This window comes from Palaemon carinicauda, chromosome 16 (genome assembly GCF_036898095.1).
Source record: "Palaemon carinicauda isolate YSFRI2023 chromosome 16, ASM3689809v2, whole genome shotgun sequence".
Classification (NCBI taxonomy): Eukaryota; Metazoa; Arthropoda; class Malacostraca; order Decapoda; family Palaemonidae; genus Palaemon; species Palaemon carinicauda.
In genome coordinates, this window is record NC_090740.1 from 125940980 (window position 1) to 126013068 (window position 72089).

Below are 72089 nucleotides of genomic sequence, written 5' to 3' on the forward strand. Positions count from 1 at the left end.
AGGGGGGGGAATTGTGGAGAAAATAAAGTATAGAAGTGAAATCAGGGTGTTTTTATTTGAAATCTTATGTGAATGAATATTTTGGAAAAGCCTTTATTAATATGATCTATTTTTCATTCAATTTACATCATTCCATTTTTAATAGTCCCCCATTGGGCAGGTGTAATCACCTCGTTACAGTAAAGACATAACACCTAACCAGAAGTGGGGGTGGTTCCTTGTCGGTTTTTCGACCACACATGCAAACGCGGTTTATTGATTGAATATATAGCTTAAATTGCTGAGTTTTTGCCCTAGAGAAATGTTCATAATCATAATCCAACGTTTGGTGTAAATTTGGTAACGAGCACTAACAAGGGCTCATTATGAATTGAATGTTAGTGTTAATTTTTGAAATCACTACTTTGGAACTTAATTAACAAAATGCATATCTTAAATCTAGGCAACAGGGGCTATTTTTGACGTGCTGCCCATCTGGCAATATTCGAGGCTTTTCGTAAACTAGGACCATAAAATTTCTTGTAAGTAGTCTAATGTTAGTAATAGAATCCGGTAACCGGTTAGAACTCTGTCCTATGCAGTCGACTTTAAATGGTCTTTCATACAGACCGCCCAATACGTGAACTGTTAATTAATTCTTTTTGAGACTGATATACGATCTAGCCTTTAGGTTAGTTTACATCCAAGCGTTATTTACATATTAACTTAATTGCTATAACCGTTCACATGTTGGTTGTAGAATCGTAGTGTGTTAGGACTATTTCGTGCTGTTCCGATGACTAATGTCTGGAGATTTAAGGGTTATTGTATGAAGCCCACCCAGTGAAGGTTAGGCTGCGACATGATTATTATTTAAATTTTGCTATATAAAATTTTTATATCTACCACAATCGACTAGCTTCCTTCAATTTAAACCGAACTTAAAGAAAGAAATAGCATTCGGTTTTCCCAACTTGGACTGACATTGTCATCAAATATATGAGGGAAATACAATTTTCTAGTCTTTGTTCAAGCGAGTTCAGTTGTACACTGTTAACAGATTTGTCTCATAAGCGACAAGGTCTTATTTGATTTTTGAGGACGTCTAAAGCATGGAAAAAACTATTGGAGTGGTTGCAAATTGACGGGGTTCCCTCTGTTGCTTTTTAAAATTTGTGGAAATAGTGTAACAGGAATTTTTTTTTATTGGTAAATCGTGTTTTTCACAGCATTCGTAAAGTATGTTGATAAATATATGCATTTTAGGGACGACGCAAAAAATCGTAAAACAAAATTGATACTATTTAACCTTCATCACAATCCAATTATACCGCCTAGATATATTACAGTTTCGGCCAAATTCGGACATGGATTAGATTTATTCATCACATATATTTTAGAGTAATCAAACGAAAACGTTACTGTAACTTTCCACAAAGCAAGGATTACAGAGATATTTGCCGATTAATATTGTAATTTGTTCCTTATTGTTATCACAAGGATGTTTAAGCTGCCATACTAGTTTTACTCCCGATGGTATTTTGTTTGTTCTATTCTCCTATAGTCAATGCATTGTGGGTAAAAACGCCTGACCGTCTTTTGTTTTAGTTAGGAATTATGGGTAAAGTAAAAAATACTGAAACGTGATTGGTTACTTCGTTTCATGATTATCCAATTGACTCAGCTGTGAGCAGGATTGCCAGGTTGGCCTTTTTCAGGCCAAACCCCTTAATTGTGGCCTTTTGTCGTGCCAAATATCTCAATCTGGGTTTTTTTTTAAATTGATTGGCAATAAATTTTATATTTATGTCCTTTTTTCTACTAATGGTTTGGCCTTTTAAAGCTTCTAATTAGAAGTTGGCCTTTTCTCATTTAGAAAACCTGGCAACCCTGGCTGTGAGATTGAGTCTGCGTCTGTGACACTGACTGAAAATGATCAGTAACGAAGGTGAAGGCGATGTGTAGATAACTCTTGTGCAGTTGGTTGTCTACCATAAGTAAAAAATAGACGTCATCATTCAGTGCTACCAAAAAAGTGTTGTGTTTCTTATTTAAGGTAGGTAAAGTGGCTAATCAAAAGATGTATTTTGCTTTGTAGAGGAGTTTTACACCCTCTGTAAGGTAAGGGATTGAAGAACCAAAAAGGTACAACCCCCTAGGTTAGGGTGGTGCTTAAGTTAGAAATTTTGTTTAAAATTATGTTTACGGACGGGGAAACATTTCAAATATGTTTTCCTGTAGTAATTAACGTGATACAACCGGAGTTGAACTCAATTTCAACCTCAAACAAGCAGCAACCAGTTCGACTTTTTAATTTTTCTTTAATTGCCACCTCCTAGGTTAGGATAGGATAGGTGGAGTGTGTTCAAGTTACAGCTTTTTATTTTACGTTTTCTCCTAGGTTAGGTTATGTGGGTGTGTTTAGGTTAGACAGCTTTTATAATAGCACGCGTTTTCTCTTAAGTTAGGTAGATGTGAAGGTAGACAGTTTCTCTTTACACATTTTCTTCAAGGTTACGTTAGGTGGATGTATTAAGGTAGACAACTAATAATTTACACTTTCTCCTAGGTTAGGTTATTTGGGTGTGTTAATGTTAGACAGCTCTTACTTTAAATGTTTTCTTCTTGGTTAGGTGGGTGTTTAGGCTAAGTAGTTACTCTTATTTTACAAATTTTCTCCTATTTTAGGTTACGTGTGTGTTTAGGTTAAATAACGATTATTTTACACATTTTCTCCTAGGTTAGGTTAGAAGGGTGTGTTTAGGTTGAAGAGCTTCTCTCTTATATTATCTCACAGAATGTGGGTGTGTTTAGGCTAGAGATTTTCTGATATGTTTTGCCCTAGATTAAATGGGTGGTTAGGTTAGACAGCTGAGTAAAGTTTTAAAAGTCTACAGGGTATCATTTGGAACATATATTTTCCTGTAGCAAATAACGTGATTTAACCAAATTTTTCCTTCATTTCAACCGTAAATGAACAGAACAACCAGTTCTACTAACTTCTAGTAGCCGAACTGGTTGTTGCGGTTGAAATGAAGGTGAAAACCAGTTAAATCACATATACTAGAGGAAAACATATTTCCTGTGAAAATGTTTATAATGGCTCTTGTTCTGCCACAGGCTCGCTTCGCTCGCCTGAAAACAAAAACTTCAAGCTCGTATGTACTGGCCAGTGGTAATGTCGAGGTGCGCTCGCTAACATTTGCAGTGTTACGTTAACATTAGTAATGCTAGATATAATGGTTCTTGTTCCACCACTGGCTCGCTTCGCTCGCGGGAAAATAAAATATCAAGCTTGTATGTACTGGCAAGCGGTAATGTTGAGCTGCGCACGCTAAACAAGAAGTAAACCTAACGCATAAAGATTATAGAAATTAATGACTGTTATGACTGGGACGACGAAGCGTGTGGGTCATTGGGGTGTTGTGACTGTGATGACTTGACGTAACTTTGACATGAATATCTTTCCTGTATGATAGCCACGAATGGCTCTTGGGACACTGTAAATGCTGGGGTATTATGAGATTTAAGATAATTATCAACATTGGATGGCGTATCAAAGAATTCACCATGAAACTTAGGAAATGGTTTTTAGTACGGAATACTGCAGCTGCTAAAAGTTTCTATAACTTCTATTGTAGAATACAAAAAAAAAAAAACCTCGCTTGAACAAACAAAGACCTCACTTGGGACAAAGGTTTCCACAGAAAAGGATTTATTGGGAAGGGTATGAGAAACCACTTGAAGAGATAAAGGAAGGGGGGGGGGTTGGGAAATATTAACTCCTCTGTGCAAACTTTCCATACGTATGGGTTCGTGATTGGTTAAGGAAGGAGTGTCATTTTTGAAGAGAACATACCTTTTTCTATAAAAATAAGTAGTTTTTTTCCCTAGGTTACATTACCCTGTAATAAACTGCAATAATAATGACAGCGGCTCTTATTTTAACCATTTTCTCCTAGGTTAGGCTAGGTTGGTGTGTACAAGTTAGACAGATAATTGTTTTACCTATTTTCTGTCTTCACCTACCCAAATACTCCAATTTCCCACTATGGAACCTCACTTTTGTCATTAAGGGAAGCCCTGTATCTCTAAATCTGATTCTTTGCAGTAGGAGTTAGTCAAATTTGTTAAACACATTTTATATCAGAAATCTGAGATTGGTTGAACCTTTAATTTTACTTAATATATATTGTACAAAAATTTATTCTGTGTATAATGTATAAATGTGTGTACATTAAAACTGCTTTTGTACCAATCTTAAATCGGTTTCTGTACCAGTAGGCTACCAATTGTGTTTTATGACTCAAGTCTTTATGGCCTTTGACTAGTAATTACGACTGTATTATGAAGCGTAAATTATGATGGAATTTGTTGCCCAGAAATTAATTCATTAATACAGCTCTTTATTTTTTCAAATTTGTAGATGAAGCATAACACATGACAACTGCTTAGGTTGTTATTCTTGCTTTAAGATATTAACAGTCTAGCATGTATTATTGTTCTTGTGATTTGTAAGAAACTTGAAAGATAGGTTTTTCTTATGACGTGGAACTATAATGAACATTAGAAGGAATAAATGTACCTTTACTGAAAGTCTTAAGATTACCTGGCCCTTTGTGCAAGTTACTTGATTAGATTTTTTAATTTGGTGACATCATTTTCTGCTGCTATTGAATACTCATGATACCAGTCTTTTTGGAAAATACATTTCATGAAGAAGGTAAAAAGATTCTTTGGATAGAATTTTTCATTGTGAGCTACATAAACTCATGAATTTGATAAGTATCAAGATTTTTCTGTGTAATTAAACTTTATACGTATCTCTGCCAGTCTTAATGACTATTCTTAACAAACTGTTAATAAGAGGGTGAAAGATTATGGAATGTCTTGGCGCAACTGAAGACTTGGAATTGCGGAAATTCAGATTGCATTTTCGGGGCAGGAAAGTCTTTATTCCTACTTAAATAAAAATTTCCTAGTCATTTAAATTGGTTACTCCTAGTTATATTTTCTACGACGAGACAAAGAAAAAGGTTTTGATTGCATTATAATAAAGTTGCCAGGGAATTCCACTGCGTGGAGGTGTTTAGTGGCGTTGCAGGACACTTCACTACCTTTCTGGTTGTCCTGTTAAGAGGAAGTATCCCATTCACCCCACTATTTAGACATCCACATTTGCTCCGCTTACCCTTAAAGTGGGTTGTGCTTGTGACTTATTTGTTTATTCATTGTCACTTGTATCACTAGTGTTACGTGTTAGTGTTGATTGTGTGCATTATGGTTAGTAAGCCTAATATTATGCTTTCATGCCCCGGCCATGATGGACGTCCCTTTAGCACCCTTATGAGTCTGGAAGACGTTGCTTCACATTTCGTTTGCCCTGAGATGTTCAATGGTATTACCATGTGAGCACTAGGAAGTTGCCATTCTCCCGGTGGGAGAGATATCGTTCTTGTCGCAAGAAACAAAACGAAAGTCCGTTGCTGTGGTGAGTTACCCCTTAACCTGGCCCTTCGTGTCAGGAACCTTCCGAGGCTCCAGTCGCGATGATGACGGCTATAATTTTATTAGTGTTTATCATCCAGTGTTGATAATGTTATGATCCTGAGCCAATACTTGTAGCGGATCCTATGGCCATGCACTACCCGGGTCAGGTCCAATCTCACTACCCTCCGACCCTCATCGTATTTTTCATAGATCAATCTCACCTCCCACGAGTGTTTTGAGCGCTGAACCTTATATGGCTGATAATCCAGGGAAGGCCTTTTTGCTCTTAAAAGTATCTCCAATTGGAGCATCAAAAGTCTCCCAACGGTCCCGTTTGCAGGTCCTAGAGTTGAGTCTGCCCTTTCCCCTCATACAGAAGCAACCTTGTTCGAAGATCTTTTTTACCAGTCTCCACCTCTGTCCCACGAGTCCGACTTGCCTTGTTCACCCACGGGTGGTCAGCATCAATCTCCTATGAAGAGTGTACAGGGTTTCTCATTCCTTTATTACAAGGGTAGTTGGACAGCTTCGGTTGTGTCTACTCCCCAAGCCTTGGCCATGCCAAGCTGCTCTAAATCGTTGGTCAGTAAGACAAAATATTCATTAATTCCATGAGGTTTGTCTTCACAGTTCATCAGGCCATTCATTCAGGCTAACAAGTATGTACGTACTGCTGTTCCTAAGCATGATGACGTGGCCCTACACTCGCCACTGGCTTTCTTTTACAAACAACAGGCTGGGTCTCTCAGTCCCAAAGCCTCAAGCTATTAAAGTAATTAACCCATTGCTCTTCCTGAACAACCTTACTATTTTTTTTTTGCCTAAAGTTTGTAATGCTTCACACTTAACATGTGCTTCAGAACAGCAAGAATATCTTTCAGATGAATTTATCTTTCAGGTACTACAAGGAGTGGAAAGGGCAACAGTGTCTTTTTTCCTCCTTTCCCACAATTCACACCCCTATCTGATGCAGATGATGTCACTTATAAGCGTAGTATACGCACCAAATTGCAGACGCAGAGAAATCCTCCTCATAGATGGAGCTCGGAAAAGGAGTTCCTTCGGCCTCGCACTCTGCCGCTAGAGGTGACCACCCTAATAACGGGAGTTAGCTGGACTCCTCCCATTCTTTCTCCGCCGCCTCTTCCTGCCACACTACGATTGCAGCAAGGGAAAGGAAGGACGTCCAAGGAAGAGTTGAAGAGTCAACGTATAACTGTCAAAGTTGAGCTGCCAGTTTTCCCGAGAAATGAACCACTTGACCATAAAAGTACTATCTGTTTTGAAGACTCACCGCAAAATCTTCCTGCACATGCAGGTGCCAGCTCAGCTGATATAGGCCCCCCCCCCTGTCCCAATGTCTGGATCGCAATCCTCACAATTCATTGATATCACGAGTCTTATCTGCCATTTGGATGTTCTAGATGATTTTCCTCATGCACAAACCACTAACAGACAGTGGGGTGTCAATTTTTTTTTTCCCTCAAGCACAAGGTTGTAGACATAGTTTTGATTTGGTGCTCTCTAATCATATTAAAGGTATGCTAGATTTGTTGATCACGCAAGTATCAGCTCCTGAAAATTCCCTCAAGCGGGGCAACCGCCATTCATGAATCTGAATTTGATTAAATTTATATAAGTTAAATATACCGTTTATGTATAAGGTAATATTTTTACAAGTAATGTATATGCATAGGGTAATCTTTGAGAAAATTTCAAAGCAATTGGATGATTAATTTATTCCTACATGGATACAAACTTCAGAGTCATTAAATAGGGTTGCTACTGATCATGTTTCCGACGACTGGCTAATCAAAATTTTGATTGTCATGCTTTATGCTGGGTAGGCTAAATGCAGCGCGTGCGCAAGGAGCAAACAGGAGGTTGGTCTCGGCGTCTCCGTGCAACACTACTAGTCGCAAAGTGAAGAGGTTGTTCTCTCACTTCCTCTCTACAATCGAGCCTTTCGCATAAATCTTATCTACCCTTGTAGTATATAGCATTCTTGACGCAGTTGTTTCTCATATTCTGTCATTTGTGTATGCTCATTAACTGTGAGTTACAAATGAGTGCTTGTATCTAGTAGATCTTGATATTTACATCTTTTTCCAGGATGGTATAGCTGCGCTTGTGGCTTCCTTATAAGCCAGGTGGACATGGGCTCATATCCTCCTTGTCCCTCTTGACTAGACAAGAGATGTAACAATTGTAGGGATTGGTCTCTTGCAGTGGGAGAGTTGTGCTTCTTGCAAGCCAGGTCCCAGCTCATCATATAGGATGATAAAGGAATAAGTATGTTGTAGAGAACAATCCCACTGGAGGGTACCTAGAGTTGAATTTTTTTCCCCCCTAAGAAGGCAAGTGTTGGCAACAGAGGTAAGTCTGCCTTTCCCAACACATTTTCAGGGACCAAGTTTGCCATTTGACGATAGGTCCTCTAAGCTGAGGTCTCCTCTACAGTGTCTTAAGAGATGGCATGAAATTGTAGGGAATAGAGGATGGAATGGTTGATATTAACAAATGATACTACGGTAATTTGGAAAAGTTTCAAAGAACTGCATGGAGCACTTCCTTAGAAGGTTATAAATGGTGTGGCTGGACAGCTTTAATTGCAGTCACGCCCCAAGGGTTCCCAGAACTGCACATTCCTTTCAGCGACCCCTCTCCTTCCCAAAACAACACCTTCCTTTCAACCCGGTTTCTCCTTCCCTACCTAGAGTAGGAAAGTTGTGGAGGAATTTCAGATAAAACACTTTTCAAGATCCAAGCACCAGTGTGTGATGTCATCACGCGTGTCAACTTTGCTACTAGTGAAGAATTTCCCTCAAGCATAAGGCAAGCCCACTGTTCATCCCTGGATATTCCTTGTAAAGATAGATCATATTCTAGCTCTATGCGTGAGTATTGTTCTCCAACACTGAAGTTGAGGCTCCCTCCTGTAAAGTTTGGACGGAGGCCAAAATTATGGCCCCACAAACATGTTTGATGAGCATAAAATCATTGAATATTCAGGGATTTCTCCTAAATGTATTATAGAAGGGGAAGGTATGAAAGAAAGCTTTTACCCACACTTGCAATGGAACATTGACTTGGTAAATTTGTCTAAAAGGGGTCAGAAGCAGCCTGCACCAAAGTCAGAATAAGGGATTTTTGGGTAACAAGCCCTTTGCTTATAATACACCATATGTGAAAGAAGTACATTCTGAGGATGGACTGCATGAACATGAAAGTGGATTCGCCAGACCAGTCTGCCCCCTCTTATCTTGCCGAAATGTATTTGTAAAGGAAAGAAGGGAGGGAGGTCATTCGAAATAGCCAGGGTTCTGCTTATCACCCTGATAAAAAGATTGACAACCTCATCATTCATCTAAGAAATAGGACAGTCTACCTCAGAGAAACCATAGAACTTAGCTAACTTAGTACTGTCTGCCCAAACAGAGGACGTAATAACATTCTCCTCTGTCTTTTCATGCCCAGTTATGATGGGCATAGAAACAGCTGGCTAACTTAGTACTGTCTGCCCAAACAGAGGACGTAATAACATTCTCCTCTGTCTTTTCATGCCCAGTTATGATGGACATAGAAACAGCTGGCTAACTTAGTACTGTCTGCCCAAACAGAGGATGTAAAGACATTCTCCTTTTGTCTTTTCATGCCCAGAAATGATGGACATAGAAACAGCTGGTTAACTTAGTACTGTCTGCCCAAACAGAGGATGTATTGACATTCTCCTCTTGTTTTTTCATGCCCAGAAATGATGGACATAGAAACAGCTGGCTAACTTAGAACTGTCTGCCCAAACAGAGGATATAATGACGTTCTCCTTTTGTCTTTTCATGCCCAGAAACAATGGACATGGAAATAGCAGCCATGTCTGCAGTCCATACCTGTTCATGAGCAGACCATTGTTCTAGAGTAATATCCCATTACGCAATGACGGAAGATCTTAGAAATTATGATACCTTACAGAGATTTGAAGATTTATAATGAGCAGGGTCTACAGTCCTACAATTCCTGTTGCTTCAGACCGTTTCCCCAAGGGAGAAACTTATTTTTTTGTGTGTGCGCACAGCAACTACCCCGGAATTGCTGAATTCGCTATATCTATCTGTTCTCCCAATTGCAAGTAGAGTCGGTGATAGCCAATGTCTCTAGACAAGAACAGGCAACGTCAGGAAGGGATGAAGCAACGAAGGGTAGACCTGCTGTACTGTGCCTACAGAGAGAGGCCTGTATGAGATTTTCAGACGCCCAGAGCTCGGACCGTTTGAACCATGGAATTGAGACCCTCTCCTCTGGAGGTGGGATCCGATGACACTATAGCTCGCACTAGTGTAAGAGCATGCCTAGGCTTACCACGGGAGAATGAGTCTTGTACTCTGGAAGAAGCAAAATTGGTTGATGTCCACCCTATGGACATGGAAGATGACATGATATGTTCAAATATAGACCACCTCAGTTTCCCCGTTGTTTTCCCTAGTTTGTCTAGTCAAGCCACTGTCGAGGCGACCATCCCTGATTTTTTAGCCCAGGTGCTAGATATATTCTTCAAGAATATTCTATACTATTCTCGAGCGGGGGTGAAACCTGGCGCAGGCTCCCAAGCTTGGCAGAAAGGCGGGGGTCATTTCCTTGGACCATTTCCCCCCTTCCTCTCAATTTTTTTTTTCTCTTTTTTTTTTTCTTTCCAGTATTGGCATAACTTAGTTTTGATTGTTATTACTAAATATTGGTTACCAGAGTTGAGGTACCAACCACAATTCTTGCTAAATCAACCCCAAAGGAAGATTTTTACTCTACCTTTCAAGATTAAGTTTTTTTTTTTTCTTCACATACCCCTGTCAGAATTCAAGATTTGACAGGAAGACTAGTTTTTGAAGTAGAGGTCACTTGCTGCCCTACAATACCTTGGTAGGGAGCTAGTCCCAACCAGTGATGACCAGTGTCTGGTCATGAGGTGACAGCCTTTGTGGTTCAAGCATGAATAATCCTTTCAGAATCAGGATTTGATAGCAGAACCTTTCTCCTGGGGAAAATATTACCCATCCTGGGAAACAAGGTACTGTATACTTTAATATCTGTGGTACTGGTGGTGTTCAGCATCTAAGATTTATATTGAACCCCTCCTCTGTCAGAAGAAAATTCTTCCCATATCCCTAGGGAGTGGGGGACATAACACCTTGTGATTATACCCACTGAGAAGTCAAAAGTTGCCCTCCTGTTCTGTCCGTTCATTGGTTAAACAGGATTTTGGTACTTAAATACAGTAATCTAGAAAGGCTACAAGCATATCTAGAAAAGAACCACATAGGTATAAGGGCCTAAAGGCAGTTTTTACATTTACCTCACCCAGGAAGCCTGACAAGTTGGTGTGAGGTATAATTCGAAGGTTGCCCAAGAAAACATCGCCAAGTAGTCTTTTGGCATGACTACCTATGAGCACTATCCAGGAAAGGACTTAGCTTTATTATCCTATTCCTCCTAATAGAACTTCACCATGAATGAGTTTCTTACTGTGAAACCTTTTTCAGGGCAAACTCCTCGTTATCATGATCTCAAGTAGTACTAAGGTAGTGACCATTGTCCTCCTCCCTCAACTCAAAATAAAGATCAGGAGATACTAGGAAATCAGATGGGACACTTCTCTTTACCATGATTAAGAAAGATCCGAGACCAGTCTCTTGAAGAATAAAAAGGGACAGTTGGGGGTATCTAGTCCCGTTTCATAGACACTGCCTCCTCTGACCTGGACTGACAGCTAACCATATTTGAAATGCTCAGTAAAGGACCTCCTCTTGCTAGAGGAAGTGTCTCAAGATCCTGGCCAAACAATCTCTGGAAGAAGTTTTAAACGACTCGCCAGGCTTCCTCAGCAATCTATTCTTGGTAGAAATACTGACGGGATGTTTGAGACCCATCATAGACATTTCCCATTTGAATCCATTTGTTCTACAAAAAAGATTCAAAATAGCAACTCCAGCCACCATTCTCCAGGCCATCACGAAGAATGATTTCCTTCTGACTATAGATTTGACAGAAGCCTACTTTCAGGTCAACATTCATCCTGCCTCAAGGAATTACCTAAGGTTTTCATTTTAAGACAGAATCTTTCAGGTTAGGGTACTATGCTTCTTCCTTACAATAGCCCTTCAAATTTTTACCAAACTCGTTCCCCTTGTGTCATCCTAGGCTCATACCATGGTCATCAGGCTTTTGCGTTACTTAAACTGCTTTCTCCTGGCATTCCCCCAGGCTCTATTGATAAGGCATAGGGATCTCCTCCTAGACTTTTTCAAGAAGTTAGGGATCCAACTGAGCCTTGAAGTCCTGCCCTGTCTTGCAACAATCCAGTAGGTAACTAGGAAGGAACATAGACTCGGTTCAAGCCAGAGCTTTTCCATCTGCAGACAGGATCTTTAGTAACTTCTAGGTCACCTCTCCTCTTTGGAGAAGCTTGTCCCCTTCGGGAGGATGCATCTTCGCTTGGTACAGTGTGCTCTGAAGAGCCAGTAGTCTCATCAGACATCTGACCACTCTGCAACCCTGCTGTCAGTGCCCCAGGTGGTTTTGACATGCCTCCATTGGTGGCTGAGAGAGGAGAGCCTATTGGTGGGAACTCCCCCCCCCCCTCGGTTTTCTCCCCCACAATTACTTTTATTCTCAAATGCTTCTTGCCAAGGGTGGGCTGCTTACCTAGGAAGGGAGCAAATCTTGGAATTATGGTCAGAAAAGGAAAAGATTTTTCATATCAATTTCTTGGAAATTAAAGAAGCGTAATTAGCGTTACAGTACTCCGCTTCTAAGACTGACGAGGTCACTTCATGGTGCTGATGAGCAACAATTCCATGGTAGTGACCTTTATCTCCAAACAAGGGCATAAAGCCTCTCTGCTACCTGCCTGTAGAGATCCTTGGAACAGATCAATGCAATATTACTCTCACTGAGGTTTATCCCTTAGAAGAGGAACGTCATTGCTGACCATCTAAGTTGACCAGAAACAGCAGTTGGTTCTGAATGGTATTTGCTTCTACTAGTGGCAAATTACTTGTGATTTTGTGGGGTTGCCCATCTCTGGACATGTTCACCACTCGCCTAAACCACAAACTCCGGGTGTATTGATCACCATTCCCAGACCAAGCTACAGTAATGGGAGATACCTTTCAGCACCCATGGGATCAGCTAGACTTTAGCACATTCCTACAATTCTGTCTGATTCGTCAGATCTGTAACAGAATCCGAACATCCCAGAGAATCTGAGAATCTGAGGTGGCCAACACCAGAGTGAGATCCGGGCCTGCTGGAACTTCTCGTGGATATTCCAAGAGAACTTCCAGAATGGCCAAACCTACTACGTCAACCATCCACAAAGTTCTACCAAGAAGTTCATTGGCTGTCGTTTCATGTCGGAAGACAATCCAGCATCTCCCCTGAAAGAGGATTTTTGTGACCAACTGTGAAACAACTTTTCAGATACCTCCGAAAGTCATCCACAGCAGTCTGCATGGAAAATGTGATTGGTGTTGTAGGGATAATATTGCTAAAGTCAAGGCCACTATTCCCCCAATTGCTGACTTTTTGGTGTTCCTGAGGAAAGTGAAATCCCTATCAATCACTGCTTGGTCTTGAGCCAAGTTTTTAAAACTGAATGGGCTTGCTCTCTCATCTTCCTGGAAACTCTCAGCTCTCATTAGGAGTTTTGACCAGACTTGCCCTCTGCAAGAACTCTAAGCCCCTTCCTGGGATGTGACAAAGGTCCTTATGTCGTTTAAAGAAAGATCCCTACGAGCGTATGCATAGAGCCTTTGAGAGGGGACTTGCCATGAAGAAAGTCTTTCTCCTTACCTTCGCTTCAGTCTAGAGAGTTAGCGAGCTACTTGGGCTGTCTGATCTTTGTCACATTTCTGAGGGTGGAACGAATCATCTTTAATCATTTGTTCCCAAATTTATAGCAAAGACCCAAAATCCAGTAGACGACGATATCAGATTTGACTTTCACAATCTTGTCTCTCAAAGAGGTAACTGATGACTTGAATGATCACTTACTGTGTCCCAGGAGAGCTATCTGTAAATAAACTTTAGGCCCAAAGTATCTAATATGTTTGGGAGGACAGGTTGCTCCAAAACCAAAGTATTAAGAAATAAGAAAGTTTCCTTTTGATAAAGAGAAACAATCATGAGAGCTTATAAATCCGCGTAAGCATTGCCAGTCCCCTCCCTTAGAGCACATGTTATGTTTGCTGTAACCCTCACCTTCCGCAAAAACCACTCTTTATTACAAGTCTTTAAAGCAGACTTATAGAAAAGACAAAACACTTTTATGGACCATTACCTCAGAGATTTTACTTGTATGGCTTTGGATACTTTCTCTGTAGGCCCTATTATTGCTGCTCAACAAATAATTTGATCTTAAGCTCTTAATGGACACCAAAATTTTTATCAAAGGCATCAGTTATTCTCTGCATTATAATGGCATGTAATGTGGATCAGGGCCTTAACTTTGAATCCACCCTAATGCAAGTAAGAATGCCATGTTTTTTATGCTGTTATCATTTACTATACTACAATATATTTGATATATTTGTTACTTAATATTCATATAGCTTCACCTCGGGTACATGAGTCAAAACCTTTGGATTGAACTTTATGGTCCTGGGTCTTTACAAGCTGGCTATAGTTCCAAGTTAATCCACTTCTCACTTTTTGCTCTTATAAATAATAGTATCCATTAAAGAGGAAGGGCTTGCCTCTTAATGGAGACTTCCCCCACCCAAGGAAGACTCCCACTTGAATGTTTGTATTACATAGGAATAAACTACGATTTTATGAATACTTACCTGGCAGTTATATATACATAGCTAATTATCTCTATTTCGGCAGAATTTTTCTAAACTAGGCAACCGCCTTGTGGTGGTTGGGTGGTAACACCCGTTAAAGGGTGGTAGGAGGAATCATTCCCGTTTTCTGTTCTTCAGTTCATCTCTGCCGGCCGGATCGACAACACGTTGGTCCGTCATTAAGAGTTTTTCTTCGCTTTCCCTGCTCGGTGTACCAGTCTGCTTTTTTGGTGAAGTACTCTGATTTGGGGTTTTGGCGATCGTGTATTTTGTTTTCTCTTAGCTTTTTTGCTGTTTTTCATTATGAGTGAAAAGAGTCATTACCGTATCTGTGTGAATGAAGAATGTAAGGTGAGACTACCGAAAATGGCGGTAGACCCTCACACCGTTTGTTCTAATTGTAGGGGTTTTGTTTGTGCCCTTGATAACAGGTGCGGGGAATGTAAGGTTTTGGATGAGAAAGATTGGTTAATTATGAAGCGCTATGTGCGTAAGCTAGAGCTCGATAGAGTTAGGAGAGCTTCTAGGTCAAAGTCTAAGTCTGTTAGTGGTAAGGAAGACGAACTTAGCGTAGATTTATCTATTGAACCTATAATTGATTCCTCTTTGGAAGTTGATCCTTCCCTTGAGGTAGTAACTCCTGCACCTCCTACAGGTTCCGTATCTACGGATGACCCTCGGTACGCTAGCCTGGCGGCTGAGTTGAAGGCCATTAAAGAACAACTGGAGGCCTTTAAAGGTAAGGAAAGTGAAAGTGCTTGTGTTAGTGCAGTGGAGGTGGCGACTGACCGAATCTGTCATACCCCTAGGCCTAGACCTCTACCAAGCTCCCAGGACCAAGGGAGAAGGTACGTCGATGACCGAAAGGGGGTGAGGTACGTACCCTCGGTCAGCCGTCGCCTCAGACAGTCCTGTTGTCGATTCCCAGGCTGCTCTTGACCGTCACGGGAAAGACGTGTCGGATGTGTTGTTTTCTTCTCCGAATTCGTCCAGACGTAAATGGAAGTTTGAAGCTTCAAGACCTACTAAGAGGAGATGGAACCGCGACGAACGGTCTCGTTCTTTCTCTCCCGGTTTTAGCAGTTATGAACCTTGTCCGTCGGAGGATGATTTCGACTCCGTGCCTGTTAAAAGGGCGAAGCCTACTGCCGAAGATCCTCCCCCTTCAACGAGTGTTATTCGTCAGCCCCCCCCTTCGGGGCCGCAAGACCCAGCTGATGTTGCTAAATCCTTTGTCTGTCATGCAGGAACAACTTTTGACTTTAGTGCAAGCCTTTAGCCGCCCTCACACCCAGTCTGACAGACGTAAAGACGACTCGTTACCGATTAAGAAGTCTGCTTCTAAGAGAGAACGGAGTTCTTCTTTAAAGAAAACTTCTCCCTCTCTACGCCAGGATGAGGAATGTGTGCTTACGCCAGGCGATACTTCTTCGCGATACCAGGGCGATACTTTTTCTCGTTCTCGATACCGGGACGATACCTTATCGAACGATGCTGCTTCTCGTTCTCGATGCCAAGACGATACCGCCTCCCGTTCACGATACCAGCACGATACCTCCTCTCGTTCGCTTCGCCACGACGATACCTCCTCTCGTTCGCTTCGCCACGACGATACCTCCTCTCGTTCGCTTCGCCACGACGATACCTCCTCTCGTTCGCTTCGCCACGACGATACCTCCTCTCGTTCGCTTCGCCACGACGATACCTCCTCTCGTTCGCTTCGCCACGACGATACCTCCTCCTCGTTCGCTTCGCCACGACGATACCTCCTCCTCGTTCGCTTCGCCACGACGATACCTCCTCCTCGTTCGCTTCGCCACGACGATACCTCCTCCACGTTCGCTTCGCCACGACGATACCTCCTCCACGTTCGCTTCGCCACGACGATACCTCCTCTAGTTCTCGACGCCACGACGATACCGCCTCTCGTTCTCGACGCCACGACGATACCGCCTCTCGTTCACGACGCCACGACGATACCGCCTCTCGTTCACGACGCCACGACGATACCGCCTCTCGTTCACGACGCCACGACGATACCGCCTCTCATTCTCGTCACCACGACGATACCGCCTCTCGCTCTCGACATCAGAACGACTCTGCCTCTCGTTCTCGGTGCCAGGGCGATACCACCCTGCCTCTTCGGGACGATACTGCCTCTCGTCCCAAGGATTCTTCTAGCGCGGGACTCCAGGATGCAACCCGTCTTTTGCAGGATGATGCCTTTGATTTGCCCTTGTCGGGTTCTAAGGATCCTTCTTCTCTTTCGAAGGATATTGCAGATGTGGATCAGGCCCTCGAGGATGTTTCTGATGACGATGATAATCCTGCTGATGCTGTGGGAGATTACAAAGTTCTCTCTCGCTCCCTTCTTGAACTTTTTGGAGAGGAATTCCAACCTGCTGCCCCTCAATCTCCTCAGTCCCAATTTAACAGAAAGAAGGCCAAGAAACAGTCGGCCTTCATCAAGATGAAGCTGTCTATCTCCGCAAAGAAGGCTCTCACGAAGATTGATGACTGGATGCAGGAGCGGAGACAGAGACTTCCTTCTCGTTTCCACCAGCTCGTCTTGCTTCAAGAGCGGGTATGTGGTATGCAACTGGAGAACCTTTGGGTCTGGGAGTGCCTTCCTCCTCCAAGGGTGACTTCTCTGGTTTGGTGGACTCTGCTAGAAGGCATGCTCTCAACTCAGCCAAGGTCATGTGGTCGATGTCGGAGCTGGATCATCTCGTCAAAGGTATTTTTAGAGCCTTTGAGGTTTTTAGTTTCCTAGATTGGTCGCTTGGGACTCTGGCAAGGGAAACTGACCAGATGGAAGGATCTAGGGACCTTACCAGTATTATGTCCTGTATGGATAAGGCCCTCAGAGATGGGGCGAATGAGTTGGCGGCTCTGTTCTCAGCTGGGGTCCTAAAGAAGAGAGCTCTGCTTTGCTCTTTTGCTTCTAGGTCTGTTACCACTGCACAAAAGTCTGAGCTTCTTTACGCCCCCCTCTCTCAACATCTTTTTCCCGAGTCCCTGGTTAATGACATTACGCTTTCTCTGGCCCAAAAAGCCACCCAAGACCTTTTATCTCGTTCTGCTCGTAAGCCCTTGGCAGCCCCTCCTCCTTCTTTGAAACGGGAGGAAAGGAGATTCCAGCAGCCCTTTCGGGGCAGGACTACTTCAAGACCAGATTTTAGAGGGAGAAGGCAAGAATCAGGACCAAGATCTACCAGGGGTTCTTTCAGACCTTGCTCCAGAAAATGAAGTTCGTCTCCTCCAGACAGTAGGCGCAAGACTGTCAGGTTTTTGGCAGTCTTGGAAGAGGAGAGGGGCGGACACCTGGTCCCTCTCAGTCATCAAGGAAGGATACAAGATCCCCTTTCTGAAAAAACCTCCTCCTCGCAGATGCTCCACTGGCCTTAGTAGCCCGGTACTCAGATCCGGGGAAACAGAAGGCCCTAGTAGACCTTGTCGACCAAATGCTAGACAAGGGGGCGATAGAACCGGTTCGGGATCTATCCTCCCCAGGCTTTTGCAATCGTCTGTTTCTGGTCCCCAAGAACTCGGGCGGATGGAGACCCGTCCTGGATGTCAGCGCTCTCAACGTATTTGTGGAGAAGACAAAGTTCTCCATGGAGACGACTCAGTTGGTGCTGGCTTCAGTACGTCCAGGGGACTGGATGGTGTCCCTCGACTTGCAGGACGCATATTTCCATGTCCCCATCCATCCGACCTCGAGGAAGTACCTGAGATTTGTAATGCAGGGCAAGTGCTTCCAATTCAGAGCTCTTTGCTTCAGTCTCAGCACGGCTCCTCAAGTCTTCACCAGGGTAATGGCGAATGTGTCAGGTTGGCTGCATCAGGAGGGGATAAGGATATCATATCTGGACGATTGGCTGATTCGTTCACGATCGAGGGAGAAATGTCTGGAGGATTTACGGAAGACTTTTATGATGGCTCAAGATCTAGGCCTGGTCATCAACAGGGACCCTCTTAACGAGAGAATGCCTTGATGAAGTCATTGGGCTTCAGCACGGCATATCATTCCCGTGCTGAAGGCTTGTGACGGGCAAGAGGGCTCTCGAACTGGGGAATTTCTTTTCCTCAGTTTGACTCTAATTTCTCTCATTCTTTTTCTATTACCTCTTATTGCTTATTCCTCCTTCATAATTATCAGCTGTCTCCAACCTTGCTGTCAAAACTCTTTTACCCATTTCACTGTCCAGGTTTTTTTAGAGGGGACATTGTATCCATGATCGGTTTTTATTTCAAAATCAATTGTGGGAGCTGTGGTGGTCTTGCCAACTGCCCGAAAATGTTTGGACACCTAGGAGTGTCAGTATTCCCATACTGGCACGCGGAACTATCTCTTAGGAAATTTGGCCTTCGGATTCCAGGGGTTGGCGATTTTATAGAGATAGGACTCTCGGCATTCTGTCCGGTTTGCCTGCCACTATGATTAGAGTGGGGATGATTGTATTCTTGAAATGCTCTCAGTCCCATCAAGCGGGTTTGGCATACACTTGAGCCACTCTAATCATAGTGGTACCATCCCTTTGTGGTAGGGTAGGGAGTGGACATTTGGTAAGCAGCTTTCACAGGTGTCATTGGTGGAGAAATTAATTCCAGGAAAGGCTAACGGTGTCTTCTTTGGAATTTCAGACAGTCTTAATTTTTTCTCTCCCTTAAACTATATTTTTTTCCATTGTTTTTTTTTTTCATTGTTATTATGACCCCTTCCCTCCCCCTGAAAAAATAATTAATGAGTAAACTTAATATTCCCCGTACCCCTGGATCAAATGGCGAACCCCAGACACCGTTGACGACTTCTGCTTGTTTAAATAGGGAAAGCTCTGTTGACAACCTTGGCAATAAAAAGGATTCCTCCAACAATACTTCTTTGACCAGTGTTTTTAAAGACAATTTATCGGCACTGGTGGAAAATGATGCTTGTAATAACCGTAATACTTTACTCTCTGGTTCTGGCTCATTACCAGATCCAACAAAAAATCTGAAAATTCTCCACTTAAAAAACATACCAATTGGTTGTAGCTATGACATAATTCATGAAGCCTTCTGTAGATTTGGAGCAATCAAAGAAATTTTAATGGAGCTAAATGGTAGTAAAGGCTTTTAGGAAGCTTGGGTATCATTTTCAAGTTTTGAGATTGCTTTAGAAGCAAATAAAAATTTAGAGAGCATAAAAATTGACAATTGTTTGATTTCTGGGGCTTTATGTGATAAAGCACCAAGACACCTAGAGGTATATAAACCAGAAGAATGGATGGAAAAAGAAATAGAGCATAGACTTCCAGAAGTAAGAACCCCCAAGCCCCCAACATGGATAATTGCATCTGGAAAGATAGATAATTATAACTATTATAAGATTAGTAAATTTATACAAAAAAAAGTTGGTTTAATTAAAAGTAAGGATATTAGTAGATACGGTAAGCAATCTGTTTTGATTAATGCAAAATCAGATACTCAAGCTCACATGCTTTGTGGCATGAAGATTGCAGAAATTGATCCTATTAAGGATATTAAACCACATATGAGCTTCAGCTATGGTAAAGGAGTAGTTTTTGATAAAGATCTATATGAATTCTCAGAACCAGAAATTCTGGACAAGTGCCCTGCTAATGTTTGGAAAGTAAGTAAGATCCCTCAAACAAGCATGGTAGTTTTAACATTTGAAACCCCTGTTATACCAGATCATATAATTATTGAGAATGAAAGAGTACGTGTTCGAGAATATAAACCTAGGCCTTTACAATGCTTTAATTGTTTCAAGTATGGTCACCCTTCCCGGTACTGCAATAATACGAAGATCTGTATTAACTGTTCTTTGTTAGAACATGGCCAATGCAACAGAGATACAACCTGTGCAAACTGTAAAGATAATCATGAACCAAATGATAAAAGATGTAGAGAATACAAGAATGAAGAAGCTGCAATCTTGAAAGCAAATGCTGAACATATAAGTGTAGGTTATGCAAAGCATTTACTCAATCGGCAACTTAATTTTGCTCGCGCGGTTAAGATGCCAACAAAAGATTATAATCCACTACCCCTTACTACCACAGGGGGACCAGTGGCAGCACCTGGCCTGTCAGGTGCATCTCCCTTAGTGGTAGTAGCCCAGCCATCTGGGTCAAGTGCTCAGGCTATAAAAGCCAGAGCACAAACCTCCAAAGAGGTCAATATGGTGTCCAACACACCAAAAGTATTGTCACCGATAGGAGCATCTCCCCTAGAGGTAGTAGCCCAGCCTTCTGGGTTAAGTGCTCGAACTGTTGAAGTTCTAGCACAATCCTCCAAGGAAGCCAATGTGGCTTCCACCACCTTAAATGTATTGTCTCAGGCAGAATCTCTACCTGATTTGATGGAGATTGGAAAACTATCTTCCAAAGAGGAAAAGGTCCCCATCATCCTCACCTTCATCTAAGTCAGGTAAGTGCCCTACTGCTCATGATCCTAAGGTTGACTCTTATAAAGATTCTAGAAAGAAAGAAAAGAAGAGTGGTGGCCTAGTAAAGCCTTCCATCTCCAGGCCTTACATGGCTTCATCTGAAAAGTCCCAAAAGACAAATGAGACAAAGAAAAATAATAACAAAAGATAATGTCTATCATCCAGTGGAATTGCAGAGGTCTAAGTACTAGCATTGAGCAAATAAAAACTTTAACCAGGGACTCAGACACGAAGGTAATTTGCCTACAGGAAACCAAGATCGGTGACAAACCATTTAATCCTGGACTCAATTATCATCTTTGTAGATCCCCTCCTTTGCAAGCTGCAAGAGCGCAAGGTGGTACAGGTTTTATTATTCACAAATCTGTAAAATTTGAAACAATCCCACTCAATACACCACTACAGGCATGTGCAGTTAGAACTCATATCGGGAAAAAAATTACTTTATGCTCGCTATATATTGAACCATCCTTAGAACTTTTCCAATTAGATCATGCTGGTAATCCAAGAAGGCTTAGACTTTCTGACCTCCAAGACTTGATCAATCAGCTTCCTGCCCCTTTTATTTTAATGGGTGATTTTAATGCAAAGCATACTTTATGGGGTGGAAATGTGTGCGATAGATGGGGTAATCTTGTTGAAGAATTAATCGACAACAATGATGTAATACTAATGAATGATGGTTCTCCAACTAGGTATGATGTATTCCACAACTCTACATCAGCCATTGATTTGTCAATCTGTTCCTCATCCATTCGATTGGACTACCTTTGGTCAGTAAATGAACACCTACATGGCAGTGACCATTGGCCAATAATGTTAAATTATGTCCATAATCTTCCTTCTCAGTGTCCACCAAAATGGAAGATAGATGAGGCAGACTGGGCAGCTTATGAAAACTGTTCACACACTGATAAAGAATATGATGAATTTACATCTCCAGTGCATGCCTATCAACATCTTGAAAATATTATTGATGATAATGCTAGCAAGTTTATACCTAAAACATGCGGTTTACCTCATCGCTCTGTAGTTCCTTGGTGGAGTAAAGAATGTGCCAACGCAAGAAAGGTGACCCGAACTTGCTTCAGAAGATACTTGAGGACAAACTATTTAGCAGATAGAATAGCATATCTCAGAGCCTGTGCCAAACAAAAAAGAATTTTTAAAAAAGCAAAGAGAGCATCTTGGAAGAAATATATATCTAATATTAATACCAAAACTCCTTCAAAGGAAATATGGGACAAGATTAGAAAACTTCAAGGTAAATTCGTCCCTAAGCCTCTACCAATATTAAGGGAAAATAATAGATATATATCTGACCCCAAAGATGTAGCAGAGGTTCTTGCTAAGCACTTTCCTCATGTATCAAGTGCTGACAACTATTCCCCAGCATTTCAACAAATTAGAGCATCAACATCTGTTGTTCCTCCTGCTTCAAATACTGAAGCTTTTAACCTGCCTTTTAGTATGGAGGAGATGCAAAATGCTATCTCCAGCTCTTCTTTAACTGCCCCAGGTGAGGATGGCATCCGGTATGAAATGATATCACATCTTCCAGTGGATACCAAGGAATTTTTATTAGAAACCTTTAATGGTCTATGGGCTTCCCATACATCTCCTGATTCCTGGCATACTTCAATTGTAATTCCAGGCCACAAGTCTGGTAAAGACCCAGAACTGCCATCTAGTTATAGGCCCATATCCTTGACCAGTTGCATATGCAAACTATTTGAGAGAATGATCAACAACAGACTTGTGTGGTATCTAGAATCAAAAAATCTTTTATCTAACAGACAGTTTGGTTTTAGGAAGAACCGAAGTACTCTAGACCCTTTGCTGATGTTATCAAGGGAAATTTCAAATGCTTTTTCTAACAAAAACCAGGTGGTGGGTGTCTTTTTTGACCTTGAAAAGGCATATGACACCACCTGGAGGGGTGGTATTTTAAAGCAATTGGCCTCGTGGGGTATAGGAGGACATATGTTCTCTTTTATTGAAGAATTTTTATCAAACCACTCCATTAAAGTGAGAGTAGGGTCAGAACTATCTTCAACCTACATGCAAGAAGAAGGTGTCCCCCAAGGCAGCGTATTGAGTGTGACCTTGTTTGCTGTTGCTATTAATAGTCTCATTAGTCACATACCTCCTGGCATACAAGGATCACTATTTGTCGATGACTTTGCAATTTATTGTAGTGGATCATCTGCACTACAAGCATGCCAAAATCTTCAAATTGCAATAAATGCTGCTTCCGCATGGGCAAATTCTCGCGGATTCATGTTTTCTCCTCAGAAGACCAAAGCCATTCGCTTTACTCGTACTCGTAAAAGGGAAGAGATCCCCACCCTTTTCTTAAATGATTGTATTTTGCCATATGAGGATAGTGTCAAGTTTCTTGGAGTCATTTTCGACAAGAAAATGACATTTGGTCCCCATATAAATGACCTATCTATCAGGGTTAAGAAGTCACTGAACATTCTGAAAGTGATATCGCATTTTGATTGGGGTGCTGATAGAACAACTTTGCTTAGAATTTATACATCTTTGTGTCTGAGCAAGTTAGACTATGCATGCCAAATATATGGGTCAGCTACAAAGACTTTACTTGGAAAACTTGATATTGTTCACAATGCTGGGCTTCGCATCTGCACAGGTGCTTACAGAACATCTCCCATTGACAGTCTCTATGTTGATTCTGGCATACCTCCCCTTTCCATTCGCAGAGAGGAGTTGAGTTTGAGGTTTTTAGCTAGGTCCCTTGCTGTGAGAAACAATCCTAACTGTAAATATGTTAGGGCGCCTTTAGATCGGGCTCCTAACAGATCTAGAGTGCCTAAGCCTTTGGAAGTACAGCTGAAAAATGATGCTAGAGAAGTAGGCTTGTTAACAGCACAGATAGCAGAGGTAGGATATCCCAAGTCTCCTCCTTGGTGTAATCCACCTGTTAAAGTATCTTTTACGGCAGGAGGGAAAAATACCTTACCTAGTAGGGTAATGAAAAGTGAGTTTTTAAATCATGCTGCTCAACATCATGGGAAACATGTTTTTACAGATGGCTCCAAATCGGCTGCAGGAGTTGGAAGTGCAGCTGTGGTGGGGGATATTGTTATTAGAAGGAAACTCCCATCCTCTTGTTCAATTTTTACTGCTGAGCTGTACGCAATAATTCTCGCAGTCCAACATATTTTTAAAAATGGCAACCAAAATAGTTTTTATACAATTTTTACGGATTCCAATAGTGTTTTACTCTCATTAAAACAAATTATGCCAGGCCATCATCTAGTACAAGAGGTGCAGGACTGGTTAGTACTTCTGCAGTCTAGGAAGAGTATCAGTGTTCACTTCTGTTGGGTCCCTGCCCATGTTGGGGTGGATGGGAATGAACAAGTAGATAAGGCAGCAAAGGAAGCTTCAGGGCTAAGTAATCCATCCCCCTTGAGTATTCCTTACAAAGATCTTAGAAGTGAGATTCATCTTTACTGTAAAAATAAGTGGCAAGCTCGATGGTCTGAACGGACCACCAATACAAAATTGAAACAAATCCACCCATTGGTGGATAAATGGTCATCTTGTAATTCTACAAGTAGAAGGGATACCATTATTTTAACTAGGCTGCGTATTGGCCATACACATGCAACGCACAATTATTTAATGAAGAGTGGGGAAGGGAGACAGGCCCCTCTTTGTAATACCTGTCAAGTGACAATGGATGTTAAACATATTTTAGTCGATTGTCCTGTTTTTAATCTCCAGAGGAGGACACATTTACTCCAGGACAAACCGTTAAGAGATATACTGGGGGAAAACTGTAATACCCTGAACTTGAGAAAATTTATACAAAGTATTGGGTTATATTACGAGCTATAATTGATTTTATTAATTTATTTATTTATTTTACCCTTTTAATCCCTATTTATTTCACATCTAGATTTTATTGTATGAAAGTGTTACGATTTGTATTAAAGGTTAAAATGATACTAAATGTTGTGAGTGTACAGATATGATTGAATGATTTTAGTTATATAGCGCTGAATGGCCTTTGATGCCCCAGTGCTTGGCTTAATGCCTAAATCCCATATTCAATTCAACCATACTCTTGTTCAATTTTTACTGCTGAGCTGTACGCAATAATTCTCGCAGTCCAACATATTTTTAAAAATGGCAACCAAAATAGTTTTTATACAATTTTTACGATTCCAATAGTGTTTTACTCTCATTAAAACAAATTATGCCAGGCCATCATCTAGTACAAGAGGTGCAGGACTGGTTAGTACTTCTGCAATCTAGGAAGAGTATCAGTGTTCACTTCTGTTGGGTCCCTGCCCATGTTGGGGTGGATGGGAATGAACAAGTTGATAAGGCAGCAAAGGAAGCTTCAGGGCTAAGTAATCCATCCCCCTTGAGTATTCCTTACAAAGATCTTAAAAGTGAGATTCATCTTTACTGTAAAAATAAGTGGCAAGCTCGATGGTCTGAACTGACCACCAATACAAAATTGAAACAAATCCACCCATTGGTGGATAAATGGTCATGTTGTAATTCTACAAGTAGAAGGGATACCATTATTTTAACTAGGCTGCGTATTGGCCATACACATGCAACGCACAATTATTTAATGAATAGTGGGGAAGGGAGACAGGCCCCTCTTTGTAATACCTGTCAAGTGACAATGGATGTTAAACATATTTTAGTCGATTGTCCTGTTTTTAATCTCCAGAGGAGGACACATTTACTCCAGGACAAACCGTTAAGAGATATACTGGGGGAAAACTGTAATACCCTGAACTTGAGAAAATTTATACAAAGTATTGGGTTATATTACGAGCTATAATTGATTTTATTAATTTATTTATTTATTTTACCCTTTTAATCCCTATTTATTTCACATCTAGATTTTATTGTATGAAAGTGTTACGATTTGTATTAAAAGTTAAAATGATACTAAATGGTGTGAGTGTACAGATATGATTGAATGATTTTCGTTATATAGCGCTGAATGGCCTTTGATGCCCCAGTGCTTGGCTTAATGCCTAAATCCCATATTCAATTCAATTCATCAACAGGGAGAAGTCTCAGATCAGACCGAATCAGACTATTCTCTATTTGGGGATAGTTCTGAATTCAGTTCTTTTTCGGGCTTCTCCCTCTCAGGAAAGACAGGCCAAGTGTCTCGTAAAAGTCAGAACTTTCCTGGACAAGAAGAGATGCACAGCGAAGGAGTGGATGAGTTGGCTGGGGACTCTATCCTCCCTCGAACAGTTTGTCTCTCTGGGGAGACTCCACCTAAGGCCTCTTCAGCACTTTCTTTCGAAGACGTGGAACAGAAAGATGCAGGAAGACTCCTTTTCCTTCCCCATTCCAATAGAAGTCAAGACTCTTCTGAAGTGGTGGCTGGACCCAACCTTGTTAGGGGAAGGGATCTCCTTACACAAGAAGAACCCAGACCTAGTGTTGTTTCCAGACGCATCAGAGTCAGGCTGGGGGCAACACTAGGAAGCAAGGAGGTCTCAGGCTATTGGGAAGGAATTCAGCTGGGATGGCACATCAACAACAAGGAGCTGATGGCCATTTTTCTGGGGCTAAAGGCCTTCAAGGACTTGGTGTCTGGGAAGATTGTGGAGGTCAACTCAGACAACACCACAGCTCTTGCTTACATCAGGAAGCAAGGAGGGACTCACTCTGTCTCTGTTCGAGACAGCAAGAGAGCTCCTTCTTTGGGCGAAGGAGAACAGGATAAACCTGCTGACGAGGTTTGTTCAGGGACAGAAGAATGTGAGGGCGGACATGCTCAGCAGGAAAGGGCAGGTCCTTTCCACAGAATGGACCTTCAACCAACAGTTCTGTCAGAGTCTCTGGAGGCTGTGGGGGAGACCCCTCATCGATCTTTTCGCCTCCAACTTATCCAAGAGGATCCCCATCTATGCTCCCTAGTTCCGGACAGGGAGGCAATAGCAGTAGACGCCTTTTTGATGGATTGGACGGGGATGGACACTTATGCTTTTCCCCCGTTCAAGATCATCAATCTGGTAGTCAGGAAATTCACCCTCCTCGATTCGGGATGGATGATCCTGATAGCTCCGTTCTGGCCGATGAGGGAATGGTTCACGGAGGTGGTGGACTTGTTGATGGACTTTCCAAGAAGCCTCCCTGCAAGTCCAAATCTGCTCAGACAACCCCACTTCGGGAGATATCATCAAAACCCCCTCGCTCTCAATCTGACTGCCTTCAGACTATCGAGAAGCTCTTCAGATCGAGAGGCTTTTCAGCGCAAGCTGCGAAAGCTATCGCCAGAGCGAGGAGGGTCTCTTCGCAGAGGGTCTACCAGTCCAAGTGGGAGACTTTTAGAGCTTGGTGTAGGAAGCACAAGATTTCCTCATCCACTACCTCTGTGAGCCAGATTGCGGATTTCTTGTTGTACCTCGGGCAGGACGCTAAGCTAGCTGTGTCCACTATCAAGGGGTACAAAAGTATGCTCTCTTCCGTCTGTCGGCATAGAGGCTTTGACTTGTCTCGCGATAAGGACTTACATGACCTCTTGAAGTCTTTTGAGACGACCAAGCAGACCCAGTTAAAGCCCCCTTCTTGGAACCTTGATGTGGTTCTTAAATTTCTGTGCACCAAGAGATTTGAGCCCATCTCACAGGCTCCCCTTAGGGAGGTTACCAAGAAGACCCTCTTTCTTTTGGCCTTAGCAACAGCTAAAAGAGTTAGTGAAGTCCATGCAATTGAAAAACAGGTAGGCTTCAATCTGAATGGGGCAGTTTGTGCCTTGATTAGACTTTCTCGCTAAGAACGAGAACCCTTCTAAGCCCTGGCCGAGGACCTTTGAGGTTCCTAACTTGACCAACCTAGTGGGTCAAGAGCAAGAGAGGCTGCTCTGTCCAGTACGAGCCCTCAAGACCTACTTGTCTCGCACGAAAAGTGTGAGAGGCTCTTCTAGCTCCCTGTGGTGTTCTGTGAAAGATCCTCAAAAGCCCCTTTCCAAGAATGCTTTGTCCTTTTTCCTGAGGGAAGTGATAAGAGAAGCGCATCTCTTGTGTGAGGAGGAACACTTCGGACGTTTAAAAGTGCAAGCTCACGAAGTGAGGGCCATTGCGACCTCGCTTGCTTACCGCAAGAACATGTCGCTCCGTCAAATTATGGATGCGACATTCTGGAGGAGCAACTCTGTGTTCGCCTCTCATTACCTCAGAGAGGTGAGGGTGGATTATGAGAAATGTTATACCTTGGGACCATACGTAGCTACGGCTTCTGTATTAGGCAAAGGAGTTACTACCTCCCCTCAACCTTAGTTTTGTTTACTTGTGCATAGGTTGGTGTATTTTTTATTGGTTGTCTGAGGACTTCGACTTGTGTACAGTCACCTCAGTCTAGTTAGATAATTTTTATCTACTTTGCAAATGTTAGGTGGTTGGTTTGGTAAGGTTGCGGTTTTTATTTTGGGCAATAGGTAGTCCTGAAGTCTAGTCAGATTGTTGGTCTCACCCCGTTGACAGACTCGATTGAGTGTTTTCAGCACTGCAGGTCACATCCTGGCTGACACTCCTAAGGGAAAGCAACTCAAGAGGCAGGAACCTTTGAAGTCAGCTACCTTAGCAGGTAAGGAATCAAGGTGTTTATTTATCCTACAGCTTTTTTGGTTGTTTCCCCAACGATGTTTACTGTCTATCACCCTCCTCCAAGTGTGTTAATCAGCTATGTACAGTATATATAACTGCCAGGTAAGTTCTATTCATAAAAATTGAGTTTTTATGATAAAACAAAGTTTTATGAATACTTACCTGGCAGTTATATATACATTCGAAGGCCCACCCACCTCCCCTCAGGAGACAGGTCGGGCATAGATGAACTGAAGAACAGAAAACGGGAATGATTCCTCCTACCACCCTTTTAACGGGTGTTACCACCCAACCACCACAAGGCGGTTGCCTAGTTTAGAAAAATTCTGCCAAAATAGAGATAATTAGCTATGTATATATAACTGCCAGGTAAGTATTCATAAAACTTTGTTTTATCATAAAAACTCCATATTAATAAAAACAAAACAAAAATTCCTAGATATAAAAGCCTGAGTCATTTAATCGAGGTCCCTTCTCAACTGCCTCAGAAGTCTTTGACCAGAAAAGGTGAAGTGAGTCATGCGACCCATGCACTGTAGTTGTCTAGCAACTGTTTGAAGCAATTGAACCCTTTTTCTTTTGATGTCCAGTCGTAGAAAATGAAAGCAAGAGTAACCCATTTAAATGACTTGGGTTTTATAGCTAGGAAAAATTGTTTTAAAAAATTTTAGCATTTTGTTTCAAATTATTTATTTAGGAAAAATATTTATTTCCAGTTGTTTTTTTTATATTAAGAAAGGCACTTCTTGCCCTGTAGGCAATCTTCTTGTAACCTACCTATTTATTTTTAAATATAAAACTTCCCCGCTGGTTATATAAGGGCTATAGTCCCTGACGCCTCGGCAGGAAATTCAAAATCTCGCGCACGGCTTAGCGCAGATATGCCAGGTGTACCCCAGCGCCCTTGCGGTACAACAGGTAGAACTATACTCAACCAATTCAGATTTTTCCTGCCGCCATAGCTGGCTGTTCTGTTGGAAATTCTCTCTCGTTTTCTTACTGTTTGGACGTTATATGGTGATGTATTAACGTTTTTGAATTTTGGCTTTCGGATTTTTGTTTTATTTGATCTGATCACGTATTTATAACTTAAAAAGTAGGGTTAGAGGGTTTTTCAATTTTTTTTAAGCCTCGCGAAAGCATAGGGGCGAATGTAAACATTTCGTCCATTGATGACGTCACAGCCTCTTCCGTAGGCCAAAAGTCTCTCTTGCTTTTTACAAAGAATATAAGTGAATATTAAGTTATAAATTAAATTAAAAGAATTATTTTGAGAAAATTTTATCCTTTTAATAGTTTTCTTTGGATAATGTTCGATCTGTTTGCAAAGATTAACTAACGTTCAGTTTATTTTTGTTACGCAGTAGTCAGTATCGTTACGATTTTACAATATATTGTAGCGATTTTATGAATAAGTACATTCTTCTTACTTCTCAAGTTTTAAGTTGTACTATCTAAAAGGAACATTTTATTTTGCAATTAATTGGTCCTTTCAGTATTTTTTTCCTTAGTCAGAGATTAAAGGAAGTTAGTTTAGTTTAGTTTATACGATGCAGTATTCTTTACAATCGATGTAGCGCACGATTCTATGTATCGTTGTTGCCTCGGTGGTTTTTGGAATACTAAAATTGTTTGTATATTATTTGTAGATGTTCCAATGGTGCGAGTGATAATTCGTCTTTTATTGGAACCCTTTAATTTAAGGTTTTATTTAATTTATAGATATATCTATTAAGGTAATACTGTATTTGATATTTAATATTTTGTTACATTTATATGGGATTCGGTACTTTTGCATTCCTATTCAAACACTATTGTCCAGCGACAGAATTATTAGTCTCTCCCTACGGAGTTCATTTTGTTTGAGAGATTGTATACTTTGGTTTTCAGGTAATTATGAAACTATCTTTGTGCTAAAGAGTAAAGTGCAAATTTTTTGGTGATAAATTGTGCAGTGAATTTTATTCAGTGGAGAGTGCTTCTATTCAGACCTGTCGTTATCCTAGCCTTAGACCTCTGTCGAGCTCCCGGACACAGGGGAGATGTTGAGTCGAACGGCGAAAGGAATTGAGAGAGTAACCGGGTGTTACAGTCTTTTAAGACCCGAACTGAAGTCCTCTTGAGCGTTTTCTGTCGATCACCAGAACGCTCACCCTCGCTATAGATAAAGCGAGGAATTAGTGTTTTCATAGGCGCTAAGCTGAAAACAAAATTAGATTTGTTCTGCGTGTGTTACGTTTCAGGCGGCGCGGACGCAGTGCCGCCACCTCCACCTGATGGATGTCGTCTCTCGACAATGACAAGTGCTATGGATCGACGATGATAATGCTGAATACATTTCGCCTTAGTTGGATCCTTGATCTTTGCAGTTAGGCATGAAACAGCATCTATCTTCGTTTATGCAGTCTTTTCAGCCTGCCATTAACAGTGCTGTTGGGTGTCTCGATTCCGGTCTTTGACACGGTCGCACAGACGAAGTGTCTTTAACGGTGAGGACTCGTTGTTGCTCAGGCGGCCTACCAACCGCAATGTTCAATGGGGGGAGGAAGTGGATGCATTACTTCGATTACCTGCTCAACGCAAACCGACTGCTTATAGCGCCTAGTATCAGTCTATCCAGACGCGCCGACGTTCGCCAGGCAACAGAGCCGGCGAAGCGTCATCGGAACGGTGCGGCTACGGAAACGGAACGTCAACGGAATGGAGCGAAGCGCCACGTCACTGGAGGCTTCAGTGTCAGTGTGGAGGCTTCAGTGTTAGTGTGAAGGCTTCAGCGTCAGTATGGACACTTCAGTGTCAGTGTGGACACTTCAGCGTCAGTGTGGACACTTCAGCGTCAGTGTGGACGCTTCAGCGTCAGTGTGGACGCTTCAGCGTCAGTGTGGACGCTTCAGCGTCAGTGTGGACGCTTCAGCGGCAGTGTGGACGCTTCAGCGGCAGTGTGGACGCTTCAGCGGCAGTGTGGACGCTTCAGCGCCAGTGTGGACGCTTCAGCGCCAGTGTGGACGCTTCAGCGCCAGTGTGGACGCTTCAGCGGCAGTGTGGACGCTTCAGCGCCAGTGTGGACGCTTCAGCGCCAGTGTGGACGCTTCAGCGCCAGTGTGGACGCTTCAGCGCCAGTGTGGACGCTTCAGCGCCAGTGTGGACGCTTCAGCGCCAGTGTGGACGCTTCAGCGCCAGTGTGGACGCTTCAGCGCCAGTGTGGACGCTTCAGCGCCAGTGTGGACGCTTCAGCGCCAGTGTGGACGCTTCAGCGCCAGTGTGGACGCTTCAGCGCCAGTGTGGACGCTTCAGCGCCAGTGTGGACGCTTCAGCGCCAGTCTACCTGATCATGACCGTCTAGTGTTGAGTTATTGTTGCTCCAGACGCTATATTAAGAAATAAATCTTAACTAGAAAGATATTATATTCTCGGACCAAGGCCTGCTGGGCTAACTCTCGGTTGGGAGAACTAGAATTAAAACCTCTCTAAGTATTGAGGTCTGAATTCAGAATCATAAGGAGTGGATTCTTAAGAATCAATACTTCTCTTCCTAGGATAGAGATTGTAAAAGGAAGGAAATAACTTTCAGAAACTCATGAGAATTTTCTAAAGAGTTTCTCTCATATTTTTTACCTGCTGCTCCTCGTTCCGACTTCAGAGTTTTCGCTAGTTGAGTTGATGGTATCGCTATTTATTTTATTTTATTTTTATTACTAGCCAGATACAACCCTAGTCGGGAAAGCAAGATGATTTAACCCAAAGGGCTCCTTTAGGGAATGATGGCCTGGTAAATTAATGATAAAATAAATAAATTAACATTAAATCATTCTCAGAAAAATAACGAACCTTACTGTAGAGATTGATGCAGCGCTTGCAGCTGCAACAGCAGAAAGGGCATCAAGACCTTTGAGAATAGAACGTAAAAGTATATCTCCCACCACGGGCAGTTCTATTATGATTTAATGTATTATGTTTTTAAACCTCTCTTGTTAGTGACTCGTAAACATAGCGCAGTGCTCTGGAGGAGGTGTTTGTTCGTTTTCACCTTGCCCCTAGTCCTATATCTCTAACTTACGTTCCAACCCTTGGGAGAAGGAAGGTCGGTAGGCTGAAGTGCTTCGCGGACCTTGTGCATTAAACGTTTGTTCCGCCGAGCGTTACTGTTAATGCAGTCCAAGACGTTCCTTCTCCACTTTGGAATGATGAAGTAATGCTCTTTTCTTCGCCTACGTTTGTCGAGCTATGACATCACAACCATGTGACATAGTTTCTTGAAAAGAGCGAAGTTGGAATATCTTGAAGCGATCAGTTCATCATCGCTATGGTATCATGGATCTTGTAACCGTTTTCTGCATATTAGAATGCAGTTCCCTAACGAGAATGACGTTCTACATTTTTCCCTGTCTTCCAGACTAGGAAGTTACTCGTCATGTATGCACTCGAACAGAACTTAACCTCGCAGCAGGCGTGTTATGCTTAAACAGGAAGCAATCGAGTGTGTTTTTTCTTCCGCGAGAGAAGCGGAAGTCGGACAAGTCACATACAATCCTAGCTCTTCCTCTGGAATCTGACGCACTTTCAGGGAGGAAAGACTTTGTTCTCATTGAAGGATGCAAAACCTAGACTTGGTAGTCACCAATCAATATGTCCAAGACCTTTCAGGAGTCGTATGTTTTCTAATAACTTATCCTTCAGTAACTAATGTTCGCCGGAAGTTTTTTCTTTTCGGAAGAAGGCGACGTGTCAGCACCAGAATCGTGTAAGACATATAATTCTTCACGGAAAAGGTGCTCAGTTTGCTTCTGTTCTCATTTCTTTTCCTCCCCCAGTTTGGGGAAATGTTTATTACTTTCTTCTGAGGTCTAGCGACTACTGTTGACGGTATCTCACAGCATTGTATACGTTCAGTTCGCGCACAAGGCGCGCTTGAAATGTCATAGGGACACTCCCAGGTCGCTCACAGGACTGCGTTTGATGTTCTCTCCCAGCCTTCGCCCACGCTTGAGTGGGCGCACTCGCTACCCCGCGAGTATAGATTTGGTCTGACCTAAAAGAGGTCTATTTCATCTGTGTTTAGCGTTTACGATTCTCGGGGTGGAGAAAATTTTTCTCCTAAAAGAGTCTAAGGACTACCATAGATTGAAGAAATGGTTTTCCGTTTTTTGTCAGAAGGCATAGTTCTCCTATGCTTAGTAACGCTTTCTCGCAGAGATATGCTCGTGTTACGAGAAGCGTTAGAGCGGGTGCTTGTAGCAGTCTGGTGTCTCTCTTACAGCAGACGTCACGCAGACATAGACGCAAGTTCTGGTCTCCCTCACGCAGTCACAGATGTAGACGCCAGTCTGGTCGTATGTTGGACGCTTACCGTCAAAGTTGATCCTTTCAACAAGTTATCTCATTTTCGCTGTCTGCGGGACGCGCGACTCTCTCTCATGCCGACGCATGCTACACGCGGACAACTCTCGGCAAACTGTTACGTCTTTCCGTCAATGACCGGACGCTATGCTGTCGCCTCCACGCAGCACGCTGTAGATTTACAACAAGCGGGACACACACACAGAGCGCTGTATCCAAACTACAAGGTGAACGCATACAGCTCGCTGACACCTTAGGGCAATGCAAGCACATGCGACATTATGGTCGCATGCTAGATGCATACAGTAAAGTCTTTGTCTCACAGCAGTATAAACAGACTATTCTCTCTCCTTCGCGTGTCTCTGGCCTCGCAACTAGCGCTTCCTCGTGTCAAGCTTTGGCTTTAAGTTTGTTAAACACTCGCTGATTACACATGATCAGGTCTTAACCTCACAGCATGAGGTTCACGTTGTTGATGCTTCTTTTCAACAAGCCTAGCTTTAATATCAGTTTCTGGCGACCAATATGGACGCGTTTTAGGAGGCGGTTCTAGATCCTGATTCTCTCTCACGACATGTTAAGTGTAGGCAGCATGCGGGAACCATACTGGACTCATGCTGGGAACATGTTTGGTACATGCTGGAAGTATGTCTTTAGTTCTTTTACCCGTGTCAGGATCACGAACGCTTTATTTTAAACCATCAAACTTTAGGTCTAGCTGCCTCCAGTATTTCGGAAAACCCCTAAGATCTAGAGGGTTGTTCGAAGGAGATGGCTGAGGTTATCGCTTGTACAAAGGACATTTGCCTCAAGGTTTTCCAACTCGATTAGGGTGTTTTATGGAGTAGTGTAGAGCTAAAGCCGGCTCTTCATTTGGTAACTCTAACACAAGTGTCCTATTTTTTCTTAGACCTTAGAAGAAAACAAATTTTTTCCTCCTCCACCATCAAAGGGTATAGGAGTATGCGGGCATCTGTTCAGACGCAGAAGATTGGATCTATCAAATAGAGACCATATAGATCTTCTCAGATCATTTGAGATGACTTGGAGGCGTCGGCAAGATGCGCCAGCCTGAAATTTAGGGTTCGTTTCTGGAGTTTCGCGGTATTGACAGATCCGACCTTTAACACATGGTTTCTTTTCAAGGCCTAACTTTGGAGACTTTCTGAGTAAGTCTACCATAGTTGAGAGTCAGTGAAGTTCACTCTTTTAGCAAGAACATGGACTTCACATTGGTTAAGCCATAGGTACCTTGCAACCTGGATTCTTGGTCATTAACAAACATCCTTCTTATCCATAGCCTAAATCTTTCGGGATCACTATCCTCTCGAATTTGGTTTGTAATGGACTGAGAAGAGTTTTTTGCCCGATTTAAACGAAGTTTTATCGGGACAAGAACATAGAAGCTAAGAGTCTATTCATGACTTGGGTGCACGGTCAAGAAGCCTGCGCTATCCATGTCTAAAACACACTATCATCTCGTATAGACTTTGATTACAAAAGTTCTTTCACACGGTTGGGTGACAGATCATAAGATGTTGAAAGAGTAAAGACTCACGAAGTTAGAGCTGTAGAAACTTCTGTAACTTTTAAACTAAACTGTTCTCTGCAAAGCATCACATATACAGCCTTGTGAGGGGGTAATCCTGTATTCGCCTTGCATTACTTTTACCGTATCCAGTCTCTTGATGAAGACGTCTACGTTTTGGGATCACTTGTAACAACGAGTGCAGTAGTAGGTGAAACATCCTCCACTACATTTCCCTAGATTCCTAGTACCATTGTTTTTCTCTTGGAACTGTTATATATATTTTTATGATTGTACGTGAAGATTGGTCGGCAATCTTTGACCTAGTCAGGTCGTCATTTTGTTCCTAGAGAGCGCCCAGAACAAGGGTATTAGTTGAGGTCCTGTCATGTTATAGGTGGGTGTACCGTTTGACAGCTCCTAGAGATCATCAGCCCCGAGTGGATCACTGGATCTCCTAAAGATAGCAGACAAAATGAGGCAGAGCATTGCTGTCGGCTTTCTTATCAGGTGAGAACCGCTCAAGTTGTTTATGTAACTAAGTGAATTTCCAATTATGCAGCCGTCTCTGACCCGCCACCAATGGGTGTCAATCAGCCATTATATAACCAGCGGGTAAGTTTTATATTTAAAAATGATATTTTCATAATGAAATAAATTTTTTAATATACTTGCCCGCTGGTTATATAAGTTTTAGACCCACCCTCCTCCCCTCTAGAGACCATGTGGCATGGAAAATCTGAATTGGTTGAGTATAGTTCTACCTGTTGTACCGCGAGGGCGCTTGGGTACACCTGGCATATCTGCGCTAAGCCATGCACGAGATTTTGAATTTCCTGCCGAGGCGTCGGGGACTTTAGCCATTATATAACCAGCAGGTACGTATATTCAAAAATTTATTTTATGAAAATATAATTTTTCTTCAAAAATTCTAAGGAAAGCTATTTGTTTTGGTATCCCATGTAATTCATCATTTTCTCTTTATTAGTGTATATAGGGAGTAATTTTTTTCTTTATACAATATAAGGTGTTGTATTGGTATTTGCAGTGATAACTATACAATGCTGCAACTTTCTTAAGATGTGTTCTCATTTCTTTGTCTACCCATTTTTTATTTGAAACTTAATATTTATGCTGAGGGAGGGATAATGTGTTAAACAATGAATAGTTAGGCTAAAAGCAATTGTCCACAAAAATACACGAGAAAATATATCAAGTTAGCCTTGCTTGTGTGTCATTTAGTAGACAACGTATAGCATATGTTTGGGGGGGAGGAGAATTTTTTTTATTTGAGGGAAAGGCTCCCCACTTGTTAGTAAACAACCCTTATAGGTGTTGACTATGTCCTGATGATTCCCAGTGGCAAGTTGCCGTTAAAAGCCTACATTTGTATGTCCTAAAGTTGATCCAATAAATCTTTTTAGAAAAAATATTTTGAAGCCTGGTTTCTCAAGATAGGCCATGTAGTTTTCGGGGAAAAAATATTCTTTTTCAGTTTTTGGCTGACTTTTGGTCCTTCAAACATGAAAATTTAAGATATTTTATTTCCCAAATTTGGTGCTTAAAAGCTAAATTAGCCAACCATTAGCAAAAAAAAAAAAAAAAAAAGTGATCTTCAAATTTAATCTAGTACTGGAGATCTATGAAAATATACTGTACAAGTAAAAATTCAAAATGCTAAGAGAATTTCTAATTTATAACTTTTTGTCTGGAAAATATTTTTCAACTTTTTTTTTTTTTTTTTTTTTTTTTTTTTTTTTTAATCAGTTGTAAGACAGAGTAAATAGTTGAATAACATTTAAGGGGTCCAGTTGCACACCTTAGAATTATTATACACAAAAAGTTTGCCCAACATTTTATTTCATTTCTTTTATTAGGAATTGAAATGTATAAAAAACACTTGTGGTAAAGGGAATGAGAAGTCTGTGCCTCACTTTTTTTTTTTTAAAGTAAAACCAAGTAAAATTTCTAAATAGTTAATAGTATTATATTTTGTCATAATTGTAATAAAATTCAATATGAAAAATTATCCTTACATTATAACGAAAAGTAAGCCGTTGTATTGTCACATAGATAAGTAACAAAAGATTAATAGTTCAATTTCTTAGTAAATAAATACTTATTCCTAGCTTTAATTACAGTATAGATTTTTTTCCTAAGAAGACACTAATGTAAATTATTTTCTTTCCAGACCATTCTTTGCTTTTAGACCTAAATGATGGTTACCCTCAAGTCATTTCAATACATTCTTTAAGTTGGTTCAATACAACTCAAGTTATCTACGTGAATCAGTTTGTTTCAAATTCAAAGTCATTCCAAGTGTCTGTCAAACCTAACAAGTTATTTCGGTAAAAATAGAGTGTTTTATAGTTTTACTAATGATGTCACCGTATTTGACAAAGTAATCTCCCCTTTAGAAGAAATTAACTTAAGATAGAGCCCTTAAAGTTGATAAACTCAAGTTTTAATGCATAAGGTAATACTGTACTTTTAAAAAGTATGATTTCAGTCTTAACTTTTTCTACTCGGGCTACCTCTTCATAAATTAGAACTATAAAATGTAATTTTTTTTTTCTCAGTAAGTTCAGTTTCTGAAATGAAGTCGATTGTCTTTACAAACGTTGATTCTCCCAGGATAAGCTATGATTAATTTATTCAAGTCCAGTATTTATAGAAAATCTAAAAATTATCAACGTTAATAAAGATTTCATTCTAGTAAGGAATAAGTTTCCATATATCATCATCACAAGCTCCTATGATATAACTTAATTATATTTTTAAAGAGAAATCGAAATATCGAATTAAGTTATAGAAGCGTTGCTACAAATGAGTTTGGGTTATATTGAATCAATTTTGTGTATTGAAACGACTTAAGAGATTTGCTGAACACAAGACAAGACAATGAATCGATCTTAGCTACACAAAAATATAATGTGGAGGATTTAAAATTGAAGCCAGAATACGTGTCTATGAAATGGATGCTGGAGTAAGTTTATGAATCTGGAATGCAGATTTTTTGTTTTTTATTATCTTGAATAAAAATATCATTTTAATGACTATTGATAGATGTGTAATATTGAAGGTTTTACACATAGGTCGTATATACATGTAAAACCCTTGAAGGGAATTTTTAAATAGCTTATTCAAGGTTTTAATGCTCCACTACTTCCTACTTGAAAGGTCTAATTGAATAGTTTAAAGACATCCATCACTTCAAGAATATAGCAGTCTAAAAAATGCTAAGCTCATTTTGAAAAGACTGCTAATATTACCAAATTGTTTATATGTTTATCAAAATGAATTTAGCTCAAAGATGCTATTTTGATGGACTTTCAAAACCTTTGCAGATATATGGGCCATCTCCGTCATCCGATGCAGTCAGCGATTGCCCTGGGAACAAGTCTTAAGATTCTTTTTCACAGTCTCGCCATGAATTCTAAGGTAAATCAGACATAGAGGAATACTGTACCTAACTCTTTGGAGACTTTAAATTCACTGCTTTAAAGAGATATGACATTTTCATGCAACTTATAATATAGATAAGTATTTGGTAAAATGTAAAAATTAGTAATATGAAGATTTGATTGTTATAAATACTTGAATAAGGATTTTTATTGTTTATATGTATAAAAGCAAAGTACTCTTGAGAACTAATCACTGTAGAAGCTTGGTAGAATTGCAATTTTTATGTAGAGATTATTTGACTAAAAAATATATGCATGAACTAAACAAAACCGTAGTTTTAAACGTGTTAATCCATTTAGAAGTGGAATTTATTTCTACAAACCAGTACATACAAATGAAACCACTGATAATCATTTTTTGGGGGTGGGATTTATTCATCTCAGACATTTAGCTGGCAAGATATTGATAAGTATTTAAAGGTACATTTTCTCAACAGAAAAGTGCTTTTATTTCAAACCAAAGACAAAATTATACGTGGGTTATCTGTACTTGTCAACTTCAGTAAGAAATCTCGTATTAGTCGATCTGCTGCCTCATTGTTAAATGACTTAAAAGAGAATCAACCAAGATTACAGGGGTTTATTTAAGGTAATATTGTGTTCCTTAATAATGTGGCTGTTTGTCTTGTTCCAAGGGCTTCTGAATGAAAACTTAATCATAAATGAAATGTCTGTGGTTTGGCAAGAAATATTAAATTCATCTTTGTAACACTTTAGGTTCCTGGTTACCATATTTTAAGATATACTGGAATTTCATGCAATTGACACTTGCTTTATCAAACCTAATCATATTGGTTTAAGGGATTTATGCTGTATCATCTCATTCAGATAAGAACTGCTGTCTACATGGATGTTTCTTTTACAGGTTCAATAATATAGAAACTGGCAAAAATCTACGAATGAGAACATTCCGACATCCGGAAATGAGAACATTAACAAAACTGCTAATGGACATCTGCGAATGAGAACATTCAAGGCATCAGAAAAGATTTACTTTCTATAGTGATATTTATTTTGCAACTAGCAAAAATCTGTGAATAAGAGCATTTGGATACCTGGGGAGGAGAGCATTTGGAACATGCACAAAGCAGACCTCATAAACTAAACAAGCTCTGATAGAAGGGAAAAGTCGCTTCAGTAGAGACAAAGACTCAATGGATCAATAGCCAATCTCTCGTAATAAATGTAGTTTGACATAGATGAACATGCAGGGAACTTCCATGGTCAAAATTGTGGACACAGCTCATACAACAGGAAATACAAACTTTGATTCATATGATTGATTGATTGATTTAAAGTTTTCAGGCATTGATTCATATGAAGAAAATCAGGATGAATACTGTATATATAATCAATTGAATAACTATAAGTAACATTGGAGTTTTCTGATTAGAAAATAAGTGAGGAGAAGAATGTAATGTTGAGGTCAAGCAAGGAACTCTTTTAAGACCAAAATCTATTACAACCATGAAAAGCATGCTTGAAGAGATAACTTAAGGTTGTAATTTTTATGAAATGCTAAGGGCAGAAACAAATATTAATGTTTAAATACTCCAATAGATCTTGATAGTATATGTGTAAGAGCGTTGAAGAATCTGCTCCTATGGAAGTGGGACGTAAAAAGTTTTTTGAAAAAGGATTTTACAGTAGCAAGTGGTCTCGAAGTTTTTCCAATTTAAAAAACCTCTATAGAAATAATCCAACTAAAACAAACAGCTAAACAGCACTTGGTTAATTAGTTATATGATAACCGATTCTGTAAGTCCAGATTGAGGGCCAATTCTGTAAGGCCGGATGAGGGCCTACTGTAGGGCCAGAATGAGGGTCGATTCTATAAGGCCAGATGATGGCCTACTTCAGGGCCTGAATGAGGGCCAGTGGCAAGGCTTACTGTAGGGCCAATGGCAAGGTCTAGTAGGGCCAAATTGAGGGTCAATTCTGTAAGGCCAGATGAGGGCCTACTGTATGGCCATAATGAGGGCGAATTCTGTAAGGCCAGAATGAATGCCAATGGCAAGGTCTCGTAGGGCCAAATTTGAGGGTCAATTCTGTAAGGCCAGATGAGGGCCTACTGTATGGCCATAATGAGGGCGAATTCTGTAAGGCCAGATGAGGGCCTACTGTAGAGCCATAATGAGGGCCAATTCTGTAAGGCCAGATGAGGGTCTACTGTAGGGCCAGAATGAGGGCCGATTCTCTTAAGGCGGCCAGATAAGGGCCAATGGCAAGGCCAAATGAGGGCCTACTGTAGGACCAGAATGATGGCGAATGGCAAGGGTAAATAAGGGCCTACTGTAGGGCCAAAGACGAGGCCACTTGGATCAACTACAAATCCACATGAGTTGATAGTAAGACCACATGAGAGAGCCAATAGCAGGTTACATGAGGGCCAATAGTAATTTATGGAGGCTAATCCTAGTACTAGATGACAGCCGATATTAAGGCTAGATGAGAGCTGATCTTGGAGCCATGTGAGAGTTGACTTAATTTTATACGGCCAGATTAAGAGCTGATAGTAGGGTCAGGTGAGGACCAACTAGAAGGACATATGGCAGTCAATCATAGGGCCAAATGCTTTGACTGCATACGTTGATTGTAGGTTGGCCAAATAAAACAAAAGAAAAATTACCTTACCTCATTAACAAAAAGTGGAAAATGTAATTTGAAAGCAGAGGAGTTTATCACGTCTTGAATTAGTCAATATGATATTAAAAAATTGATAAAAATGGTAAAGATAAAAGAATCAATAAGCAGATATCAGTGTGGAGGACAGGTCAACCTGGGGTCACATTATGATAAAACTCATTAATTACCATAATTACCTTAAAATTTACCCATGGACTTTGACAGTGCAATGGAGTGTTTGAAGTCATAAGCAATGGTAGTAAAGTAATGTGATTCAGAGATGGTAAAATGATGAAGGGAATATTTGTTAACACCTCAACTGCAATGGGTACGTTTTCAGAGTAGGCAGAGTTTAGGGATGATCAGTCTCTAGGACCTATAGTAGCAGTAGGAGACATGATAAGTTAATCCTTTGAGTGCAAATGGATATTTTCTTTTACTAAATATTGATACTCTCTTTGGTGCTATTGGACGTATTTCACATCCAATTATTACCAGATTTTTTTCTCGTTATTTAGATGCAGCAAACTTACAAAATATGTATAATTATTGATGCAAACAGAAATATATTACAATATAAGGTGTGAAGTTGTATCATAAATATGTTATGTGCTAAGGTGAGTTGAGTAAAATGTCCTTTAAAAGGGCCTTAACTCAAGTACTAAATTTTTGCTGTGGGTTAAATGAATGTACTGTATTAAGGCAAGGAATAACAATTGGTTCCAAATTGTCTGTACTGTCACTTGTAAAATCTATTGAATAACCTGTTGGAGAATTTCCAAGATAAGAACCATAAACCATACAAGGTTTTATAGAAGCAATCATGTTCCTAAGGATTACAAAGGAATTAATACATATTAAGTGATGTAGAACAAGAGGAAAACTTGAGATCTCTATTCAGTGCAGAGCCGAAGAGACTCAAATCAAATAAACGGGAACATGAAAAATAAGTAAAAAGTTGAGTTATAGGTATGTTATAATATGATAGGAAACAAAAATTGAAAGTATATTGGAAAGAATGTTCCACAACAGAAAGCACTCAATTAATAGAAAGTGGTAAAAATTTCTGTAATTATAAGCCAAGAAGCTTAGCCCCTTGAGTGGTGTGATAGTTCTGTTGAATATGTACTACTATGGAATGAACCGTGGGAGGCCTAGGACAAATGAAAGAGGAACTATTATTGTAATAACTTGAGAAAAAGAATAGAAAAGTGCATTGGAATTATAACCATGGTTCATAAAGTCATGAAAAAAGATGAAAACCTGGTCTAGTGAAAATGGAACTTGACAACTCATACAAAAAGATCAGTGTACCATCTCTGATTAAAAGGAAGTTTGGACCAAGTAAGGTATAGCAGGAAAGATGGATGAAAAAAAGGAGAACTACAAGAAAAGATAGAGGAATATGTGAACAAGGCATAAGTTCTTTGCACCTGCTCGGCAGAGTGCCCAATTGCGACACAGATGTGGATAGAATCGCTACAAACCACGGACAACCCAGTCTCTATGATTGATCCCTCCAGGTGCTAATAGAAAGCACAATATATACCAGGAAATTGGAAGGAACCAGGCTTTGCACGTGTATTTCTTCCATAGGTGAGTGTAAAGTATTTAGTAATGATAGGTTTTAGCTTCCCAAAGAGATTGTTTTATTAGGACATAACTATCCTTGAATGTGCTTGAAATAGCTAAACCTAGGAAATAAAAGTAAACCCAGGTAATACAAAACCAATCAGGATTTTAAAAGTAGTAATAATCATTCATTGAAGTCTGTCAATACAAGGTCATAAAAGGGGGGTCTATGGATAGAGCAAAAAATAACTATAGTCCATTTCTTTTAGCGAGTCATATTTGCACCGACTCACAACGGTGCCCTTTTAGCTCGGAAAAGTTTCCTGGTCGCTGATTGGTTAGAATTATCTTGTCCAACCAATCAGCGATCAGGAAACTTTAATGAGCTAAAAGGGCACCGCTGTGAGTCGGTGCAAATATGACTCGCTAAAAGAAATGGACTATAGTTATTGAGGTGGTTAGTAGTTTATTTAGTGTTAAATCGATCAGAGTTGCAACAGCATTCTTTGAGAGAAGTCCAAAGTTCTCCCTCAATAATTGTAGGATTATTCCCCTTGCGATGCGCAATGGCCTTCCAGATCAAGTGACTCGTTAAATGATAAACCAAATTAGAAAAGGTTCCTGATCACAATCATCTCATATGTGAGGGTAAAAAATTCCAAGAATATTGAAGTGGTCGGGAAATTCATGTCTTTATGGAGGCTATAATAAGGCGAGATGGCTGGTCTGGGATCAAATGATAAAGATTACTTGAATAAATTGAAGGAACTATGAAATTTTAATTTGCATCGGTGTTTGTCTGCATAATTCAAGTAATTGTCAAGAGAACATAGATGTAAATTCTCATTAGAAGTATGCACTGTACATTGTAGATATTCTTTGCAAAAGGGCATTAAGAAATTTGTAGCAACTATGAACATCGTTTGTAAACCTTGTATCTTCTTGGGTAAGGATGGCTCTAGTCACATGTTAACCTCTACTTCCAACTACCCCTTAAATTCAGTTTCAAGAATTTTCTCAAGTTGAACAGTATTGAAGATATGATCCTTTCCCATGACGATGCTTTGAAAGGAAATAGTCTAATAGCAATAGCATTTCAGTTTTAACTACTTAACATTTCTAGAAGAGTACACAAGAGAAAAGGTGTTATACAAGAGTTTCATGAAATTTAAGGTAACTAAGGCTTACCAGGATTTAATGACATTTCTTTTTTTCAGGCAGATTTTTTTGCCTTGACGGGCAATGCCAAGAAATAGAATGTATATTAAAATCAAATCGTCACATGGAAAAGCTATCAAAGGCTTCAGGTGGCCTTTTTTTTTGTCATCGGGATCCACAATATCTGGAGGTAAGATGTTGATAAATCTAAAGCTGTTGGGTAAAGAGGCACCTCCCTTTGACAGCATAATTCAGTCTGCTGAAGCAATGAATTTCTTTGTTTTCTAAAACTCCCCACTAAGAATTTCAAACAGACATGGCAATAGAAAATAGCAGGCCATCTGAAGATATTTATTAAACTTTCAGGGTATCTGACTATAGTAATGCATTAGTAATTAGTCTGTTGTAAAGAGTTGGAAGGGAAAATGTTTCTACCAGTCATGTTGGGATAGTATTTATGCAAGTTTTTTTTTATCAAGGGTATTATTTTTGTCTTGTATTCTTCATTCCCAAACATATTTTCATTGTTTTATTTGAAAATATTTAGATGCTGTCTTTAAATTACCATAAGTATTTACAGGTAGTAGGTTAGCCAAGGCATCAGCCACCCATTGAGATACTACCGCTAGAGAGTTATTGGGTCCTTTGACTGGCCAGACAGTAGTACATTGGATCCCTCTCTCTGGTCACGGCTCATTTCATCTTTGCCGACACGTAACAGAATAGTCTGGCCTGTTCTTTACACGTTCTCCTCTTTCCTCATACACTTGACCAAAGTGAAATTACCAAACAATTCTTCTTCTCTCAAGAGGTTAACTGCTGCACTGTAATTGTTCAGTGTCTACTTACCTCTTGGTAGGGGTAGAAGAGAGAGACTAGCTATTGTAAGCAGCTTTTTTAGGAGAAGGACACTCCAAAATCAAACCATTGTTCTCTAGTCTTGGATAGTGCCATAGCTTCTGTACCATGGTCTTCCACTGCCTTGGGTTAGAGATCTCTTGCTTGAGGTTACACTCGGGCACACTATTCTATCTTTTTTCTCTTCCTCGTTATTTTGAAGTTTTTATAGTTGATATATGAAAGATTTATTTTAATGTTAATATTGTTCTTAAACTTCTTGTGTAGTTTTTCCTTATTTTGTTTCCTCACAGGGCTATTTTCCCTGTTGGAGCCCTTGGTCTTATAGCATCCTGCTTTTCCAACTAGGGTGTAGCTTAGCAAGTAATAACTACATAGGCTTAGGAGATGGTGTAACTACCCAGTACTAGTAAGGGTGGTGGTCCGGCCACCGCGCTTTCATTTGCGCATGTAACCTGGCATCACTTTTCATTTTGACTCGGTAGAGAACAGATGTGTTGTCATTATGTCTCGTCAACCTGTTTACTCATTCCGAATAATTACAAACTGGCTTATACTTTTAAAAACTTTCCTGTTCCTTTTTCTCTCAGGGTGATTGTACCCAAGCCATCACCATGCAGGTTTCTCCTGACACATTAGGGTGCCATTGCAGCACCTTTATGTCAGCCGTGGAGATGGATCCTCAAAACCTTTTCCTACATGGAGGTGTCACTCCTGTTTGCAGGAATCTCCTTATGGTGAGTGTAGAGAGTGGCCTCTTTCCAGTTGTAACGATATGGTAGTAGCGGCAAGAGGAAGCCAAGAGGAATTCTTCCTCTTAAGTTTATCCTCATAGGTGAAGAAACCTCGCTATCTGGCTTGTTTCTGTCACTGACTCTGCTTGATTAGTCTCTTCTGGGAATTGAGTAAGAGTGGTGGCCCTTTCACCCCCTAGACAACATTGTAATTCTGAGGACTCCTTTGTTTTCCCTAGAAAAGCAATGCTGCCCTCACCTGTAGGGGAATATCTTTCCCCTGACTTTGTGCATCAGCTCTGGCTTTCTTTGGAGCTTACGGGTTTCCTGTGTAAGGAACAACTGCATGAGGTCCTTCGGATAGGGACATGGCAAGAGCACACTGCTGCTTCCCCAAGGATTGACTTTGGTCTTAGTCCCTGAGATTTCAGAGGTCATTTAACAAAGGATTCCCTCGTGTGTCCACCTGTAACGACCTCTGCTTCTGCTCGACCAGTTGCAGATGACTACCTGTCGTGTTTCATGTCGGGGGATCCCTCCTGGGTCAACCCAGAAACTAGCTTCAAGTATGTTCATAGCTGCAGCTTTCTTTTTTTATCTTTAACCTTAGCTTGCTCAGCATGTTGAGGGGAAGCAGTGCGCGATGTTTGGATGTCCGCCCCCAGGTGACAGGAAGCCTTCTCGTTCGCTTGAAAGGTGCCCTTCTCCCTGGTGGTTGCTCTCTGGAGCATAGCTTCTTAAAGCTAAACGACGATAGGTATACTGCTCCTCAGTACCAGATCCCTAGGCAATCTAGTAAGATGCCATCCAACACCAGTGTTGCGTCATGGACGTCTACGCATTCCCCCCCTCCCCTCTTCTGCCTAATAAGGAGGCTTCTGAATAAGGTAAAGGCATCGCAAAAACTCTTATTGCCCTAAATAGCTCTAATGTGGCAACATGCAGTGTGATTCCTGGACCTTCCTCATCTGCTCAGAGAGGTTCTGAGAGGGCTCTCACCACTTCATGATCTACTCGAACAACAAGACGTAAAGATATTCCTCAAAGCAGTAGCTTAGCTATGGCTTCATGCCTAGAGGTTAGCCAGCAACTCTTCTCAGCAAGAGGCTTTTCACAACTGGTTGTTTAAAGAATATCAGGATACCTCAGGGAGTCTTCTTCTGTAGACTATCTGACAAAGTGGGCTATCTTTTATGATTGGTGTCCCGGAAGGGGCATCGCTATCCACAGGGCCACTTTCCCAGTAATAGCAGAATTTTTCCATTAATAGCAGAATTTTTCTTTTACCCTCGGGAAGAAAAATTCTGCTCAGTCATGGCGGTGAAAGGCTACTGCTCGGCCTTTGTAGATTGAGTAGAATTAACATTTTCTCCTCAATTGAATGTTGTTCCTCATACAAAATTTCGAGCACACGTTCCCTCGGTTAGAAGTCACACCCCCTTCCTCACATGTACGTAATTTGCGTACTGAAAAGAGCAGTCATCATACCTTGACGATTTTAAGGATGGATTTTCTGTTAGCACTGGCCTCTGTGAAGAGTTGGTGAGCTATGTGGTCGGTCATACGATCTTGCCCTTTCAAGGGTATTGGGGCAAGTGGCACTCGGCTCCATCCCTGAGCTTTTTGCAAAGACTCAAAATCCCCCTGTAGCAGTTCCTAGGTTCGGGCCTGTCTGGATTGAGAGTCCATTTTGTAACGGATGACCCAGATCAGCTGTTACTATGCCCTGTGAGGGCGCTGAAGAAGTATCTCAAGCAAACCGCAAGAGCTTGTCCACAGGTCAGCAGACTATTTGCATATGGATAGGGTCAATAGGAGGATCACCAAGAATACCATCTCTGCGAGGATTCAATAGGCGATCAAACTGGCCGCGCAAACTCGGACTCCATTCTCAACAGTAGACCCAGAGCTTGCAACGTCATGGGTGTTAGCACCTCCCTGGTGTTCGAAAAGAATTACTGTGACAGGTTTTACTGGCGGGTGGGTGGAAGCGCCAAACGACCCTCATGGCTCATTACCTGGAAGATGTAACCCACAAGAACTTTGATACCATATCGATAGGTCCTGTGGTGGCTGCACAAATGTGGTCTAAAGCACCTTGGCTCCCTCGTCGGACAACTAGCAGTTGGTTGAAGGCAGACGTTACCTGGTAGTAAGTCAGGAGTGAATGTGCGAGTCACTGGCCTTTTTGTTCTTCATTCTCGCCTCTCTGAGGTTTTCAGCATCAGAGAAACTGCAAGCTGACCTCTTCTGACTGCGGTTGGGTACATTGTCCCTTGTTCAACCTTGTATATATACATATATATATTTGTGGCCTCTGATCTCCAAATGAGGTGGTCAGGCAACGTCTAGGTTAAGTGCAGAACTTATCTTTAGAAGGGAGGGGGGGGGGGGGCAGTAGCCGTAGAGAACGGCACCTCGCAATAACGGGGGATGTTGAGGAAGGAGAAGACTAATTGGTAAGGGACCTCTGGTAGTGGTTTTGACAAGCCCCAGTTATTATACCGACACCCTATAAGGGTGAGCGAGCTGGGTATATTCCTGGCATTCCATGCAACTTTTTTCTCAGGTATATTTAGCAGTATTTATACCTTAGAAATGTGCTATAAGGAGCATTTCACTGGGCGACACAGGTCCCTCGCCCAGAAATAGATTTTTCCTTCGTCAAAATCCCTTGCTTAGTTCACGCACCATTGCACGGATTGCTTAGGCTATTGACTTCTCTCAGATGTTGAGAGTTAGCAAGGTGACAGGGTGTGTCTAAACAGCATGTGCCAAGTACAGTCTCACTCCAGGACAGGAACCAGCCAGTTGGTTTAGAACTTCCACCCACCTAATGGGAGTCTTTGCTGTAAAGAGTGAAATGATTTATTTATAGTGCTGGGACAAATGACAAAATTGTAAATAATTTTTTTCCTAACTATACAAACTTTGAGGTCTTTACATATACTTGTTCCGCCATCACCTAGTCCCCCAAGAAGTCCTGCATGCAATTCAAGTGACTTAATGTTACCAGGAGGAGTGTAAGTCGGGTAGCCTGTATTCCCCCTGCTAACTATTGGTGGGTAGTCACACTTCGCTAAAAGTCTCATGGCTAGTTTCAACTGTCACTGAAATGTATCCACTGTAGAGCTCCAGGTTTTTATAGTTGAGAAAATACAAATTATTTCCAAATTTGTCATTCTTCTTCTAAAGTGAGCATCCCTCTGGTAAGTCAAATTGTATGTTGTTAATTGCCTAGTAAGAAATTAAAGCCTTAAGAGGTGTGTTTGCTGCACACAAAATTAGGCTTCCATGAGAAATGTATTAAGCTAGCAGCATAGAAATAATAAACATGTAAGAGATAAAAGATGCAACTAAGATGGCCATCATCATCATCCAGATCCAGTTCTGTCCATCAAATGACCACACTGAAAAGCCCAAGATTTTCTGGAATAAAGCATTCGTATTGGCTATAGCTTTCGTGTCTTTTGTTGACATATCCTGAAAGTAGAAAATTTTTGCAGCGTTTGGGTTCTTAGGGGTAGGAAGTTCCCTTTGGACAGCTCATAGCAGAGTATAGGTACATTGTACTAAAAAGTTCCTTTTGAGGGCTAAGTTTCTTTCGTCATTTTTATTTCATAAAGTCTCATGAATAGTTTCAGATTGTAAACTAAAGAAGGTATAAAAAGGGCAGAGCTAGGGAAAGGTCTCAATATTAATTCATTTACTCTAGCTGCATGTAGCTCTTAGAATAGTTCTCATCAGGTTGATCATGTTGAAAGTAACACGTGGGAAGGTAATTTAAAAACAAAAGTCCTACCATTGAGAATCCCTGTAAATTAGGCTTCGATTCTTAGGTAATATGTTAAAGGGGGTCTTCTGGTGATAGGTCTCTTGTTAAGGAGTTAGCTAAAGCAAATAGAAAAATAATAAAGACATCAGGATGAAAATAAGGGGGAAAATATCACATTAATATTCTCCACTATTGATTCCGGTAAATTTTATAATTTTTCCACCGTATCTTAAATTGTCTTGAAAATCATATAGCCAAGTCCAGCTAATAATAATGATGATAATCTCCCCTATATAATAAAGAGCAAGTGCCTGGCTACACATGTAAATCTATTATACATTTCTTTTAGTCACGATGATGGGCAAGCACATGGAAAACAAGAATCTCACAGATTCTCCAAACTAGCGTAGTGGTAGGAAAAGGAGAGGGGTTTTGTGTGTGTTAGCGCGTGCTTATCTATCTAAATATTTAGCACTCCTTTTTGACAGCTCGCATATATTATAAATGATAATAATGGTGATAACAGCAATCAGTTTCTATTAAATTAGTTATTTTATCGTTGAGCAAATGAAACGGAGTTAAGTGCCTCCAATGAAACTCAGACCCTTTTGGTAAGGGGAGCCTTCCTAGATGTAAGATACTTGAAGTTTGGCTTTACATCAATATCATTTTTCTTATTTTAGTATATTTTGAGGTAGTGTATGAAAATTAAATAGTTTCTCATAATTTCAGATAGTTAACTGCAGTTTATTCAAGAGGAGTCTTGAATTTCTAAAAAATTAAGGATAACTAATACAAGACATGGAACGGTTGAAGGAGGAGAGCTACAAATTTTAAAGTAAATGATCAGTATGCAGCATTGTAATGAGGTAAGTGTTTCATGAGTATGAAATATTTATTTAAATGAAATGAAAACTACAGCTAATTTTTCAGACTCAAAATAAGTGGATTGATTATGGACAGTACAAAGATGAAAAAGAAGTAATAAAATTGTTGGCAAAAATCAAGTTTGTATAATGTTTCTGTCAATTGCTCTGTGTTCTTCATTTGTCTACAATTATAAGAATAAGATAAATTTGGAAAGTACATTCCTGTGATATTTCTAGAATTTTTTTTTTTTTAGTGAAAAAATAAAGGTCCTGCAGTGTGTCATTCCTCTTGTGGGTCTGTTATTGTGCATATTATTGAATAGTTTGGCATTTGAGAAGTATAGTGAAAAAGTAAGTTACTGAGAGCACAAAGTCACTTAATTTGAAAATAATACCTAATTTGGGGAGTAAGCTGCTTAGCAAATTAAAGTCAAATCAGGGATGGGCTTGAATCAGTGTCTAGACTCATGATATTTTACAGATTATATGAACATTTTAAAATACTTTGATACAAGTTATAGCCAGGTCCAAGTCATAATGACAAGCGGTTTTTGTACGCTTTTACTATACCTTTTTTTATGGCAGTACAAAGTAACACACTATCTCGTTGGTAATTCCATCAACTTTTACTGTAATTCTAACTAATAAAACTTCAAAGTTATTTTTGATAAATAACTAGAGACTTCCAATGCTGGTTAAAAATCCCTGCCCCAACTAGCTCATTTTTATTAAAGGGCCTAGATACTCCTTTGCTTAAGATCTGGTTATAGCTTTGTCTGCATGTTAATAATTTGTTTACAGATCTTTGTGTAGCATGACATAATTACCTTGTTTCTTGACTCCTCAGATGAGTATCATGAGGGAAAATAGAGTGGAAAGAATGGTGATCAAGAATACTTCAAGTTGTTGCCTCAAGATCCCAGAGAAATTGAAAAGAAGTTTCTGCACTAATAGAAGATTACGTCACTAGCATCATTTGTTAGTGTAGCGGTTTCATTTGCTAGCCAAAAAAAATGTTGAGACCCTTAGATAAGAAATAATTGAAATTACATTGTCACAGTTGACAATTTAGGTCATACTTGTGTAAAATGCTTGTGTAAATAAGTAATAGACTTGCTTATTGCTATTTCAAAGTAAAACCATGTCATTTAGAAATATCAGATAGTTCAGTATACTTCACGTTCATGATTACCACAATATCAGGTATCAGGAAGTCTTGAATATCATTTTATATTTATCCAAATACAGTTGGCCACTTGCAGAGAAATTCCCTATTTTAAGTTGCCCATAATCCCAAAAAATTATAATGGGGAATCTGATAGCAAGCAAGTTCAGTGACAGTATCAAGTTGTCAAAATTGAATAGCTATCTAGTTTAGGTAAGATTTCTTAGACTAGTGAGGTAAATGACATTTTAAGTAGTTTTCCTGAAGTCAACAGGACTTTTTTGCTGGTTTGCAATACTTAGAAAGATTAGGATTGATGTTGTGCAAACGTATTTTTGTGATAGGGATAAATTTTGTAGAGTCAGCAAGGCGATAGCTAAATTACCTACATAATTTTTGGCTTGAAAAATGATTGCTGATAGCTTTACACTGTATCATAGATTATAATTGAACTAGCGTCCGTTAGGGTAGGAATTTGTAGTTAGGACATTCATTGTAATCAATTACCGTATTTCCTGTGTCATAACACTACAAGTGCTAAGACGCACCCTTAAATTAGCAAGGCAGTTTAAAAAAAGAATTAAGGATTACGAAAACTTCTTAGCAGAAATCCCTAGTAAGCGATTAGCGTGATTATTGTCTGTCACAGTAACTAATCTTATATTGGGTGTATTATGAAATGTTAAAGTTAATATTAATTAGCTATATGCCAATTATCCCAATTTTATTACATATTCATATAAGAAACCACTAAACCAGTCGTAGTTTCCACCACAACTACAGGTTTAGTCATAGTGTTTGGTGTTTCAAGTGTTGTTTACATGAAAGCAGCATTGCCAAACATTCATAAAATTTTCTTGAGGTAAAATTCTAGTAATATTTCCAAAATTCATCAATAACCTATAAGCTTTCACACTAAATGTAATTATTGATTAAAGAAATCTAGAAATTATTTTAGGTGGAATACATTTGCTACTGTTTATGTGATTCTAGGTCTAGTTACTTTTCTGTTTACTTGGTATTGCTGCACTCATCTAAAAGAGAAGTTTTTCCAAAGTCGTATTCAGCAACTGTCTGTTTGTATTATTTCGGAACTCGGGCAACAAAGGCATTATAGATATATTTCTTTATTGCAAAATATGAGAAAGTAGATATATACTGCATAAACAACTAATATGTCAATAGTTGTGTGTTTGAGGGTTGTCAAACTCCATTATACAATTTTTAAGTGTTAAGACGCAGGGTGATTTTAGGGGGTATTTTTCGTGAAAAAAGGTCAGTCTTATGACACGGGAAATACGGTAATTATGGCAAAATTCAGAATGAATTACAAGTTTTGCATTACTTTGAAAAGTACATGAGCATTGGTACTAGAGTACTTATTGTCAGATTTTATGTAATACAAGTAGCATATCAGACTGAAAATCTTTGATAGATAATAACAAATCCCAATAGGTAAAATTCAAGGTAGGGATTTTATTGACAAATTGTGAATTTGCCATAATTTTCAAGCATTAGATAGTCTCGTAATTTTAATTTTAAGTTTGCCATGAAAATAATGCATTGTGTTAAACCTTAGTACTTTTTTATATAAAGCTTGTGCTTTAGATACTTTTGGTAAAAAGATTATATTTTCAAATCCTTTTTTGTAAAAGATTAACTTCAAGTTTTATTAAATCTTATCAAACGCATTATCATCATGGCATATCTGCATATTTCAAGTCACTGCTGGCGTGTGGATATCCCGAATTTAAAATGTTACTTTCAAGTCAGTCTGGTATTAATATTGGTATTTTAGATGTTTAATGCAGGAATCTGCAAACAACCTTGAATACAATGGCAGTGTCAGAGTGTTTGGAATGTTGAAAATCAACTCAAAGGTATTATAACTCAAACCAAAGGGGTTAGCGTAACAAATGTAGTTTTAGTAAGGGAATGACTGAATAGATTAAAATCAAAAGTGCTTCTTCAAGAGAAGTTTGATAGTGGTATAGAAATTTCAATTTACTATTTATTTAAAACTGCTATTGGATAGTTTACCATAGAGAATATTGTAGACGAATGAACTGATGTCAGATCTGTTTGAAATAGCACATTTTAAGGAAACATTCCACTGTTGATGATAGGTTTAGGTATTTAAATAAGTAAACGCAAATGGGAGTTATTCAGTGAACAAGGATCTCTTGATATTTATAACAATTGATAAATAGCATCTGTTATGACGGAAGCATTATTCTGGCTAGTGTTGCATTAGTAGACATGTTTTATTGAAGGATTTTAAAATCTTGAAAGCTTAATATTTTTTGCCAAAGCACTTTTTCAATTCTTAAAAGATTAATCTTCTTTGCCAGAGCACTTCTATAGTTTCCACATTTTATTGTATAGGTACCCAAGCTATTTGAATAGTTGCTCCTTGATTACTTGCATTGTAATTAGGTAGAGTACTGTAAATAACAACCCGCGTGAATTCAGGTAATTTTAGGACACCAGTGATATTTCGTGCAGTTATAAGTAAAATTTATACAAAGATTTTTTTCACCTTATGTGAAAGCAATGTCATTCATTTGTATAAGATAATTTTGCAAAGGAAAATATCAGTCATTCTTGCAAATGTGTTATAAACTTATAGCTTGAGAAATTAACTTAGTATTTCTGATTAAAGTTTTTGTAAATTTCACTTCCCAACGCCTCAGTGTCTTGACATATGGAGATTCTTTAGGTTAAGGTTTAAATCATCTTAGTGTATGTTTATGTGCTTCACACAATTCCCATGAAACTTAAGATTTTTATTCAAGTTAAAAACTGAAATTTGCAAATTTGAATAATGGGAAAACTTTGTAATACTTTTTTGTGTATTGATTCTATTGTACAAAGACTTTTGAATTTCAACTTATGGCCAGCTCAGTTCTCATTAAGTCACCATAGAATAGTGTGGAATCATGTCCTGTTGGTCTGTAATCAAGTCTAATATAGAATCTTAGGAGATATGTCCAGTTCAATTGTAATCAAGTCGTTATATAGAACCTTGTGGGATTGTGTCCTGTTCAGCTGTAATCAGGTCACTATAAAATCTAGTTGGATTATGTACTGTCCAGTTATGACCAAGTCTTTAGATCTGATGGGATTAATTATAGCTAGTTTCTTCATAGGTACTGTATTTAGTGTGGCCATGTAATATAGGTTTGAGATACCTGAGGTAGTGTTAATGATTTACTGTGTTGTTAGTAATAGAAAATTAGAGAAGATACTATTCTAGATATTCATCATTAGAAATATCTCGAGCTGCTCTGTATACCTTGCTTTCTCTGAGGTATAACTGCATTCTAGACACATAGACTTAAAGTATCGAATATTTCAGCTTTCTTACTCTTACCATTCTAATGTTAAATTAGCCTGATAGTAAACTGTTAAACATTGGGTATTGATAAATATTAGTTGTACTTTTATTTTAACATAATTTAGGGAGTTATGGACAGACTGAGAACTGAGCTATTTCTTTAAACATTAATTCCTAAAAAGAGCTATGAATTACTGCTCTTTACTTCCAGGACAAAGTTGAAATACAGAAGTTCATTGATATGAAATGTGTGGAGAGAAAAATTCCTAAAGAATGTAGTTAAAAGATTTGTGAAGACTTGAAAATAAAGAGAACTCCTTGGAGTCAGCATTGTGGTGGCCCAAGAGAGTGTTCTCGGCAGGGAGTAACCAGCCCGTTATCAGCATAGAAGCAGATTCTAAGACCCTTTTTCTAAGCTGACAACTGATTGCCGAGATGGGGAAAGCCCCTCTCTTCCCTTGTGCTCTTCCAGGTGCATATCCATTTTCTCTGTCTCTGTTGAAGGACTGTCAAGTCCCTTCCTAATGTAAGAGAAAACTGCTATACACAGAAGTTCAAGGAGGTGGTAAAGTTACTTCTGAGATGAGCCATCTGCTTACTTTCTCTCTCACTAATGTCTGATATTTAGTACGTAGGCAAATATTTATCTTACTGGTAATGTTTTTTTGCAACATGACGTAAAAATGTGTAAAGTTGTTCCTATCGAATTTGTCTGTAGCATTGTCGAAGAGTAATTTCCACTGAAATTTCTTTGTACAGTTCCTCTATGAATAACTCATGAGAAACTCTACTGGATTCAAGCTTACACTTCAACATTCTACTTTTAAGTTTTTCTTGAAATTTTTCACAGGTAGTATTGTTATAGAAAATGCTGTTTCTTGCAAAACCTCATAGGAAACCTAGGGCTGTTTTGTTTAGAAATTTGGTCATGTCGGTAAATATTTAAAATCTTTAACTAATCTTAATTCTTTTCAACTTTTTGTTCCGTCAATTTTTTTGTAAAATCTGTGATGCAACATGTAAAAAATTTAACTGAGCCTTATCTACGGTTTAAAACTTATTTTTGATTGATCAGAAATTGTGAATTTGATTGACTTTATCACATACTAATTTTTACCATGTTTTACATGAACTACTCTACAAAATGATTGGTAAGTATCGATATATTTTCATATTCTTTCAGATGTCTCAAATTATATAAATTAGTTAATTAAGGTAATTTTAAAGTAAAAAGTTATCCTTGTGTTCAGGATATAATTGTACATTTTTTGCTTATATCTTTGACACATGCTGTTTTTTCAAAAGGTGGTACCTGCTTGGGGCTGAAATACTCTCTGTCTTTGGGTTTGCATTCATTGACTGTACTTGACTAAAAGGAGGGTAAAGGCCACAATGGCCACTTTTAGAAGTCTTGAGAGAAGTCTTCAAAGTTCATAACATTGTCAGAAATTCAACAAAGATAGCTTTGTAGCTACAATCTTAAGTGGCATCTTGATGGAAGATTTTGCTATAGATAGGACAAAAAAAAAAACTATTTGGCAAATCTCTAAACCTTTCATTATCTTAGTCATACCATCATCAAATACCATGTAGGAAATCTTGAGTCAGTCTTAGTTGTGAGTTTAATGGCACTGTGTGGGATCTGTAGTCTTCATTGAATGTATAACCTGATTTATAGTACAATTATTCATCCTGTCCTTATTTGTATGCATGGAAATGGACCTGATTTTCCGGTTATCTTTCTATAGGGTTAAGTCTTCGTTGTTGATACATGAAAAGGGTTGTTTTACGTACCAGATGGTTGACTTGGTACAGTATTTCTAAAAATATTTAAAGATAATAGATTAGTCTTTTGATGAGTAAGTATGAGAGAGATGTTGTGGGTTTTTTCTTTTTCGAAGTATTGGTAAATTCTGATGATCAAGAAGTCTTGAGAATGCAAAGCTTTTGATTGTAAAAGTTAAATCTTGATGATTTATATTTTTGGTACAGTATTGGATTTTTTCTTGACAGTCTGATTTAGAACTGAATGAAAATATTTGTGATAGTGGCCTGTAGAATTCTAAAGTTAGATTGATATACCGGTAGTTTGTTTGTCCAGTCTAATCTCAGAGCAGCCTATCATGACTGATGAGGACATGTTCCTAGGTATGATGAGATTTCAGATGTGCCATTGTTACGGTAGTACGTATGCATTGTTAGGCCTCACCAGGCCAATCTTGGGAATGTGTAACATGCCATAAGTTGAACACTTTTGAAGAGGATTTGGGGGCTATGTTGACCTCTTGCTGGTGTGTTGCAACTGCTATATAAAGTAGGCTGTGCAGCACAACTCTGCTCTAGGACAGAGAATCTGTTCTTGACATCCATCCTCCAAAAAAAGTGGTTAAGTTATCTTCTGGAGTTCTGTATAACTTAAAATTTTACTTGGCTTGGTCTTAGTATTTTTGTTTATCCCCACCACTTCTTCAGTGGCTATTTTTAGATATGTCTTACCCGGTAGTTATATATATAGCTTACGTCTCCGATGTCACGGCAGAAAATTCAAAACTTGCGCCAATTGCCGATTGGATAGCCAGGTGTACTACCCCTGCGGCCTAGCGAGGTACCTAGGAACTATTCCAGGATTCCTCATATCTTCCCTGCCATCGCTAGCAGCAACATCGTTAAATTCTACTTGACAATTACTGATTTTTGCTGATTTACTTTGGTGATGTACAACAGTTTGGTTTTGACTCACGCTTGTTTGATTTTGCTTTTGGATTTTTTTGGATTTAGAATTTTTGACCCTTGCTTGTTGATTTCTCTCAGGAAATTTTCAAAAGGGCCAGCCCCTCTATAACTTTTAGAATGTGTGAGTGGGTGTAAGACCTGAATGGCAAAGGCCTCTCTTGATCGCCATTCGCTCTGTGTAGGCCTCTCTTGATCGCCATTCGCTCTGCGTTAAATGCAGAGGTAAAGAATGTGAGTTGGGTGATCGGTGTGATGAGTGTGTTCTTTTATCAGGGAAGAGTGGCTTGAGTTTGATCGCTATAGGCGTAAACTTCAAAGAGGTAGATTTAGTCAAAGTTCTTCAAAAGACTTTTCCTCTTCCCGTGTCACTGAACCTAATCCTTCCCTTGTAGTGGTAGATTCTCATCCCGCTACTGTAACTGCTAATGAGCTTACGCTTAAAGACATGTTGGTGGCGATTCAAGCGCTGGGCGTTAAGGTTGAATCGTTTGCGGCGGACAGCATGCAACTTATGTCCGATGTAAAGCAGTTGAAGGGTAAAAATGCTACAAGTGCTGTGGAGAGTGCGCCTGCTCGAGTCTAGTTTTAGACCTCTTCCAAGCTCCCCAACCCCTGTGAGAAGGAATGTCGACCGGCAAAAGGAGACGAGAGGCTTTAACTCATGAGCAGACGTTCCCTCGAACTTACCTGTTGACGTTTCACAAGACATTCGCCCTCACCATAGGAAAAGTGAGGCTAAGTTGTTTTCGTCGTCTTCGGATGACGTGGTACATAAAAGAGGCTGGCGTCAAGCTTCCAGACCTCTCAAGAGGACCTTTGATAAGACCAACCAGCGTCCTACTAGCGCAGCGGCTCCTGGTTGTAGCCATTGGAGCAGTCCAGAGTGGTTTCCATCTTCAGTTGAGAGCTTTCCTGCTAAACATCCTGCTAAGACGTTGGACACTGCCAAAAATCTTTCGCTTACTGATCAGTTGTCAGAACCAGGCTTGACCTCACTTCATGCTCCCCTGCAGCCGTCAGACTGGTTATCACCATCTGGATGATCTGAAAGCTCTGTGAGCGGTGAGGAGAGCGATGTGGCGATAGAAGTGGCGTCCCTGATATCGCAACGAGTGGATCCGAACTTGTCCATGCCACAAGAGATGAAACAAAGTAGCCAGATGTGACATTGAAAATCAAGCTCGAGACAACAAGCGACCTTCTCAACGCACTCCAGGGTGTGTTCCCGAACGACCTCCCAAACGTGACGGTAAGTGTGTAGTGATTCGTGATGTCGAGCGTCCTTCTTTACGAGGCGCCAAGCGTCCTTCTAGTCATAGCGTTGTACGTCCTTTAGGACGCTATCTTAGCGATCAACAAAGAGCGACGTTGTGTGTTCAGTCAGACCTAATGTCGAGCGTTCTTTGAAACGAGACGCCGAACGTCCTTCAAAGCGCAAAGGCTCACGACATTCAGGACGAAAGCTCGAACATCCAGCTAAACATGACGTCGAGCGTCCTGCTAATCAAGACGTCGAACGTCCTTCAAAACAGGACGTCAACAGTCCTACAAGCCGCGATATCGAGCGTCCTTCAGGACGCTTCACCGAGCGGCAAGCAATCAGGCAGGACGTCGAGCGTCAAGCGGTACGTGGCGCTGAGCGCCAGTCAGGACGCGACGTCAAGCGTTTTTCTGAACGTGACACCGGGCAACCAACTTCTTCCCGTGTTGCTGGTAGTCAAGTAGTGAGACTTGATTATGAGGAGGAGGACCACGCACTTCTCGATGTCACTGGTTTTGTCAGAGGTCATGATCAGGAACACGTTAGTTCCAATATGCTGAGCGTCAAGCAGTAGATCTACTTGGCGACAGACGTGATGATCCAGGTTCTGTTGCTGTCAGAGGTCAGGAACTTAATGAGATGGACCCTGAACCCAATGTTGTTGCTCCCCTTTGGGCTTGGGCCAGAAGAGGACATTGATGATCACCTTTCTCCAGTTGAGCTGTTTGAGGAGGTATCAGATGATGAAAAGACTAAAGCATTTTGTCCTTCAGTAGATCTGAAAAAAGTCATGAAGGTTTTTAATGAGGAATTCCCAGAATTTTTTGTGCCCGTTGCCCCACGTTCTCCACCTTCAGAATTCACTCTTGGGAAGGCATCGATGAAGTCTCAGGTTACCAAGATGGTCTTGTCCTGGTCTTCTAAGAGGGCTCTAAGACTAATGGGAGACTGGATGGAGTCCAAAAAAGACCAAGGAAAAGCAGCCTTTGCGTTTCCTCTAGCTAGACTAGCATCAAGGTCTAGTATCTGGTACGAGACAGGAGAAGTTCTCGGCTTGGGAATACCTGCCTCTGCCCAGAGGGATTTCTCGAATCTTGTAGACGCTCCTCGTCGGTCGGCCATGAGGAAGACCAAGATTTTCTGGTCTACCTCGGAGTTGGATCATCTGCTCAAAGGCGTCTTTAGAGCCTTCAAAGTTTTTAACTTCCTTGATTGGACTCTAGGAGCCTTGGGCAAGAAAGTTTCTGCTTTTAAAGAAGGTGATACTTCTACCTTAGTCCACTTGATGTCTTGTGTAGATAAGGCATTGCGGAACGGTTCTAATGAGTTAGCGGCACTCTTTTCAGCAGGAATTCTTAAGAAGAGGTCTCAGATGTGTTCCTTCCTGTCACTGGGGGTTACTCCCTTCCAGAAATCGGAGTTATTATATGCTCCTCTGTCATCCTCGCTGTTTCCACAAGAGCTCATAAGGGAAATCTTGTCTGCCTTAATGCAAAAGACCACACAAGATCTGGTTGCTAGAAAGGTCCTTCCAACTTCTTTTTCTAGCCGCAAACCTAAGGAAGAGAACTTTTCCTAAGTTCTCTCAGCCCTTTTGAGGGAGGTCTTCCAGCAGGGTAGCTCCAGGCCCGATGAAAGAAGAGCTAAGAAGAGAGGCTTAGGACAGGGCGAAGCAGAGTCTGACTGCTTTCGCCTTCAGGCAGTAGGAGCTAGACTACTCAACTTCTGGCAAGCGTGGGAGAAGAGGGGAGCAGACACTTGGTCGGTGCATGTGAAGGAGTGTTACAAAATCCCCTTTATAGGGAAACCTCCTTTGCTTTTAGCTCCAGTGGATCTCTCTCCCGGATACAGAGAGGAGTCAAAGAGGCAAGCGTTACATAACTCAAGTGTGTCTAATGTTGGAGAAGGGGGCCATAGAAAAGGTGCAGGACTTAATTCTCCAGGCTTTTACAACCGCCTGTTTCTGGTACCCAAGAACTCTGGGGGATGGCGTCCAGTCCTGGACGTGAGTGCAGTAAACAAGTATGTCCAGAAGTCCTGACAGCAGTAAGGAAAGGCGACTGGATGGTCTCATTAGACCTAAAGGACGCTTATTTTCACATCCCAATTCATCCGAGCTTCGTGCATTATCTAAGGTTCGTATTCAAGGGGGAAGTTTTTCAATTTTGAGCCCTATGTTTTGGCCTCGGCACCGCCCCGCAAATATTTACAAAATTTATGCTCAATGTAGCAAGGATTCTCCATTCAAAGAGGCATCAGTCTCTCCCTCTATCTCGACGATTGGCTTCTCAGAGCTCACTCATACGATCACTGCCTGAAGGATCTTCAGACAACATTGAGTCTAACGAAAGAATTGGGTCTCCTTATCAACAAGGAAAAAGTTTCTTGATACCATCACAAGATATTCTTTATTTGGGGATGGTGATTCGGAGTCGGGTTTTTCGGGCTTTTCCGTCTCCATTAAGGACGGAACAAGCCAGTTTGAAACTCCGATCTTTTCTAGGGAAAGGAAGTGTTCGGTGAGGAAGTGGACGAGTATAATAGGAACCCTCCCCTCGTTGGAGCAGTTTCTCTCTTGGAAGGCTGAACCTTCGTCCTCTCCAATTCTACCTCGATCACCATTGGGACAAGGAGAAGGACCTAGAGACAATGAGCATTGCAATTACAGAATCCATCAAAAGCTGCCTTCAGAGGTGGAACGAGCCAGACAAGTTCCAAGAAGTTACCACTTAGCCCAAAAGAACCCAGACCTTGTGTTGTGTTCCGACGCCTCGGACTCGGGGTGGGGAGCAACACTGGGCAAGTTGGAAGTTACGAGGTTGTGGTCAGAGACTCAGAAGAACTTCCATAATAACCAGAAAGAATTGTTGGCAGTCTTGTTAGCCCTCAGAAGTTTCGAAGGGTCAGTTCTAAACAAAGTGGTGCAGGTCAATGCCGACAACACCACAGCATTGGCTTATATTGACAAGCAAGAATGAACTAGCTCGATATCCTTTAACGAAACCGCAAGGAATCTCCTTTTTATGGGCCAAGGAAAGGAATGTGGTACTGATGACAAGATTCATTCAAGGAGAGAACGTAATGGCAGACACCCTCAGCAGAAGAGGTCAGATTCTGTCCACTCACTCCATCAACAAGTCTGTAAGAGTCTGGCAACTTTGAGGTCGGCCATGCATAGACCTTTTCGCGACCTCAAAAACAAAGAGGCAAGAGACGCATTGCTCCCCAGTACCAGATCTAGAAGCAGTCGACATAGATGCTTTTCTGTTGGATTGGACCAATCTGGACACGTACGCTTTTGCACTATTCAAGATCCTATACAAAGTGGTACAAAAGTTTGTGTGTCACAAGGGGACCAGAATGACCTTAGTGGTCCCCTTTTGGCCCTCAAGGGAATGGTTCACAGCGGTACTGGAATGGATGGTAGACACTCCAAGAAGCCTTCCATTAAGAGTAGATTTACTCAAACAACCTAACTTGGAAAGGTACCATCAAAGTCTTCAGCTGACTGCCTTCATACTATCGAAAAACTCATAAGAGCTAGAGGGTTTTCGAAGGAGGCAGCTAAAGCTATTGCAAGAGCAAGAAGGACTTCAACCATCGAGGTTTATCAATACAGTACAAGTGGGAGGTTTTTAGAGATTGGTGTAGTCAAGTACCTCTGTAGCTCAGATTGCTTACTTCTTGTTACACCTTCGACGGAAGTGCAACTTTTCAACCTCTACCATTAAGGGATACAGGAGTATGTTAGCGACTGTATTCAGACACAGAAACCTGGACCTTTCAAATAGTAAGGACTTACAAGAACTACTTAAATCCTTTGATACAACAATCCAATGGCACCAGGATTCACCAGCTTGGAATCTGGATATTTTAAAGTTCCTTATGAGTGACAGATTTGAGCCCTTACATTCAATTTCTTTGAAGGACCTTACAATGAAGACTGTTTTTGGTTAGTCTAGCAACAGCCAAAAGAGTTACCGAAATCCATGTGTTTAGCAAAACCTTGGTTTTTGAGATAGTAAGGCTGTCTGTTCCTTTCAGTTAGGCTTTCTTGCCAAGAACGAGCGCCCTTCTCAACCTTGGCCCAAGGCTTTTGAGATTCTAAATCTTTTGGATATAGTTGGTGAGGAGTTGGAAAGAGTCCTATGCCCTGTAAGAGCTCTGAACTTCTACCTGGACAGAACAAAAGATTTGCGAGGCAATTCGGAAGCTCTATGGTACTCGGTCAAAAAGTCCACGTTGCAGATGTAAGAATGCCCTGTCATTTTTCATCAGACTTTTGATTAAAGAGGCTCATGCACATTGCAATGAGGCAGACCTTAGACTGCTAAAGGTCAAGACACAATGAGTTAGAGCCGTAGCAACGTCGGTGGCATTCAGACAGAATAGATTGTTGCAAAGCATAATGGACACAACAATTTGGAGCAGTAAATCTGTGTTCGGTTCACATTATATGAAAAGTGTTCAGACTGGTTATGAGGACTGCTACACTCTGGGTCCATTCATAGCAGCAAGTGCAGTAGTGAGGGAAGGACCCACCACTACATTCCCATAATCCTAATACCCGTTTTCTTCCATTTTATTTGTTTTTATGCTTGTTTGTGGAGATTGTGAGTGTCTTCCACAATCATTGATTTTAGTCAGATGGTCAATTTTGTTCCTTAAGAGCGCCCGGAACTGGGTATTGGAGGAGGTGTGAGGCAGAGAATCGTTGAAATCAGCTTCCTTATCAGGTACGAACTCTTAAGCTTGTTTTGATTAACTCGCTTAGAATTCCAACTATATTGGCTGTCTCTAACCCTCCACCAAAGGTGTTAATCAGCTACATATATAACTACCGGGTAAGTCTTATGTTTAAAAAGGGTATTTTCATTATAAACAAAATTTTTGAACATTCATACCCGTTAGTTATATATAATTAAATTCTCACCCTCTTCCCCTCTAGAGACTAGAGGCATGGAAGATACTGGGAATCCTGGAATAGTTCCTAGTTATCTCGCTAGGGGGTGGGGGTGGTACACCTGGCTATCCAATCGGCGATTGGCGCGAGTTTTGAATTTTCTGTCATGACGTCAGGGACGTAAGCTATATATATAACTACCGGGTAAGTATGTTCAAAAACTTTTTATGATGAAAATACACTTTTTTTAGCTGTCCATCTAAAATTAGTTTTTAGAGCAGGTTGAGACTGTGATCAAGCTAATGTATTTAGGATTTGGCGAGATTGACTTTCATGCTGATACATCCCAGTTATTCCAGAATCTCAAAATATGTTGTTTCCTGGTGAGCCATAATTTTCTGGAAACTATATTTGAGAAGTCTAGGATTGTATACTGTAATATCTATCTGGATTTTAGTGGTTAATCTTATTCATTGTTGAGGGAATGAACATTGAAATGGAAGGCGTCGGAACAATTATAAGCCATCAATGCAGATTTTAGCCTCCACGATGGAATGAAAGCTGAAGTATTTTTCAACATTCCTCCTCAGTAAGAATCCCGCCGATAGTCCTTTCTTTCCTAAGACCCACAATTGGTCTTTGGTAGTACAGATTTAAATATATGTTTACCTGAGTACGAGGGTATAAAACTTACTTGTAGTTTACCAGCTGCGGATAGAAGGAAAATACTTAAGTTATTATTGCAGTAGCTTCTATCTCCTTTATTTCTATACAAAGGATTTATGGAGTCTATCCAAGATTTAGTTATTTCCTCTTCCCTCCATAGGACTCATGATCTTACGATTCTTTAAAATGTAACTCCATGCTTGAAAATTTCACATCAAGCAGTCAGGAACACAACTTTTGTCTGTTTTTATTGTATTAAGAACTTCATGCCATTCTGGATGCTTTTTAAGGTCCGGGCATAGCATCAGTAATTAACTCAGATAGTATTAAAGATGATTGTATACCACTGGAATACTAATCCCAGTGGTTTAGAATTTTGGTCTCTTCCTTCAGATTGTTGTACAAAAAGGTGTTGACTAGATTTTTTTTAGTCTTCTTCTTCTTCTTCTTCTGTAAAACTTGTGCCACTTTAGCATTCATAATTTTTTTTGGACACGCATTCATGAAGTATTTGCCACTTTTGCATTCGTGAAGTTTGTTGCCACTTTTGCAGTCATGAAGATGCCACTTATGCAATCATGAAGCTTTTGGTCCCTTTTGCCATCATTAAGCTTTTTGCCACTTGCAATCGTGAAGCTTTTTGCCACTTTTGCTATCAAGAAAATTTTTGCCACTTTTGCATTCGTGAAGCTTTTTGCCTATTTTGTTTGAAGCTTTTTGCCACTTTTGCATGTGTGAAGCTTTTTGCCACTTTTGCAATTGTGAAGCTTTTTGCCCCTTGAATTTGTTGAGCTTTTTGCCTCTTGAATCTGTGAACCTTTTTGCCACTTGAATCTGTGAACCTTTTTGCCACTTGAATCTGTGAACCTTTTTGCCACTTGAATCTGTGAACCTTTTTGCCACATAAGCATTCGAGAAGCTTTATGCCACGTTTGCATTCGTGAAGCTTTTTGCTACTTGCATTCGTGAAGCTTTTTGCTACATGCATTCGTGAAGCTTTTTGCCACTTTTGCATTTATGAAAGTTTTTTCCACCTTTACATTCATTAAGTCTGCCACTTTTGCATTCATGAAAGTTTTTTCCACTTCCATTCATGAAATTTTTTGCCACTAAAGCATTCATGAAGCTTTTTTTCCATTTTAGCATTCATGAAACTTTCAATTTTAGCATTCATGAAATTTTTTACACTTGGTTTCATGAAGTTTTTTCCAATTGCACTCAGGAAGCTATTTGCCACTCTTGTATTCATAAAACCTTTTGTTACTTTAACATTCGTGAAGGTTTATGACACTTGAATTTGTTGAACCTTTTGCCACTTTTGCTCAAGCTTTTGCCACTTTTGCTCTCATAAAGCTTTAAGCCTCTTGTACTCTGGAAGCTATTTGCCACACTTGCATTCACAAAGCTTTTTTCCACTTGTATTCATGAAGCCTTTTGCCACTAGTATTCAAACATCTTTCTTTTAAATAAAAGAAGCCAGTTTATGTAGATTTTTGTTTGTTTTTCTTTAACTAGGAATCCTATACACTTGAGTGAAATTTTGCAATCAAATGTGAACTGGGGGATGTTTATTCAAGTCCTGAATGAGTGGTAATATTAACAGTTAATGCTAGTTCAGTGTCGTATTGAAATGCTCTTCCCCGTGTTTTAGAATCTCAGGCCATTTTTCTTTTTAGATGATTGTGCCATCAAGGTTATGCTCATCAGTGTATTTGATGGTATTATAAAAACCTTGCATGTTTTGTTAAGAAAAGGCTCGCATTTTCTTAGCCATTGTTACCCACCAGCATAACTATAAGTTACGTTGCACATCTGACCTTGAGTCCCACCATCTTTGAGACGGTGCGGATGAGTGGAGGTTTGCAAGCTATGCGCCCGTGGCTTTCATGTTGTTCAAGTTAGTGTGTGGTGTCAGAGTTCTCACCACACTCGTCGGCATGAAAGCACTTGTTGCGTCTGCAACATCTGATATCAGTTTGTAGTACTTAGTCCGTTCAATGTGGCTCATCCTTGAACAGAGACCCCCCTGCAATTTGAGTGTTTATAGGATTTCTTCTTGCTTCTTTGTATTCCTGTGCAATATAATTTGATTTTGGATGTAGCCTCCTTGCAGATTCAAAGATCTAGTATTGAATTTGAAGTGGCTCTGTCTGGTTCTGATGTAGTTTAGTATTTTCCAGTGCTTGTATATAAAATGCATCCCTGTGTTTTTTAGTTTGTTCTTGAGCAGTAGTCAGAGGCTGTAGTGTTCATATTGGCCGCACTGCGTTTTCCTTACAAGAGCATTCAAAACTTGCCCTTTCTTTTAATGGTTTGTGATAATTTAGATGCAGATGGTTGATGGAAATTTTTAAGATTCAGGAACATTACACCAAACTCAATGGATTCATGTACCAAAGCAATGAGTGAGACAGGGCTTAACTGCTAGTGTATTACAAAAGTAAATAAGGGACTATAAAACTTTTATCAACAAGACATTGAATGGCATGTACAATCTAGTGAACTCCACACCAGTGGTCATAGTGGCATTTCTGCCTCTTGTCCCCTTTGGACTCAATATTCAGATGTTAGGTAGAGACAGTAGATTTAAAATTCATCCATCAGTATGTGGCAGTGAAGTTGGTTGTCAGTAAGTAATTTGTTATAATGGACTTAGGTGTGCAAAATCTTGTTACTAAAAGAGGAAATTGGTTGAGCATTTGTTAATAACATCATTGTTAGTGTCGTGACGTTTGAGACTATTTACTACTATTTTCAAGTGGGATTTGTCTTGTATTTATCAGTGATGAAAAACCAGTGTTCATCATTCTTCAGAATATTGAGACCATGATATAAAGTGCAGCTTATGATAAGTTACCTGATATTTGGAAGAATTTAAGGTTTTAAAAAATAAACATCGCTTGAAGATTTTTTGCTTTCTATTAGGTCTTTGTCCCTGCATACTTGAACTCATCTTTAAAACTGATTCAGAAAGTTTGTTTTTTGCTTAGTCTAGCAACACTGGTACCCTTTGCATTTACAATCTACTCTTAGTTTTTGATGACTTATATTTCTGGATGTCCAGATTTTGCCATACTTTTGCTTTATTAATATTTTGCCACTTATGTTTTCATGAAGTTTTGAACCTGTGAAGATTTTTGCCACTTAGCATTCATAATTTTTGTGCCTAATTTGGGCTCAGGATTTTGTGTCCATGCTTTTGAATTAGTGAAGCTTTATGCCCTACTTTTGCATTCACAAAGCTGTTTGTCACTATTGCACTCAGGAAAGTATTTTCCCACACTTTTGCTTCTGGATTGCATCCATTTTTAAAGAACTTGCTATCAACCACAGGAAACTTGTTTTAGTGTGAAAATTGTTCTTATGCTTTCTTGATCCTTAGCTAAGAAGTCTATACTGATACAGTAGTTGAGTTCATGATTTAGTTAAGGATGTCGGTGCATTTTTATTTTTGCCAAAATGTCTCAAGGTGCAAACTTAATATCAGTGTTCAGAAGAATGCCTATGGTTTTTTAGTTTTTCCAAGGGTTTGGTCAAACTCAGGTACTGTATTCAGCTTTGGAGTAGGCCTAATTCTTCTGGTCTTGCCCCATTCCAAATAGGTTTCACTTAAAATTTCATAAGGTCTACGAATGTTTTCAGGGAATGCTCAATATCTGTCATTGAGCAATAGTTTGATAGTTTATGGATTGGTGTATATAAGATCCCCTTCTATTTCAGAGAACTATTTAAGTGCAAATTTGGACGTTTTTAAATGTTTGTTGAATATTTTTGCTTCAAATCTCTTTGTTAATCTCTCAGATTTGGTTTGGAAAGTGAGATCCCCCCCCCTTACTGTTGATTTCCAAGACATTTCTGATTGGAGGTCTATTCCACAGTTTTTCTAGCATGTAATAAATTTCTAGAATTCTTTCCCCATGGGTTTGCTACATTTTGGAGAGGCTTTAGCTGGAAAGCAAACATTTTTCCTCCCTAATGTGAAATTTTTACCTGGAATGTGAACCATAGTTTCTCGGTTATGTGCTAACAAATAATGGTCCCACATACAAGCAGTTGAGACTTGAGAATGTCACAAATATTCAAGCAACCTAAAATATGAAATGGCAACCTTAAACTTCATACTTCATTCATCTCGTCTGTATAACGCTTCATAGTTCTCAGCCATGTAGGTCTGGGATTTCCAATTTTTCTAGTGCCTTTTGAAGCCCAGTTAATGTTGAACTGTAATCTTATGGGGAGTGCAAAGAGCATGCCCAAACTGTCTCCATCTTCTACTTCCCATGATCTCATCCACATATGAGTATATAAAGTAAAAGAAACTTTTCTCTGTAAAAGAGAGGGTTTTACCTAAAATATTTTCCTGTTGTTTTTGTTTTGTTTTTCCACTCATGAAGGACTGGGGCAAGGGACAATGACATTGCCCTAGCAGGACCATGCACTAGATGCTGACTATATATTCATATGATCAGTGCCCAAGCTCCCTCTCCATCCAAGCTAGGATCAAGGAGGGCCAGGCAATGGCTGCTGATGATTCAGGAGATAGTACTACTGTGTAGGCTCCTAAACATCCCATCCTTACCTGTACTACTGTGTAGGCTCCTAAACATCCCATCCTTACTTCACAAGGATGGTGAGGTTGCAGCGACCAAAGAGACTAAAGAGTTTGAGTGAGATTCGAACCCCAGTCTGGTATTCACCAGTTTGGGATGTTATCACATTGGCCACCACAACCCTAAAAGGTACTACTGCAAGAGAGTTGTTGGGTCCTTTGACTGGTCAGACAGTACTACATTGGATCCCTTTCTTTGATCATGGCTCTTTTGTCTGCCTACATACACACAGAATAGTCTGGCCTATTCTTCTCGCATTCTCCTTTGTCCTCATACACCAGGTAATACTTGAGATTACCAAACAATCCTTTTCTGCTCAAGGGGTTAACTTCTGCAATGTAATTATTCAGTGGCTACTTTCCTCTTGGTAAGGGTAGAAGAGGAGACTTTAGCAATGGTAAGCAGCTCTTTTAGGAGATTGACACTCCTAATCAAACCATTGTTTTCTAGTCTAGTGTAGTGCCATAACCTCTGTACTATGGTCTTTTACTGTCTTGGATTAGTTATTTTGCCTAAGGGCATGTCTTTTTATCTTGAGATTCTTCCTCGTTGTTTAAAGTTTTGTAGTTTAAAAAAAAAGATGTAATTTAGTTTTTTGGATTGTTTATTACTTCTCTTATAGTATTTTATTTTCTTGTCCTTTTCTCAGTGGGATATTTTTCCCTGTTGGAGCCCTTGGGCTTATAGCATCTTGCTTTTCCATCTATGGTTGTAGCTTTGCTTGTAGTAATAATGATAAAAGATTAAACATTTCCTGCTAATAAATCTGGGAGATTTGGCTAACAAATTGTTTAGCAAAGGGAGTAACTGGTGGTTTTGCCTATAAATTGCAGAGGTTTTGCTTTGAATAGAGAGGAATATGCCTAGAAAGTTGATGGTTTTTTACTTTAAAAGTTTTTTTTTTTCCTCCCCAGTACCTGATATTTTCTATCTAGAAAGTATACCCTTTTTTTATAGATAGGAAGCTTTTGTCTAGACCATGGGACTGTTTTCATCTGGGAGGTGAAGTCTCTTTTCCTAGAATGTGGTGTATTAGTTTTGTGATGTTTATTTTTGTTTTTACTTCGAATGTCTTGTCAGTTCATCTTATTTGTCTAGGTCATTCAACATCACTTTTTTTTCTCTCTCTGAGGAAGTTCATTCAGTGTCAAAATAGTGACTAATCTAGGTATAGGATTTTCTAGGAACTGAGGAATGGAGTAAGAATCTGAATTTACATTAAATAATTAAACATGAATTGGTAAAAAAACACTTTGCAGCGCTATTTGTAAATTGCTAAAATTGAGTCATTGATATCAACTTTTTAGAAAGGTACAATTTATCTTTAAGAATATCATCAATCTAATGATAAACCTAAAGTTAAAACACTTGTTAAAATGTCACGAGATATCATAAAGTGATAGCTTTGCCATGAGCACTATGGACAGGCAATATTCATATTCTGTTCTACTAACAAGCGTAAAGCTTAATGCTCCAGTCTAGTAAACCTCTTATAGTAAGCATTATTAAATCTCTAATAGTCCTCCTTTGGTGATGAGATAACACACTCCAATATATATTTACACTTGGGAGCAATTTGAAACATTAAAAGGAAAATCAGACTAAAAAAAATTGGGCAATTTTCTCTTCATTGCCTGGCAATGGGATGCATTTCGTAAGGTCTATACCGAAGACCTTATACCCTGGTGTTTCGCGTGTATGGCGAGGAGAAAGTTTTGCACGTCCTGACTCTGAGCACTTACGTGGAAATTGTGTATGGCCACAAGACAATTTAGGTACTTCAGCCACAAGTCTGCTTATGAAGGGATGGTGTGTGTCTTGGTGTAACCAATTGTATTGTTATATAACAAACTAAAGGATGATTTGTAACTAAATAAAATTAAAGTTGATTTAACTGGTTTATTTGGAATTCCTTTAACTTTTACATAGGGACATCTGAAAGGAATATGAAAAAATATGTATACTTGGCAAGGTATGTGGATGGACAGTCATGTAAAATGAATTATGAAGATAGCACCAAAATTTAGTATACGCAGTTGATGTTTGAAGTAATCTTGATGGTCTAAATCTTCAAATAGGATACTCTAATGAAGTAATAAAGTAACTCCCAATAAGTTGTCATAAACTCTTGAAAATAATTTAATGAAATGAAGAAAAAGGTCCATTTTAAAAACTGATTGCCTAGTTGTTAAAATCAATTTAAATAAATTAAAAAATTTGCCCTTCTGAATGGTCAATTTAAGGGAAAATACTAAATTAGTTAATCTAAAGAATTTAATTCTTGAGTAATAAAATAACGAGAAATGTAACCTTTGAACTGGTAAAATAATCGAGTAACGTACTTTATCACCAATATTTATCAGCCTTGAAAAGTAATTTTTGAGTGTCTCCCAAACTAATTAGTTTTTAGGCAATTTGCGCACATTAGTATCGAAGTTTTACCCTTTTAAAATTAAATGCATTAATTATTTAGAATAGCCTAACACCGGAAATTATTCCAAAATTATTGTAAGTTAACTAGAAGGGCAAACCCATGAACCTAAATGGGAATTGACGTAGGATTCTCTTGAAACATTGACCACAAGTGGAGAAACTTGAAACCAGGTGCTATCTATCATAATAAAAAAAAAAAGAAATTGGTATTGTGTGTGAGGTTTACAAGGGCAATTAAAGTATTTTTATGACTTGAAAAACCCGTTCGTATTTCGACATATATTTATCACATCAAAATCTATAACAAATAGATATTCAATTCTAAAAGATAAATTATACAGTAAAAATATGAATAATCAAAAGATGTTGCTGAAGTTGTTATAATGAAAACAAATCTAAGATTTTAAAAAGCCACTAAATAAATGGAAGATGCGGTGAAAAAAAAATCTAAGTAAAATCCGTTAAATGTTAAGGAAAATGATATTTGATCCACAAAAGATACAGTGGAAAGTAATATAAAACTGTAGTAAGATCAATTATTAAAGTAAAATCGATAAAATTTATAAGATGTTAATTAAAAATCGGTAAAATCGATGAAATTTAAAGAAAATTGCGGTTTTATAAAATATACGTAAAAAATTATCAAATAAAACTTTATTTAATACCATATCTAGCAATAAAC

At 39.8% G+C, this 72089-nt stretch overlaps 2 long non-coding RNA genes across 2 annotated transcripts; both read left to right on the forward strand.

The window, feature by feature from the left end:
* The first annotated feature begins 1812 nt into the window (after positions 1-1812).
* Positions 1813-39698, forward strand: LOC137655858 (uncharacterized). The gene is made up of 4 exons (XR_011046884.1): positions 1813-2035; positions 37436-38230; positions 38592-38685; positions 39574-39698. It is a non-coding gene; the product is annotated as an uncharacterized lncRNA (long non-coding RNA).
* Positions 39699-40611: 913 nt separating this feature from the next.
* On the forward strand, positions 40612-50213 carry LOC137655859 (uncharacterized). The gene is made up of 3 exons (XR_011046885.1): positions 40612-42929; positions 44123-44253; positions 50163-50213. It is a non-coding gene; the product is annotated as an uncharacterized lncRNA (long non-coding RNA).
* The last annotated feature ends 21876 nt before the right edge of the window (positions 50214-72089 follow it).